General features: G+C 42.4%; 4 protein-coding genes and 1 pseudogene across 8 annotated transcripts; 2 read left to right on the plus strand and 3 right to left on the minus strand.

The window, feature by feature from the left end:
- Nucleotides 1–22,804: 22,804 nt before the first annotated feature.
- On the minus strand, nt 22,805–27,569 carry LOC124035086 (G1/S-specific cyclin-E1-like). The gene is made up of 12 exons (XM_046348503.1): nt 27,385–27,569; nt 26,832–26,879; nt 26,554–26,641; nt 26,392–26,451; nt 25,999–26,168; nt 25,453–25,588; nt 24,847–24,993; nt 24,643–24,738; nt 24,228–24,362; nt 23,892–24,003; nt 23,600–23,757; nt 22,805–23,487 (listed from the first exon to the last, which is right to left on the minus strand). Exons 2-12 carry the CDS (start codon nt 26,843–26,845, stop codon nt 23,371–23,373), a joined length of 1,233 nt encoding a protein of 410 aa, XP_046204459.1. The 5' UTR covers nt 26,846–26,879; nt 27,385–27,569; the 3' UTR covers nt 22,805–23,370.
- A 256-nt stretch (nt 27,570–27,825) lies between these two features.
- On the plus strand, nt 27,826–31,150 carry zgc:162297 (uncharacterized protein LOC555865 homolog). Of its 2 annotated transcripts, XM_046349634.1 has the most exons (7): nt 27,826–27,987; nt 28,401–28,567; nt 28,642–28,724; nt 28,864–29,044; nt 29,207–29,357; nt 29,570–29,697; nt 30,819–31,150. In XM_046349634.1, exons 1-7 carry the CDS (start codon nt 27,935–27,937, stop codon nt 31,007–31,009), a joined length of 954 nt encoding a protein of 317 aa, XP_046205590.1. In that variant the 5' UTR covers nt 27,826–27,934; the 3' UTR covers nt 31,010–31,150. The 2 variants fall into 2 exon arrangements, with proteins under 2 accessions (XP_046205590.1, XP_046205591.1); XM_046349635.1 differs by lacking the exon at nt 28,401–28,567 and having other exon boundaries at nt 27,827–27,987.
- LOC124035845 (tumor protein p53-inducible nuclear protein 1-like) lies at nt 31,121–33,787 on the minus strand. Its single transcript, XM_046349636.1, has 4 exons — nt 33,629–33,787; nt 32,467–32,633; nt 32,140–32,260; nt 31,121–32,031 (listed from the first exon to the last, which is right to left on the minus strand). The coding sequence occupies exons 2-4, from the start codon at nt 32,591–32,593 to the stop codon at nt 31,803–31,805; spliced, it is 477 nt and encodes a 158-aa protein (XP_046205592.1). The 5' UTR covers nt 32,594–32,633; nt 33,629–33,787; the 3' UTR covers nt 31,121–31,802.
- Nucleotides 31,413–39,493, plus strand: LOC124035846 (protein C19orf12 homolog). Of its 4 annotated transcripts, none has more exons than XM_046349637.1 (3): nt 31,413–32,987; nt 35,095–35,268; nt 37,111–39,493. In XM_046349637.1, exons 1-3 carry the CDS (start codon nt 32,969–32,971, stop codon nt 37,374–37,376), a joined length of 459 nt encoding a protein of 152 aa, XP_046205593.1. In that variant the 5' UTR covers nt 31,413–32,968; the 3' UTR covers nt 37,377–39,493. The 4 variants fall into 4 exon arrangements, with proteins under 4 accessions (XP_046205593.1, XP_046205595.1, XP_046205596.1 ...); XM_046349639.1 differs by lacking the exon at nt 31,413–32,987 and adding an exon at nt 33,022–34,507; XM_046349640.1 differs by lacking the exon at nt 31,413–32,987 and adding an exon at nt 33,022–34,407 and having other exon boundaries at nt 35,104–35,268.
- LOC124035844 lies at nt 38,828–41,123 on the minus strand (annotated as a pseudogene).
- Between the last annotated feature and the right edge of the window lie 30,788 nt (nt 41,124–71,911).

A 71,911-nucleotide genomic window follows, 5' to 3' on the forward strand; every position in this document is an offset into this window, starting at 1 on the left:
CTTTTACTCCTGGTACTGCTTTTACTGCTACTACTGCTTTTACTCCAGGTACTGCTTTTACTGCTACTACTGCTTTTACTTCTGGTACTGTTTTACTCCTGCTACTGATTTTAATACTGATACTGCTGGTACTGCTTTTACTGATAGTACTGCTGGTACTACTGACTGGTACTGCTTTGTACGCATCTGGTACTGCTGGTACTGGTCTGGTATTTTGGGTACTGCTGCTAGTATTGCCAGTACTACCACGGCTGCCATCTAACCCTGTCGGCTCAACCCAACAAAGGATGCTGAGATCTCATGATATCACAGCTCTCGCACAGGAGGTTCAGCACAGTCCAGGGTTTTGACTGGTGACAGACAAACTGCTCACTCATCTGACACCTGTTCAACTTAGAAAGTGAGGTACGACTATGACAGCACAAGTACAGCTCTTTGGAGACTCAAGTTCATGCTAAATATACACTTGCAGCAGCATCCAGCACAGTTTGGGGGGGGGGGGGTGTATTAATTAAACACTTCCAAACTAAAGAGGAGAGGAAGATGCTGTAATGAAAGGGGGATAGGGAATGGACAGGTAGGGGCTGGGGGATCTAGGCATTGCATATTGATTATGGGCCTAATGCCAGAGAAAGAACACGGCCATTAAAGTGTTTATAATACATCCATTATGAAGTCCTTAACTCATCATGTGTGCTGAATTTCAAATGATTTGCAAGTAGTAGGAATTTGGCAAAAACTGTATTAGCACTTTTTATGCTTACAAAGGCCTGATGAAGAATGAAATGGAGAGAGTATACAAAAGTGATAATGAGTCCTTTTCAGTGATGAGAACTCATTTGAAATCGCCCAGATTTCCTCTGAAGACGACACTAGGCTGCATGTCCACGCAGTCTCTGCAGAATGTGCTTTCCCAGTATCCTCTCCATCATTCCCAGAATTAGTCCTTTCTTCTCTGTAATTCTTACTGCTGTGTCCACCAGTTAGGCTCCAACTGAAAGCCTGTTCAATCACAGCCTAGCGGCCTTCATGGAGGATCTCACAGAATCGTCATACAGACCATCGGTTTGTTCAAATGACAGTCAGCAGTGTGGTGTTGCGATGTGACACATTTTCATACCAAAAAGAATCCCATTTGAAATCAAAATCTGTCGGTTGCTTGTCGTAAACACTGTCGTTTTGAAAAAGAGTTAAGCCCTACAAGGCTTTTCCGCCTAAAGGCTCCACTTAAAGCAAATTATCATTTACCTTTCGAGGCGTGCCAGATCATTAGGCAGGGACATTAAAACCAGCCACCACAGCACCAGAGGGGGCCCAAGTCAACCCGTGCCTGGTACATAGCTGCATATGAGTGTGTGTCTGTGTGCATGTGTTTGTGTGTGTTCAATGACATCAAAGAGCCCGGCAGCCCAGAGTTTGCCATGTGTCCAGAATCATTTGACATGAGCAGATGCATCATTAAAACACTGCCACACTTGCTGGCTGGGCGAGAGACGAGGCAGGCTTTCACACTCCTGGCTATTTGCATTTCCACCCCCCCCTATAAACAGTTACAAATTCTACAAATATGTGAAAATCCAAAAAGGTGAGAAAACCACAAGGGTATACTCTTTTCCATTTTCATTTTTCAGCTGCGACTTTTCCAGAGTCATGTGACTTTCCACACATACTTGTAAGGTTGGCTGGGTTTGGATGGGTGTGATGGAAGCGCTGAATAGGCTGGGCGTGTGAGGGACTCTCTGCCGTCTCTGGCCATTGGCACCCCAGCTCAACTCATTAAATCAAACGGAGCAGCTCGGGTCGGGCTGGACGCAGCAGGGCCAACGGAGGCTTTCTGATGTGGGGCCAGAGGGGATGTGGACAGACCTCACCTTATTCTGCTTCACAGTGTGAGGCAAGCAGATGGCAGGAGCACAACTGCCTTTCTCCTCTACTCCTCCTCTGGGTCTCTATCATGGTCACACTGAGACTTCAGACAACACCTCAAAACACACAAACACACACGTCCTGGCAGTCCGTAGTTGGACAGGGGGCCATGCAGCTAGACGTTCATGCGGTCACCATGATCTTTCTCTTCGTCGGAGGAAGAGGATGTTGTGTCTTTACAGTCATGTCTGCACTCTGAACTGCAAAAAAAACAAAAAAAATGACCTAGGCATTTCCAGGTGAAAGCACAGAGCAAACACCACATAGTCGAAAGTAAATGAACATAAAAAAGCCATTCAGCTCAACAATGTGGCTATAAAAATGTACGGTGGTAGGCTTCAACAATGCTGTAGGAAGAGCTTCTGGTAAATACTGCCTGGGAGAGAGAAACTTGGCTTCATCATCAAAGCTCTGGCACGTACACAGCATTGTCTTTAAATGCACAGTATTGTCTTTAAACACAACACATATGCCTCAACACGTCGGAGGAGATGATGAAGCTGGATATTTTGGGGCGAAAACTTTTTGTTTTTATCACTCAGGCTTCAGACACTGCTGGTGAAGCATTGACGCAGACAGCCCTGTCGATCTGCTTCATCTAGATATTGGGTAAAATGTCAAAAGTGAATTCGAGTTTCCTATTAATGTCTGCTGAAATGTAATCAGTCCTTCTAGTCTGACTGGAGGATGAATGAGTAGCCATTGAACAGAAGCCATTATGATACAGGGCCAAATAGGATGAAATGTAATGATTGCAGCAAACATCATCCTAGTAAAGTTGACTTACTCTCTGAGTATAGTAACGTTTTACTGCTGACTGGTAAACAGCTAGATTCAGGATCATCTCAAGGGGAATGGTCAAGCCCCTGCTGTAGATCAATCCATCAGCATATCCACCAGTCGTGATGCTCTACTGAGGAACAACGCCAGAGAAGCTCACGGTCTCTGCAACAAAGACTCTTCAAAAGTTAAGTGTCACCATTCTTGAGATTTGTCAATTGAAGAGATGAACTTCCAAGTTCCAAATGCAATTAATGAGCACAAAGAGATGTGCAAAGAGTCTCTCGGCAGCAAAACAAGACACATTGAGCTTTTGAAAAGGCGTGGGCTCTCGCTAACCATACAGAATGTTCACAACATACTTAACATGACACATGAGCCTCTGTTACGCATCTTTCAATTGCGCTGGTAATAAAGCACAGATTTATGGGGAATGTTCACATCGCTTCGCCTCTATCAATGTGCTGGCTTCAAATTAACTATTGATTAATCACTTTCTTTTTAAGCAAAAATGCAGACCAGCAATATCAAACTATCACAGAAAAAAAAGATTATGGCCCCAATTCATGTTTATCTGAATCATTCATTACTATTGTATTGACAAGTCCCAACTTGCTAATCACTAAGCCAAAGGAATGAAAAGGGTCAGCATTTCCCCTGATCGTACTAAAGCTGAAATATATGGGATGTCTGTTAATGGATAGATCAAACCCCAGGCCCAGTGATGGGGACATTAACTGACAAGTTATGGGGGAGGGGAGGGGTGGGTTTCTCTATGCCTAATCCTCAGTTTGTTTAAGTGTTAACTCCAGAGCCGAGCAGTCAGACAGGCGTGAGGAACACAGTGTGTATCTACAAATGAACACACAGCACCATGCTAGTAGAGCCGGCCAGTGGGAAAAGGTCAAGGCAAAGTTTAGAGCACATGTGCAGGGCCATAAGATATTCACGGCCAGCTTTTAACCACAAACCGGTGTTCAGAAAGTAATGAGATGGAACTGGTAAATATTTGCTGATGGCCTGAAAAATTCCCATGCTGCGGAACCTATTTTGAATACAAAAGATGTTGGGGAGGATGATAAGGGGGGCACCTGATATCTAATTGGTACATTTGCCCAAATAATTAGAATGAATGCTCATGACTGATATCACACAGGACACTGTGTACGGCATTCCGAATAGGACAATCTGCATTTAAGAAGCCGTTCGCTGGTTTAATCCCTCCCTCCGAGGCCACTAATGGACATATTTACCTCTGTTCCATTCCAGTTAGCCCTGATTAAGACTGACAGGCCGACGGACCAATCACAGTGCACCTATTACCCGTATACCAACACTCCCTGACGTCTACCTTAATCTGATGAATAGCTAGACAGGACTGAGGGAAGGCTATGCATTTGTTTGTAAAAGACCGATACAACAAGCTGACGATAGATACAGTACATTAAGGCTGATATATACCTGCACTGCTCTCTCATCTACCTCTGAGCACTGTAATGCAAATCCAGTCTATCCCCTCCTCTCCTGTTCAGACTTTATCCTGCTGGAGGAGAACGTCTACTAGAAGACGTTTGAGTCTCTTAGCGCTGGCTGGAACACACACATTACGCTGTGCAAATAGATATTCCGTCTCATTATCCTGTCTTTTAAAGAAAGGAATAGGCAAGGTGCTCGTGGTGCCCGCGCATAATTTCCCCTTCACTTGTAATTCAAATATGGACAGTCAGGCAAAAGAGAGAGAGAGAAGCAGGGTAGGGGATAGAGTTGATTGCTCTATCGGTTGCTATAGCAGGCAGTCAGACGGAGGTGGGGCTGGGGTTTCTTATGAAAGGGTTATTATTGAGTTACTGTAACTTACACCTGAAAGTTTTTCAAGGTCTTCTGCGAATCCGACTCTGGCTTCGAAATTCTTCACCACTTTGTACAAGTCATCAACTACGTTGGGTTTTGTTTTGTTGAGCCAAGACCAGTAGAGAGGAGGGAGCAGAAGGATACAGAGGGAGGTGGGGGTGAAGTCAACATACTGTAACTGAAATAGAGATCTGAATTCAAAGAGGAGAAGATCCAAACGTAATCCGTTTAGGGACATGCTTTAGAAGGCAAGATTACGCGGCACCTACCATATCTTTACAATTAGTTTCTGCCAGCGAACTTCACATTCACATTGAACAACTCCCTAACAGGGTCAAGGAAAAGATGATTTAAACATCTATATTTATGTGAGGGCTAAAACAACATTGTGCAATTTGTCTCTGTCTCACTATATTTTAGCAACATCTGGCGCAGGGAGATTTAGGTTAGACAAGTAATTAGTGCCACATATTTGTCCTAAAGACGGGTGTATTTTCATTTAACAATCACTTCATCACTTTTCTGGATGTAAGCCTTGTTTGTTGCACACTCTACAGATGCACGCAGGTGCATTTTGGTGGGTCTACATTCAATGTCAAACCTTACAGTAACCTTGGGTCACCCAGAAAATAATACTTTGTTACCAAATCACTTGAACTGTGTGAACTTCTTGGTGTAGAAATGTGGCCACATTACCATGTCAAAGGGAGGTAGTATTGCTCGTGTACTCAAACAAAACAACATTTTCCTCATAAAACCCTCGCATGATTGCAAAGTTTGGCCTTGAGTGCTCCAAATGTTTGTCCCCTTAAATCTGCCATCTTACATACTGCATGTTAAGAACTGCACCCAGGATTAAATATTAAACATCAATGTCCCTTCTACAAACACAGTCTCTTTCTCCAGCTCTCCCTCTTCTCTACACCTGGCCTATTTCACAACTCATCTATGTCAGCCTGAGTCTCCTCTGCTCTAGCTTTGGTTGCGCCCCCTCCCGTCCCGTCCTCAGGCTGAGTTGTTTCTGCTTCTTAACTTTTCCAGATTGAGCTGTAAAGTCCTTTAAAATGGAAATGTACTTCATCATGGTCATTTGGCACACGGTGCTAATAAATCAAGGCCTGGCCGCCACTCCAGCAACTTAACTCAAAACAAACAGAGCTGGACGGCTCTACTTTCCCTGGACCTAATGGGGGTCACATTCAGAGAGACTCATTTACCCAACACACACATGATTGAATATTCTCAGGCAGGAAAAGGGACAAAACCCTTATTTTTTTAGTTCAAAGACAGATATGGATAGGGAGAGAACATAATATGTTTTAGGACTATATTTGGAAAATTCTGATTGATGTATATGAGGATGTGACGTGTGCATGAACCAAAACTTGAGAGTGATTACATTTTCAAGTGAATCAAACAGTTATCAAATATCTACATACTGTATAAACCTATAATAGCCTGGCAATACAAAATATGTTCTTTCACATTTGATTGTGAGAGAAAAAAGAAAACAATGAGATCAATTGTGATTCAACTCATTCCTCTGAATGGAATTATCTGCACACAGAAAGAAAATTCTAAATGTCTTCGCTGTATGGGCTCAATCAAAATATTCTGATCCTTGTTCCCAAAACTGAATATGTATGAACATCTCAAATATGCTGAATTTATTTCGAATATTTAATGAGATATAAAATATAAGTCTATTTAGGCAAATAATACAATCAGTCTCGTATGAATGTGCCATAGATTGAAAATGAATGGTGAGCGGAAGAGAGACGAAGGGTGGGGGAGGGAAGAGGGGGAAAAAAACAGGGTGTCTGAGGTTCATCAACATTCTATAACAGAACGCCACAGCCATATTCTCCAGCATCACGCACAGTCAAAATACCAATGTACAAATCTAAGCATCTCCAACACCCCCTCCATCTCTATCCCCCTCTCTCGCTCTCTCTCTCTCTCCCGCTCTGTCCAATCACACACCAGTCCTTCTCAATAAAACAAATTAACTGATTAGACATTTTAATCTCAGTTGTCTTTGACCTTGTAGAATATATTACTGATGTCTACATCGTTGAGGCGATAATGTTGCTGGTTTTTCTTAAAGACAGAAGTGCCCTTTTTTAAAGGCGCAAGACATGCAAACAGGTTGAGGCAGATTGCTCACACAGACAGCAGCAGCAGCAGAGAGCCCCCTCTCCCCCCTTCAGGCATCCAGCAGGGAAAGGGTTAAACTGGAATGCATTAACAAAAGAAAATTATAGCGTAAACAGTTCATAAAATCTCACAGCCCCTGATGTCGCGCTAGATCATTAAATTTCTGCAACAATTAGACCTTTTCTCACGGCGGCAAATTGGACCCGTTGCCATGGCAAATCTGAGCCCTTAAGTCATATATCTTTGATTGCGGAAAGGTCAGACGCAGACAGCCTAATAACTCAGGGAGCTGTTTGACAGATTTCATCCAAGCATGATCACATAACAGTGCAAAACTATGTCGGCAGTTGTTAAAAGCAGGGAGGGGTCAGGGAGAAGGTTGAGGTTATGGAATGTTTTTGCTTCACTGAGCCCAGCCTGATAATGTGCCTGACTGAGTTTAAATCCGGTGGAATAGCATTTTTAAGGGCATATTTTTTACACAGATCAATGGGGGGTGGGTCTTTTGGTTGAACAAATCTGGATTAGCCTATATAATGTTTTTAAGGATGGGTAATTCAATACACACATGCTAAAGTATATACTCATTACACAATAGAAAAGACTGAAAGGAATGGCAGTGTTTCGAGACCACAATGATTCATCATGATTTATTTAGATGATGCCTTACACCCTGATCATACACATATGTTCAGGGAATTGAGATGAATGTCTCATCATGTCTTTTAGTTACAATGGCCACACAATCACATCTCGCCGTTTGACTCACTAATGACCTTGACGTCACAACATTGAATAACAATAAGCTTTCTTTACTCCGTTAATTCCAAATGTCTGATGTGTTTTTTGTGTGTGCCTTCTTTCCCCATTCTGTAGACTGTAGTGGCATTTCAACTCTCTATCCCACAGGTGCTTGGTAAACCAATTGCAACACCACCCCCTGCTGGACAAAACAGGAATCATTCTGATAGGAGGGACACTGACAGGTCCTCTCTGCCATATGAGACATTATCAGTAATGTAGCCCCGTGGGAGCATGTGAGAGTATGACAGAGAGTGTGATAGACAGGCTTTCTGTCGGTCCACATCCTGCTTCTCCCCTTCAGCAGAGAGACACTGAGGACGCAATGCCTCTTGGGAGTTACTCTATGACAATGAGGGGGTGTGCTGGAGGCTGAAGGGGAGTAGACAAGGCTCAGCTGGACAGCAGACGCCTACCTTCTAGTCTCCTATACCCTCCCCATCTCAGACTGCCTCAGTGATCTTCCCCCTAAGTCTCTGTTAATGACACAGTCGAAGTCTCTCTCACTGACCCAATCTTTGAAGGCCGGATTCTTAACTTAGTAAGTGAAGGACTTATGATGAGCTATACATCAAACAGAAATGTGGGCCCTCGGTAACAGTCTCCCTCTATGAGTGCCTCCTGCTCCTCTGACCACCTGTTTTCCTCTCCTGTCTGTGGCCCAACCCCTGGATCTAACACCATTCTACCCTCATGGAGTAAGAGGGAAAATGACATCTTAAAATCGCCAGCCTTTTGGCCCTTGTAACATTGTGGATGTGCAAAGCCATGAGCAGTGCCGTTGGGGCAGCCATAATAGAGTCAAGCGTCTGTAAGAACTAAAACTGCTGAACTGGAACATTACAGGACTAAGGAGCCATGATTCAAGAACAACAAAGTAAAATGACACGGTGTACAACAGGGAGCTAGTGGGGGTGGGGGGGGGGTTAATTAATACAAAGCATTTTAAAGCAAACCCACCGCTTCCCCACTCGGAAACAGCAGGAATCCATGATAAGCGGCTCATCACACACACAAGGAGAAGGTGTTCCAACGGCAACACTCTCAGATTAATAGTGCCTCAGGTCCTGTGGCCTCCCGTTGCTCCCCAGCACTCCAGACTTCTTAACCAAGATAATTCACTGACACAATGTCACTTCTGATAATTGGGGCGCGTCACTGAGCTCGCTCACCTGTCTCTGCACAGGTGCAGAGGTGTCATCGCTGGAGGAGCAGGATATCTAGTCTTTCACTCCTACCCTCTGAGCAAAGAACAGCTGCTGCAGGGCCAGAAAGAAGAGGAGGAAGAGGAAGACAAAGAAGTTCCTCAAACAGTATAACAGTGTTATATACCATCATCATGACACGCTAAAAGGTGTCAGAGAAGGAGCGAATCGAGGAAATAAAGAGAAGCAAATGGAGGGAAAGAAATGAAAGAGGTAAAAAGCACATCACTTGAGATTAATTGTCTCAGAGCCTAAATATTTCCACTGTGGCTCATGAACACTAAAGGCCAGGGGTCTCACTTGTTGTTGGGGCGGAGGTTATGAGCGGGTCGGTTATAATGGCGTCGCCCTGCATGGTCGCGATTCCACATTCATTACACAATTTACAATTACTGCTACCTATTTCCCCGAGAGGGGTGGGCGAACCATTACCACGACGACTCAAATGAAGTGGATAATTGTGTCTCTCTGCGGCATATTGGGAGACAAGAGAAAGTGGGAGAAAGAGACACAGACCGAAGAGAGACAGCGCGAGAGGGGGACAGTGATGTCGTCGGCCAAAAGCACACCAAGTCAGGGATCCTGAAACCTTTTACTGAGAAGAGGACTGAGTTATCTGGCCTGTTACTTCCCCATGCAGACGGGCTCAGTTTAGACCCAGTCAAAACAGAAACAAAAGTGATGGGTCTCAGATCTAAATAGGCCACAAACTGCTATCCATCTCCAAATGTAAAAGCGAGCAGTCGAGCACGGGAAAGACTGGGCTATAATTCAGAATGTAAGGACGTGTATATGTGTGCACGAAAGTCAGAAAACAAAAACAGAATACATAAACAGAACATGAACAGAAACAGAGATTCGCCATTGACATCTCTTGAATGATAAACCTAGAATGAAGGCCAATGATTTTAGAACAGGCCTACACAGACTTGCCAAACTTTGTGCCATTACTATCCTTTGTCTTAGTACAGTTGTCATGTAAGGCTTGTACCGGTATGAAATATTAATTCTGCATAATAACTTTCAAAGGGGAATAAAGTATGGAGTTAATTATTAATCATATGTATATTCAAGGCATCTCTTTTTTTCAGATGCACAAAAATATTCCCAGACAGTTGCCACTCGAGGAGGAAAAAAAATCCCCATGACACTAAATCCAAGGAAGGATGTTAACTAAGTACTGATAGTACCCTCTAGAACACGTACCTACTTACAACATCCATTTCGCAGGCTTGAGGGTCTATGTAGTTCAAACAATGTGCCTAAGTACAGCAAATGCTGGCAAACCCACATTAAACCCATAGTTTTGTCCAACAACACAACGTAGGCTAGTCCGAGAGGACAGTGCAACAAGGTCAGCTAATTGGCCGACGCCATAACCCATCAACGGTAGCGGGGAAATAAAGCAACACTGATGAGGGGAAGTGCTCATCACGGAGACGATGGATATCTCATTTACTGCATTCTGTCCCATTTCAACACAATTTGCGATGAGACAGTTAATATGCATGTTACCCGTTTGAGAGGTCATTTGAGCGGGTGCGAGACGAACCATTTCAGTGTCAATTTACAGCAATCCTCATTGTCAAATAGAGGGAAAGTGAGTACTTCCCAGTCCCATTCTTCAGAGCTCTTTAGTTTAATTCAATTTTACCTTCCGATACCTTATGACATGCAGGAAGTCTTCCCCATATCGCATTATGAGAGTGAAAAGACATCAAGCTGGTTCTGTAGGCTCTAGTATGCTTTTATGCATGTAAAAAAAAGAAGGTTCATTTTTCACCTTTTTCTTTAAGTGTGGAGTAGCGAAGATGATCCTTTCTGAGTGATTCAAACAACTCTCAACACTGTCTGAGACGTCACTCCCAGCTATAGAATACACCAGACAGATGTTACTAAGTCTTGCTCGCCAGCCGTGTGCGTCTTGGACACAATCTTATAGAAAAAAAAAAAAAAGATTTGCAAGCGACTCCAGACAGAACTGAACTTCACCTAGTAGGAGAGTTGTGTGTTCTCATTTACGGAGAAAAGCCACCGCAAATATTGAGAGACGACATTATCTACAAGTCCGTAAGTCCACAGATGCCTTTGGAATGATAGCAAAACATGTCTGTGGAGACATAGGGGATATTACGACGTTGACTTAGAGGTAAATACCATGGGCCAGACAACGTTGGCCCCCAGCCAGGCCACCACGGTCGGGGCCGCGCTGACGTGGGACGCCAGGACCTGGTGATAAAACAAATTTACCAAAGCCATTTCTTAGATTGGGGGGGGGGGGGGGGGGGGGGGTGTCTGGCTCACAAGACATGCAACACATTATGGGTAACAACAGGTTAAACAAAAGACTAATAAAGGGAGAGAAATCATTTTGGAACAGACACGGGTGACATATTTCTCCTGCCTTTGAGACAGAGCAATAAAACAAAGAGACATGGCCACCCACTGCTAGTGTTTGGTGGAGCATATGGACCTATGAATCAGAGTCATCCTGCATAGTGCTAAAATACCCATTCTCTTATTCCCTCAAATCTTATGCTTTATATGTTAGCCAGGCAAGGACCACTGTCTCTGATATCAACTGTGCTCCTTGCCGACAGACACGGGTGCTTGCTTTACCTCAACAGGCCCTTTAAAACAGAAGAAGACAAAACGAACGGAAGAAACACTCGGCTAAACGTTCCAAATGCAAGTTCCTCTACCAATGAACCAGTAGCCTTCTCTCCATTCTAAGATCACAAAAGTCTTGAGAAATCATTCACACGCTTCCCATGGTGGTATTTGGAGACTGTTGATGAGTGATCCATGAGACGCGAGACGAATCTTAACGAGGCCAAAGCAACAACTCTGTCCTTCTCCCAATTATGTTCAAACTTCTCTCCCCTCCACCCCCACCCCCCCCCTTTCCTTTTACCACATGAATAATAGGTCAGATGTGATCGAACTACACCAGACAGCTCTTCCCGGATTCACAATCAATACTGGTCACTAATGTCTGAGACGCTTGATTCCATATTTAAATAACAGGAAACGTGATGGCATTGTGGCACGTATCATGTCCCCAAAGTCATATACGATTAGACACGACTGTTTCATCCACTGCCGAGCGGGGGGGGGGGGGTTGGGGGAATACATTCAACTAATTAACAGGGGCTCTAACCATTGCACTGCATGTCTTATGAAACGTTTAAAGCACATAACACATGCAGGCACACCAGATACATATAGAACTGGAAAAGACACTGCATGGGACTTGACAGATATAGAATAATAAAATAAAACAGATTCTGAACACATTTCCTTGCTCAGTACATTATGATGGCTGCAGGCGCTACCTTTGTCTCCATCCCAGCATTGACTGAAACGGTGTATTGTAACACGACACCCCTGATTTCATGCAATATGGAGGATTATGGAATTGAATTGAACGCTCCGCTTTTTTGTTCACATTTCTAAATTAGGATTTTCTGCCTCCATAATGACATAGAGGAGTCTCTTTTTTTGTCAAATCAATGGCAGCTATTTATGTGAGCAATAATCCCTCGCCCAGCACTGAACTGCCAAAAGACTGACGGTTTAAAGTAATGCCTAAAAACAAAAAAAAAGGCAGTAAATGAATGCAAATTGGTTTCTCTCCATTTAGAAGGTCCGTCTTTGAGAACATACCCAGTGGAAACAAATCATAGCACTTGAAATAATTCAAAGGAAAAGAAGCCCACTTTGATTTGCAAAAGAAGAGAATGGACCCCCGTGTTCGGTACAGTAAGGTTACGAGAGAACGTTCAGAAACCCTCGCGTCTCAACAGAACATGAATGCCTGACAAGTATGCTATCATCCAAGAGATCATTAAGCAAAAGGGTTGAAGTGCCATCTCCAACGTGTGGGGGATGCCATGGCAACAGGGTTCGCCCTGCTTGAGAGACGAGATAAAAACAATGAGGCCGGGTGCAGGCAGGGCGCTGAACGATCGGCACTGATCGATGGATCCTCTCCTCTCTGTTATCCCCCCTTCAGAGAGGAGGGAGGGAGGGAGGGAGGGAGGGAGGGAGGGAGGGAGGGAGGGAGGGAGGGAGGGAGGGAGGGAGGGAGGGAGGGAGGGAGGGAAAGGCCAACCTGCTTTAGGCTTCATAGGTGCAGCAGGAATAGTGAGAATCTTCTTCAAAGCCCTAATTGTTTCCTCACAAGGGTCTAATTGAACATGATATACAGTGTATTTGCATACAAGCAATTTCACACCATTACTTCATACAAAAGGCTGGGGAACATCATGTCAACAAAACTGGACTGAACGACCTGTGAGGAGGCTTCCAGCTATTTTACACTCTGCAATCATCCTGCCCGCTTTGACTACAGGAAAAAAGAATATTATGCATACATTCTGTATACTTCTGTGTAGTTACTGCACTTTGAGTCTGAGTGAGGTGAGCCTTGAGTCTCTTTTCTGCATTATCCTCTGCAGATGTCAGCACAGTTAGAGTGTTGTGCTAAACCCCAGCAGGATGCCAGCTAAATGCCATCGTGTTACGGCTGTGGTTGTTTGCTTCTTTTAATTTTCAGAATGATAAGCACTCCATGTACCCCCCTCTCTCAAAGGTGCTCGTGCACACACACACACACACACACACACACACACACACACACACACACACACACACACACACACACACACACACACACACACACACACACACACACACACACACACACACACGCACACACACGCACACAGTTAGTTCACTTACTAACACCATGTGCTAATCAATCTGGTGAAAGCAATCTGTCAGGAAATCTTTAGCATTAAGAAACCCTCCTTGAATAAGGATAAGGCCCATCCACAGGGCAGGGCACTGCAGGGATTTAGGAATAGCTGTCTTTACGCATCCCTCTTGTCAATAAGGATTATGAGCACGCTTTTATCTATTCAACCACACATACCAGCCACTCACTTAAATGGATGAATAGTTTAGTTATAAAATACTCACATAAATACATTCAAATCCTAACCCAATTCAAATTCCAACACCATATGCCTATGGTGAGATCAAATCTTTCTTTTTATTCCTCGGTAATTCACTGAAGGCAATCTTTTAACATACTTATTTAAGACCTCAAAGGATAAACATAGCCCACCTATTGTTGACGGCACAGCACCTTTATGCTCATTTTAAGACCGACAATTCCTTTGAGAATATGCCATTCAGCGACCGACAGAAGCCGCATGCAAAGCAGGAGTATTGAAGAAGGATGCTGAACAAAAGAGATATTATTATGATCTACCAAAATACTGCTGAATATTAAAAAATGAACTGTGTTTACAGATATTTCAATAGAGCAGAAATAGCCTTATTTATATCTACGCCATCAAATAAATAGAACCAAGTACAAATAGTGAAGAACAAATAAAAGCAAATTTTGACATTTTGCATTCAAACGCCTTCATTTATAGGTCAGAGGGAACACCAGCCGACCTCACATTGTTTCTAAATGCCATTTTGTTAAACAGGGACACTGGAATTAATTAATGTGCGGGTAGCTGCCACTGTCAAGAGGCGCGCATTAAAATCAATGATTAATAAATTCAAAACACACAACAAACTCAGAGGGGAGATGAAAATAGTATTGTGCTCCCTAGGAAGCAGCCCCAGTGCGGGTCCTCCAACCAACGAGGCGGCCACTCAGATGCCTAATGGAAAGTAGCCGACGCCAGCTGTGTGCCTGTGAATAAAATCACTTTAATTAAAGGAATTACAATGGAAAGGAACCGGGAATATGTGGAACAGAATTGACAGGAAGCAGCCCTTGTGTTCGACACACACTCCCTCCAAAAACATAAAGACTTAAAGGAACAAGAGGGTCTTTGTGTTGCCCTTTTCAAATAAGCCTATAATTCCCTCATGCTTTATTATACACAGCACTGTACAGTCTGGTTTGAGATTTGATCATATCTGTCCTCCTCAATTTAAAACACTAGGCCAAAGACTGGTACTATGGCAACTACAGATATCATGTTAAAATAAGACAAATTAAATGTTTGTTTTTCATTATTAACAAGGATGACGCAATTGATAACCCTGCTGGTTTGTTTGTGAAATGACAGCAAATAACAATAAAAGGGTCGTAGGAGATTTTTTTTTCTTCTTCTGACATTGAATCAACACTTCGTTAGGTTACACATCATAGCAAGATTTCAAATCACAAATTACACTACTGGCAGTTGTGAGAGCTATTGTCGTCCAAACACTATGGAGGCAGAATATGGGCCTACTAAAAAAATATGGATCATATTAGACTTTCACTAAATATATAATCACAAGAAAGGAGAATATTTCACTCCAAATGTGCAGATGTAGCAAAGAATAGGGGAAATAGTCACAATTTCCATCCCAAACTGCTTTTTGTAGAAAGCCATGGCTTCACTGACCCTGTAGCTAATATGAAAGGCCACAAGGGGGTGGCAGATGCACACTTAAAAAGCATGACAAAACCTGAGCGATGTTCAATCTCTCTGCTCCAGTGTTTGTTCAACAGAGATTTCACATAAAGGAAGAGCACTAGATGAACTAGATCAGATCTCTAGTGCTCACAGCTGTTGATCACCACCATGAGAGCTTAACAGTAGCCATAAGGATATTCAGAACTACATGTACCAAATGCAAAACATCAGGATTCGTTCCTGAATAGAGTCCATATTCATCTAGCAGGGCAATTCTAAGATAGCATTATAATACTGAACCCTCCCTGACATTTTACTTTGCGTTAATCTCCTTTATCAACACAGTCGTTATTGTCATTAATAACAATTACCACTATGATAAGGTTCATTTTACCATGCCACGCTCCTTAATGTTTCCCTCAATATATCAGTGAGATAAGCCTTTACAAGATGTATAGCAACATCATAACCAAATCAAGATTTGTGTCCTGACAAAAATGATGTTGACGGGCAAAACGCTATCTTGGTCTGACTACGTTATTTGAGGGAGAAGTGAAGTAAACTGATTATAATGAACCAAATGGACAAATGAGCAACAATGAAGTGTATTGTACGGTAACTTAGTTGCAACAAGCAACCATGGCTTTGATGACAATAGCACAAATGGAACATGTAGAAAAAGCTAGTATTCAAGTATTCAAGTAATAGAAACCATGCTTGGCTAAGATCACAGTTCCACTTCCGTAACCTAAAAAAAAGCTGAACTTTTGGCTAGCTGAGGCGTTACATTTAGTTAATATCTTCACGAGCATTGCTTTATATCGTAATGATGAATATAGTTAATAAAATATTGACGCGTAAGAGATTGATACTAAATCAGTGACATCAAAGCATATATACACACTGTAGCAACTTGTTTACAAGAGCTAATGTGTCCCTGAAGGGAATAGCCTGGTTATTAGCAACCAAAAACAAGTGCTGTGAACAGCCTCTCGCTGTGGGAAGGATGAAATATCAGCAGAGAGAACGGCAGTGTTTTCTAGGACGTATCATACCCACCTCCACCCTCAACCTACTTCTGACAGTTCTGGGCAACATGTAACATGTAGCAGTAAAAAGTTGTAGACACTTGCAGTTGCCATGCAGATGGTGGAAGATGGATAAAGACCATTCAGTAAACATGCATTGAGTTATGAGGGATACTGAAACCAATTGAGATAAATAAGTGAATAAGATTATGCTTAGAACATGTTGAGGTGATATCTGTGGCACAGTTACAATAATACTGCATGTAAAATCTGTTGGTTTGCCATGATCAGTTTTACCAGTATTTCCATCCTAACTTCCTGTGGCTCCATTGTGGCTGAGGTCAGTATAAAAATCACCTCATAGTATGTAAATGTATAGTAGAATATCTTCAAATACTCATATTTTCACAGTAGAGTATATCACGAACCTCTTATCCGATGGGTAGGGCTTCATCAGGTGTCTTTGATGAGTGCTTCAAGATCACCTGTAATCACACACCAAACACAAATCTAGCTTACTGTCTTTGCATGGGCTAGAACACAACAAACACTTTAGTTGACACTATTCGTCATAGGCCTATGGGTCTACAAATAGACAATTTAAAGTATATACTTTTAATAATCCACAACATATTGTAAATGAACAAAAACCAGTCTGTAGGAATATAGGCTAATTTGAATTATAAAGCGGTTTATAAATAAATAGTTTGCACATCTATATGTAGGTAAAAAAAAATACACTTCCCTATTGGACAATGAATTTAAACCTTTTAATTTGGCAAAAAAAACAAGCATTTTTTATGTTTCAAATGTTTCAAATAAACATCTCTTCAAAGAGTATCTTAAATAAGATGTCTCAAGATTGAAATGTTGTGTTTGTCAGCAGTCTACCGGTATAATGTTTGTAGGCCTACATAGGCTCTTGGACAGTATTTATGTCACTTTCAAGTGCAACCAACAACATAAGTGTTTGACATGAAAAACATTATTTTTTTTTTGTTTGATTCGGCGGCACTACCTTGGCGAATGACTTCCTTCTTCCTATGCTGTCTCAAAAATGACTTCCCTCTCTCAACTACTACCGGTCGGTAAAATTGAACGTTTGCCGTTCAGTATAATAAAAGGTTGCAAATGCATTCACTTTATATTTAACGCGTGACACAACTCCATCTTCAATTGTAATCGACTTCTGGACACAACACATTTTCTAAATTAAATGGACAAGGACAGCGTCAGCCCAAGATTTCGTTCCGCTCTGTGCTCAGGGACGTTTTGCTCATTCAAAGTTGGGGTGTGGTTTATTTAAATACAGTTTCCCCGCCCCTCCCTTTGTGGGCGTAAGAAGAACTACGGGGCGTGTTTCGTCTTGTCGCATATGTAAACACTGGCATGCCGTCTGAAAGCCACGTGGTCCCTTATTGACAGCTTCTGTGACAGTGACAGATACTGCAGCTCTCTCTCGCTCATCTATTTGTTTTTCTTGATTATCAGGATTTTTCTTTGTGGCATTATATCCGTTCTACTATTTTCATATTTTTGTGGGAGTTGATGATTGAAAGCTATAATCCTTCATTGAAACGATAACAAAGCTTTCTACCTGCCCGTTTTCGCTAAAAAGCTACGGGATGGGGCTGGAGAAATGTAACCACTCTCAAATGTATAGACATGGCTATGGATGCAAGGGCTGACCATCCATGATATCAAATGTATGCTTTGAGGCTATACAGTGTTTGTTTCCTTGTATGTTGTTTACAAACATTGGATCTTATATTTTGGGTTCTGATGGGGTACGGAAGTTGAACTAAACTCATCAGCTATTTCTAAGTTATATTCTTCAAGAATCAATGAGTACACGTGATTAATTCATAAGTCAAATCATTTATGTAGCAACTAAGGATTCTTGCTTTAAACTGTGGTATCATAGCTTATGGAGTGAACTAGTATACTGTTACAGGCTGAAATGAAAATACTGGGCTTGAGGTCAGAACTGTAGCTCTTGTCTTTGTAGTTAATTGATTGACTAATATTACTGATTAGCCAATCAGGTCCCAGGACTCAATCAGTCCTAGGGTGGAAGGATGAAAACCAGCAGTGCTACGAACCTTGACGCCTGGATTTGAATAGATCATGCAAAATAGCATCTAAGCCCTTCTATAGCCTGTCCCAAATTAGTATAACATTGTACTGCATTACTGTAATAACAATATCATTTTTGTTTCATTTGCATGAGAGTAGGACAACATGTACTGTATAGGCCTATGTGAACAGCTAGACAGGTCACCCCCAGAGACCGCTCACTTTATCCTGTTCGCGAAAGGTGCTCTGACTGAATGAAAGTTCCTGTGGGATGTGGTTCATTAGCATCCCCTCCTAAAAAGACAGCAATGGGGCTTTGGTGAGGTTGGCCTGCTAACAACAGCCTGCTCTGAGGGCCTACCCTATAGGGTACAATGAAGTGCACCTACAGTATAAATCAACCTTCCCCTCACCCCTCTGTGCTGTTAACGTTCTAAAAACAATCTCAAAGTGAATTGAGTGCACATAGATAGAATACTTTCACATCTTTCTTTTCATGTCTCCCTCTCTCTCAACCGCACAGTGCAACTATGTAGACTTACAGGACCAGTCAAAAGTTTGGACACAGCTACTCATATATTTTATATATTTTATATTTGAGATATTTCAAAGTAGCCACCCTTTGCCGTAGATGAGAGCTTTGCACACTCTTGGCATTCTCCCAACCAGCTTCATGAGGTTGCATTTCAATTAACAGGTGTGCCTTGCTAAATGTTAATTTGTGGAATTTTGTTCTTTCTTAATGCATTTGAGCCAATCAGTTGTGTTGTGACAAAGTAGAGGTGGTATACAGAAGATAGCCCTATTTGGTAAAAGACTAAGTTCATATGATGGGAAGAACAGCTCAAATAAGCAAAGAGAAACGACAGTCCATCATTACTTTAAGACATGAAGGTCAGTCAATTCGAAAAAATTTAAGAACTTTGAATGTTTCTTCAAGTGCAGTCACAAAAACCATCAAGCGCTATGATGAAACTGGCTCTCATGAGGGCCGCCACATGAAAGAAAGACCCAGAGTTACCTCTGCTGCAGAGGATAAGTTCATTCGAGTTAACTTCACCTCAGTATTGCAATCCAAATAAATGCTTCACAGAGTTTAAGTAATAGACACATTTCAACATCAACTGTTCAGAGGAGACTGTTTGAATCAGGCCTTCATGGTCGAATTGCTGCAAAGAAACCACTACTAAAAGGACACCAATAATAAGAAGAGACTTGCTTGGGCCAAGAATCACGAGCAATGGACATTAGACCTGAGGAAATCTTTCCTTTGGTCTGATGAGTCCAAATTTGAGATTTCTGGTTTCAACCGCCGTGTCTTTGTGATCTCCGCATGTGTGGTTCCCACCGTGAATCATGAAGGAAAGGTGTGATGGTGTGGGGGTGTTTTTCTGGTGACACCGTCAGTGATTTATTTAGTATTCAAGGCACACTTAACCAGCATGGCTACCACAGCATTCCGCAGCGATACTCCATCCTGTCTCGTTTGCACTTAGTGGGACTATCATTTGTTTTCAAGAGGGAGAGTGATGGAGTGCTGCATCAGATCACCTGGCCTCCACAATCTCCCAACCTCAACCCAATTGAGATGGTTTGGGATGAGTTGGACCGCAGAGTGAAGGAAAAGCAGCCAACAAGTGCTCTGCATATGTGGGAACTCCTTCAAGACGGTTGGAAAACCATTCCAGGTGAAGCTGGTTGAGAGAATGCCAAGAGTGTGCAAAGCTGTCATTAAGGTAACGGGTGGCTACTTCGAAGAATCTAAAATATATTTTGATTTGTTTTCTTTTTTTGGTTACTACATTATTCCATATGTTTGATTTCATAGTTTTGATGTCTTCACTATTATTCTACAATGTAGACAATAGTACAAATAAAGAAAAACCCATGAATGAGTAGGTGTGTCCAGACTTATGACTGGTACTGTAGGTCACATAGTTTTGTTCATTTCCTCCATTCTCTCTAGCTCCTTGAAGAACAGAAACTCACCATCCAGTCCAAATAGGCGACATGGGTATGGCTGTTGTGTATGTCATCTCTGTGAGTCCTTTGAAGGTCTTCAGGGCTGAACTGCCCACTTCTCTGATGAACATAGCAAGGGCAACCATCCACCCAACACACACCCGTCAACTTCAGAGCTGCACAGATCAAGAGGGTGTGGTTAAGGGTCAAAACTGACTAAATAACCTAGGCAGATATAGATTATTCGTATAGGTATGTATTGCAAACCAATATGAGCTTAACTCATATTCATTGTATTGAATATGTTTATTGATATTAATCATTTCAAAATTAAAATACTGCATGTGGGACTATGGGAAACCTGAAAACGTGATGAATATCAGTGCTATTTTACTGCTACCGTCCCTCTGCTGCCCCCTGCCTTGCCTCAGGGATAAAATGTGTCACCAAGTGGCCTACTTGACATGACAAAACATGTTTCCATCGAACCTAAAGTGTCACAGTCAGACTCCCAATTGAAAAATACATCAGCACATTTTTCCCCCTTGCACCTTTGACCAAATCTGTATTATTATACATGCACCTTTTTCTTGTTCAAAGCAGAATCCTTACATCAATTTAGTAATTCCGATGCTGACCCATTCTGCCATTTTTAATAGTAATTTTGAATGACATAAAACACAAACGCTGGCCTATGACTGTTACTTTGTAGGTGAAAATGCCTTTAGCATGGTCAGTGACTGGCGTCTCCTGTACCCCCTATCTAGGTGTGAACTCTGGTGGCTGGTGGTTCAGCCAATGGGCACCTGCTGCTGCCACAAGCGTCTGAGCTGCGAGAACAAAGGGGCCATTGAGTGCATAACAGCTGTTGTGCTGTTGCCTGCCTGGCTGCCTGAGGGCCCCATGCCTCAAGAGCCTGTCTGATGGGTGAAGCCCCCCTCTCTTTAAAGAGACAGCAAGGGCCCCTGCTGCTTTAATGCAGCGTTAATTACTGAACATTGATGCAGAACAGTCGATGGGTGTGTAGAGTACCAGAGCAGAAAAGGAACAGTCCATAATTTTGAAACAATGGTTTGAAATGGTTGAGAAGGAATATAGCGCATAACTTAAGATGGCATGGTTCATTCATATTATGGAAGAACTGACGTAGACAATATCCAAATGATTTAGTAAGACGATACTATCAATCCATTTGAAATAGGCATCTGATAAATTCAGCAGGCCGATGAAAAACAAACCCTTAGTTGATCCAATCTGGTTTGTGACAAAGTGAAGGACAAGAGAATTAGACAAGTCCAAGATTTACTCCCAGCAGCATCTGTCGAGTAGTCCCCGACAAGTCTTAGGAGCAGCTTTGACAGTGGAAGCGTCATACTGACATCTAGTGGATTAGTCCTGTGTATCTTTAAGCACACACTCCTTGACTGCAAGCAGAGGGCACTGTCTGTCAGTGAACGCATGAAAGAGACAGCCATTATAGAGACCATCCCTATGCTCCATTTTGTTTTCATTCAGATGACATTCATTTGTCCCCCTTTGACTCCCCATTATGGCAACTTACAGTGAGCACAAACAAGACCTTTCACGCCACTCCTGTTTTCTGCACTTCACATTAGCCCAATGCAACACTTCAATGTCCCCTTTGACCAATACGTTACCTTTCTACAATATTGTGAGTTTAAAGAAAAGCAGCCGTTTCTAGTGATTTATATTTTATAGAAACGTGTGCTTATAGATCACTCTTAAAATATTAAGTCTTACGTTATGCACTTGAACTTTCAGCATAACTTTAGTTTAGAAAGAGGCAAGTATAAAACCGATAAGGCTTAGGGCACGACCTTCACCACCCGAGCCAGTTGGGGGAGGTGCACCGATGAGACAGGCTCAACAAGGGGGGGCATATTTTTTGTAAGGCTTTAAAAGGAGCACCTAAGGGTAGACACATTGAGATGCATGAACATTAATGAAGTCGTAGACGCACATTGCCCACAACATACAACTCCTCTCTTATACATTTTGCATGCGTTGCATACCTGCGAAAGTCACTGTGTCTCTAATCTAGCAAAGAGACTTGACAATTAACATACAACCACATATGGATAACGCATTTGAAGACAAGTTTACTTAATTTCCATTGTTTCTCTTAAAATTGACGGTAGACCTACGCTTAGGCCACTGATAACAGGACAAATAGAATATGACATAGACGACATGCTACAGCAGGACTTCCAGAGTAGATCTCCGATCTCAGGCTCCTTAAGAGTCAGATGGTTATGCTGTTGGCTTGCCAGCTGCTTTCATTGGCCTCTGGCACATGAAGCCTTACTGAAAAACCATTGGCTCCATCCAGAAGTCAAGACAAAAATGGCAAAACGTGGCCACACCCGAAACAGTCAACCAGCCGATGACCTACTGTGCACGGCCGACATGCATGTTGACCCATCCCTGTAGCTTGGTGGAACCAACCTGATCATGGAGGTCAATCCATTTCACTTGCATTAAAACAAAAGCGAGCACAATGGTCAGGCTTGTTCAACCAGGCTACAATCCCAGTCCCTGGCCAAAGCAAAGACTCACAACGTTGTAAAACATAAAAGCTGTCTGCGACAGTGACTTTATTTAAAAAATAATAAGATAAAAGTAGCAGCATCTCATTTCAAAACAAACTCATACATTTTGGTAAATATGCAAATGTGAGAAGAGAACTGGAGATAAAATCTTAAATACAATCCATATTTCTGCTGTTCCACTTGTCCAATTTGGCAGCAGAGCTACTGGTCCCACAAGCAAACATCAAAATGGCAGGCATTAGCTGCACACACACCCAACCCATCCACTGTTCCATCAAGCTAAGTCCACCTTTTTAGCAGCACTCAGAGCCAGTGACAACTCTGGAGTTTTTGGCAGGTGGTCCAGCTTGGCATCACTCCAATTAAAAACCATCACTCCCTCAAAAAAGGCTGAGACATCCAAAAACAGCCATTCACCTGTGCACCAAAACAACTCGTGGAATAAAATGTGCACGAATGTAACAAAATCATGTGAGCACATGTGTGTGTGTGTAAGGCCATGGATTTCTCCCAGTCCTGCAATATCTCGGGTCCTGTCTTGAGACTTCCTCAGCCCGTGCCCATACTAACCCAATGGAAATCAAGAGACTGTGCCCTCTGGCTTCTCGCTGCTAGGGGGCGGAGTGAGCACTCCGGATGGTATAGGTGAACTCTGGCTGCGATCTACATCCACTTGTGGGTAGGCACATGCCTTCACCTAAAGAAGAAACCAACAGAGCTCTCAATACAGGCTGCAATTGCATACAAGAAACAATGCCACACATTGGTATAGGACATTGATTGAAAGCCATAGAAACAAATGCCCTCACCATCCAGTCCAGATAGGCAGCATGGGTCTGGATGTTATGCATGTCGTCTGCCGGGATTCCTTTGAAGGTCCTCAGAGCTGAGCTGCCCACTTCCCTGATGGACATGGCAAAGGGGACCATCCACCTCACACACTCCTCAACATCAGACCACTTCAGAGCTGCACAGATCAAGACAGAGAGAGATTTGGTTAGGGATTGTTAAAATACACCCCCTGGAAGTCTACCAAACCACGATAACTCAGTTCGATTGATGTTGATTGACCTGAACAGCCGCCGAATGAAGACGCCCTACCTGAGACTTTCTCCACCAGCTCCAGCGAGGAGAAATGGAACAAGGCAGAGGCAGCTAGCACCCCGTAGGAGAACTCCAGACATTTCACATCCAACGTACAGAGGTCCAGGAGCTATAGAGAGCACAACACCACATATGTACTTCAACAGAGGCAATGAGCCAGTCTAAGGGGAGGAAATGGGAAACCATCGTCTTACAAATCCAACTTGTATAAGCAATAACAGTGTCGTCTGTGAGAATTAACATGATATTTTGCCTTGTTGATCTTAAGTGCATTTTGTTTTAAGACACTATGAATCACATGCGAGTGGCGGGAAACCTCAGTCGTAAACTTACCTCGGCAATCTGCACAAACGTAGTTTGCGGGTACTGTGGGATGAGAACCTCGTCGGATTCTTTCAGGTAGGCAACCTGCATGTAGATGTTTAGCCAGGACACAGGTGTCAGGGGACTCAAACGCCACTTCAGCTCCTGAGCAAAGGGTCACACGGTAGAAACAAGAGCCACATGATGATTTCATTCCACAGTGAAGTGTTCCCCAGAACAGATATTAAGAGACGCAAAGAAACATGTGTACTATCAAGTTAGGCAGAAACTACCATTAGGAAGAGCATCATTTGGAATACATGTAGTCATTTTTTACTAGTAACGGCTAAATGTTGCTCATGGCTCAACAAGCTTCAGACAACAGTAAGGATTTGTGACCCAGCCGTAGTGAAAACCACTGGGATGTAGTGTTTGAGAGGCATACCTTCATAATGATTAGCTCCATACATATGATATCATCCTCAGTGCAGGCACCATCAGTAACATAGGCAAATTGATGCACTTTTGGAGGGTAGATTTCCTGAAAGAGAAGCATTTGTAAACATGTTTAAAAAAAACTCCCGCTGGAACATACAAAATAGAGAATGAAGAACACTTTACGCAGGTTGTAGAAGAGGCTTCTTCCTACCTCCATCTTGGCAGCTATAAACAGAGAAGAGATGCCGATGAGTTGTAGTGTGCACTTGAAAACATTGGTCTGTGTGGCCATGAACCGATCAAAGTAATCCTGAGCCAGGTAGAAGGTTTCTCTGTGAAGCTTGTACACCTCGCACACCTGAGAGAGAAAACAAGGTTGAGAACACAAGTCCAAAGCAAAATATCACAAGAGTAGCTAAGGAAAATTTCACCATGTAAGAACATTGATCATAGTTCGATACAATAGGTTTGAAACGATCCCAACTAAGAACAATGCTGAGTCAGAGGAGTTGGGTTAAATGCTGAAGACATTTTGGTTGAATGCATTGTGCAGCAGACTATGCTGCCCCTTAGAACCTGTTAGAGCTCAGCTAATACACGTCACCTGACAGCCATTTCTCAAGTAGGTTATGCTAAGATTGTACAGACCAACTACAGTTAACTGGGGCCATATGTCTACTGTTAAAGCTAATCCACTCACCACCTTAAGATAAACATGGACGACACTGATCAAGTGACGTGAGGGATTTGATCAAAGTAGCAGATACTGTGGGAAAGGAATTTAGCCTAGGAGTTTGACACAGAGTGAGCTACAAACCTCCATTAGCCAGTCGAGAAGAATGGCCCTCATCTTGGGTTGGAGGTGTGGGTGTTTCTTCATGACGTGGATGTCTCGAGAATACGTGTCGTCTTTCTTCAACAGGTTGTTCCATACGTCGTCACTGCTTGCCCAGCTACAGAGAAACATACCCAGAGGGTTGGCGTCTAGTTCACTTGTATTTATCAAATCAACGGGATAAACAAAGAACCCTGCAACTAGAGAGTGCAAACACAGAACTTTTAAGATGAAATGGTATACATAATATGAGTGGCAAGGATATATAGCCTTTGTTATAACAGCAGATTACACTCTAGACGATAGAGGTAAGGACTACATTGTGTGCGTTACATTCAAATGAAACCGATGAACACATTGGTCATCATAATGCTTAGCCTTAGACAGCGCTAGTGCAGAGCTCAAGGTATGAGTTCAAGTAACCTCCCAATGAAAATCATACATCAAATGTGGCAGGTAACCACTCCTGTTACTTAGCAGCGTTGCGGCATCTTGCCCACGTTGTCCCAGATACCAGAAGTGACTCACCATAGCACAGGAAGAGGGGAAGACCTGGTGGGGGTGACAAATATGTTTTTGAAGGTGTACTGAGTAGAAAACCCAGTGGCATTCAAAGCAACTGGTTGATCGACTTCGTTGTCAGGCGTGGGGATCCGGCTGCACGGGATCGTGTGAACAGACTCAGGATTCCAGCACACCTGCACAGGAGAGGGATAAGAAAGTTTACCGACTGATAAAAAATAAACAGCATGAGGATTCTGAGACAGTGCCACCAATAGCAACTGATTAAACACAATTGTGTCAGTTATTGACCCGTCCTGAGTAACCTGTGTATGTCACTGCCTGGTGTGTGTAGGCTAAATCCAACAAATGCATGGTCTGCAAGGGAATGCCATGGAATTGTGAAATGCATGTAGTTACCAAAGCGCCACACTGGTTCTTTTTCGTCATCTCTGCCACTTCATCTGGGTCTTGTAAATACTGAGGATTTAATCATGAGAATGTTCATTATGACAAACCATTTAAAAGACAGCCAGGCAACCAGCTCGTTACAGTAGCAAAACGCAGATCGCATGAACTTACAACGGCAACGTCTGATTTTCTTTTCTTGGATCTCACTGCAGTTTCTTTGGGCATCTCATGATCAATTGTCCTGGATTCCACATTTTCCCTGAAATTGTACAGTAAATATTGAATTATGATATGCGTCCTACTGAAGTGGTAAGACACGTTAGTGCTAGCTAACTAGCTGCTAGTTAGCAAGCCTGCTACCTAACGTGATAACTTTTCCGTCACCTAGCTAGCGACATTGACAAGACTAGGTCAAACTACAAAACTGAAACTACAAAACCGAAACTTACCCTTTGCTTGGCATTATATCCCACGCGTATCCCTCCAATATATAAACCCTGGAAACATGAAATATGCATTTAATTTATTTAGCTAATAACCACAACCAACCCCCCACGTAAATCCTACAAAGCCAACTCGTCAAAAGATGTGGGCGCGGGCAAATGGAAGTGGGACAATGTTTAAAGGACGACAAAACAATTTAATAATGCAATAATTGTCACAAAACCACGCATACAGTGACACCGGATTCCACACTATCACCCAACCCTTAACAGTTTGACATAGTCGATGGAAACTAGTTAATTTCTACTAAATTAGAGAGACGCTGGCCAGAAAATGGCCGAGCCATCAAGTATGCCATTTTCCATTCACCCGCTCTAATAAGCTTTCCCACAAAAAAAACAAAAAAAAACTAACCAAACAATGTTGTCCAGTCTTTCAGATTCAGAATATTTACAAGCTCACTAACACGTTCATTTAGAATCACGTTGAGGGAGTTCGATTGAAAAGTTGCAAGACTGCTAGTTAGCAAGAGATGTTTCAATTTTTTTGCCAGCTCACCTAAAAATATTCCCCCGCGAAGAAGTCCACACTTGGTTGAAAGGATCAGAGAAAATATGACAAGTTACTAGCTAGTTATTCGATTCGTGGCCTCTGTTTGTTATCAAAAAAACCAATGAACTGCGAGTTGTGCTAGCTACTTGTTCTTTGCTGGCGCAGGGAGTTTTGCGCCTTGGCTTATAAACTGCTTGCAGTCTACATATATGGGGCGGTCCGAGCGGGTGATTTAAATACTTGGCGCTGTTCAGTAATCCTTCACAGTTACATTTCAACGAACATTATTATTCGTCATTAATTGTTCAGACGTGAAGAGTAAAATCATCTGAAGTATTATGTTGTGTGCGAAATATACAGTATAATACTGTGAGAAATATTGCACTTTGCCGGCAAAAAGGGAGGCGTGGCTGGTGGGGGGGGTGCTTCGAATCCGGAACCACGAAGTACCGCGTGGCTAGGGAAGACGGATGTAAACAAAGACTGTGCCCCTCTCAAAAAACCTGCAAATCCGGACGTTATGCCGATTTTGAAAGACATATAAATATATATTTAAATGTTTCTCTATCAAGCCGACATATTGGACTTTCAATGTCCACAATTCAAGAGGTATGTCATTATTTTTTTTAAATCAAATTAACGCCCGGCAATATTGGTCAACGAGAATGGTGATGGCGCGCGGCTCTGCGCTATAGTGCATTAGTTACGTTTAGTGGCTTCCTCCTCGTCTCCTTCCTCTCGTCTACACAAATTATTTGTTGGAGATAAAAACAGTGCTGGTTTAGTAAAATACATTTCAGGCACCATGTTATGCTTTCATATGTAATTCATACTTGTACGTTTTCTTATCAGAAGATAAAGGAAATGTGGAGGCTAATCTGCAACCTATGTGTCTTGTCTCAGTCATAACTGTTAAAATTGTGTTTTAATATGTTTCATGCGCCACACGAAAGAAAAAAACACACTGTATTGGGTGACCACTCAGAGATCTTGAAACCTGTATTAACGTACACTTTGACCAGGCACGTGATCAAGCTAGCAGCTGCACGGGAACGAGTCTCATTTCAAAGCCACCTTTGCATCCACATTGCAACTGGTTTGAAACAACAACAAAAAATGAAGTTTCTGAAACTCTTTGGACGTGCTAAATCTGTGGTTATTGGAATGATTCATGTTCAAGCCTTGCCAGGTAAAGATTATTGGGACGCATATGTGGTTTTTTACTCTCTTTTTATTTTTAACGTTGATGTTAATGTTTTTCAGGCACACCTTTAGGAAGCATGGTCATTCCTCAAATTATCGAGGAGGCATGCCACGAGGCAGAAATCTATCACAATGCGGGAATTGTGAGTATAAGCAAAAACACACTTTTTGATGTTACGAATACTGTAGCCTAATATACTGTTACTAATACTGTAGCCACAATATTCATCCTCAAGGGTGACTGGAAATTGATTGTTTGTTGTCTGTTGATCTGTTGAACAGGATGGGCTGATCATTGAGAACATGCATGACATTCCATACACATTCTCAGTTGGACCAGAGGTGTGTGCCTCTATGACAGCGGTGTGTGCTGCGGTGAGGGGGATCTGTCCGCTTCTGCCTCTTGGAGTTCAGATCCTGTCTGCAGCAAACATCTCAGCTGTTGCTGTTGCACTGGCTTCAGGTTGATATAGCTGGCTTTGCTTTGCTTATTACTGGTTAATACATGCATGGTTAAGAGTGCTTCAGGTTAGCCTGGGATTTTAGTTTAATAGAAAGATCTGTATTAAAGAGTTTGGGAAAAGCAAATGTTTAGCTACCTATTCCATTGTTGTCTCTTTCCAAGGTATGGATTTTATCAGGGCAGAGGGATATGTCTTCTCACATGTTGCTGATGAAGGCCTTTTGAATGGATGTGCCGGAGACCTTTTGCGATACCGCAAGCAAATGCAGGCTGAACATGTGCAGATCTTTACTGATATAAAAAAGAAGCACAGGTGAGCAATCATTCAAAACACTCCAGTCAGACAACTCCACTGGCTAGCCTAGATGTCCTGATATGGTACTTCAGAAGGTTTTCAACATGCAGGCAATGCGGCTAATATTATCCATAAACGGTACTGCAAGGAGATGAAAGTAACATTTCTGACTGTTGTAGTAAGTGTAATGGGTTGTTTTCAGATTTGTGAGTATGTGTTTGTGTTCCTAGCTCCCATGCCCTGACTTCAGATGTGAGCATAGTGGAGACGGCCAGAGCAGCTGAGTTTTTCCTTTCCGATGGTCTCATCATTACTGGAACAGCCACAGGGGTTCAGGCAGATCCAGTGGAGCTCAGAGGTGTGTCCTGTCTCTGCTCTGGCACATACACACATGTATGACACATACGCACATGTATGGTATGACACACAAACATACTGACACATACAGTAATAGAAAAAGACCCAGAACTTGTTTAAATGAATTCCTAAGAAACAAATAATGCATAGGTGTAATCACTATTTTACCATTTGGTTCAAAGGGCAGCCAACGCTCAGCACTTACATTATATATCTGAGGCATAATGCTCGGTGTATCATTTTAGGAATGCTCAGCGTGTACCTTAGTATAAATATAGTACTTTCCTCTCCCTTTTCATTTTCTCTCAAACACTCTTGTAGTCTTGGTTAATAGGGGAGTGCCCTTTTTTCTAAATTTCATACATTCTCATAAACCATAACACACACCCTAACAAAAGTATGTTCAGTCACTTCACTCAATTTCATACCACTCCCACTGCATACCAGTCTATTGCATACTTCCTACGTTTGCAAGGACAGACAGTTCCTGGCGTTAGTTTTTCATGTAGCCCAGAGGTTAAGCTTCCCTAAAGCCCGTGGAGCCTCTGAGCCTCGCTGCTGGCCTTATAAAGAGCAATCTCGTCTGGGGAGAGAATGGCAGTCTCATAGTCCCCCGAGTCTGGATCGTGCTGACCATGGGCACACAGCCCGGTCCTGCCCTTGCCTGCCACAGCCCTGCTTGGCGTATATAGACACCAACATCGTCTGCTATTTTTAAGCACAGCCTACAGATGGCTGACTTACACAGAAGGCTGTAAACACAGGCAGGCTCAGGCCAGACTGCTACACAACCCTGCTGCCTAGTTTGGAGGTGCTCCTACAGTCTCCCAGTACAATTCCATTGGGCTGGCTCTGTTGTCAGATGGGTAAATGGAGCTGCCAGGGTCTGGATTTATCTCTTTCTTCACGTGTTTTACTCTATATTATCTCTGAACCTACATTCACTATTTATACTTATCAGATATGATGCGTGACACTTGCAATGCATTCCTAAATCCAACCATTTCGGTATTCGTTTCATATTCGTAAGCTCACACACAGCTTTCCAATATCATGAACTCAGTCAATTTAATGTAGCATCTCAAAATATTTACTCAGCAATTCTTTCTTTTCTATTTGCAGATGTTGCAGGGTCTGTAAGACTCCCAGTTCTTATTGGCTCAGGAGTGACCTATGACAACGTGGAAAACTACCTTGATGCTAGTGCAATGATAATTGGCTCTCATTTCAAGAGGGGAGGAGTTTGGGCAAATGCTGTTGATCCAGAAAGCGTTAAAAAGTTTATGGGGAAGGTGCATTTGCTTCGAAAATGAAATCCACCAATTTGCTGCTAAAATAATTTAATGCAGAACAATGACATTTGGTGGTAATAATACATGTAATTACTAAAGTTATGTCTCATGCTATTTAATAAAACACAAATAATACCTAAACAGATTTATTTAACATTTTTTTACATTTAAATATACACAAAAATACCAAATAAATCTGAATATATTTACAAACCGGGCTTGTAGCAGTACAGCAAACATAAGAACACACTGGGAATAAATGTATAAAAACAAAGGGAAGTACAAAACATACATTAGTAACAGTGTTTCATCATTATTTGGTCATTCTTACATACATTGTATTTGTTATTTAAAAATATAGCGAAAGAGGTCCAATTACTCAAGAGTGATGTTTTGTGTCATCATCACATATATACAAAATAGCTTTTCATAGCTATGAAACAACTTTCCTTAAAGCAATATACTCACAACGTATCTAAATCTAAGGCACGCAAAGTAATACAAAACAAGTATTCTATATACAATAGAATGAATATTTGCAAGTGCTAAAACCTTTTGCATTTTATACAATACATAAAAGTTTTCATCAGAAAACAAGCCAGTTATAATACTTTTCACATGCACACACACATCTACTTATGGCTATTTCACTCTCAAACTGGGCTCAGTATGTTAATAACATACTCAGCAAACGTGGTTCCCTTGATCAGGGTAAAGAGATATCAAATCAAATAAGTAGGTCTAAGGTAGGTCATAGGTCTAAGGTCTGTGTGTTAAGTGGGTTCAGACAATGGCGTGGCTACTCAGTAGACACTCAGTAGTTGTACAGACGCTGGCAGGGTTGTTTGAAGTGACCAAAGCGTCTGTCAGAGGGGGAGAAGCACACCTTGGCAAGGCTCTGTCTCTGGAGAGCACTCCTGGTCAGCTTCTTGCACTCCAAGTGAGTCCTGGCTCGCTGTATGGCAAGCAGTTGGACATTGCATGGAAGCAGGCTGCCCCAGGCAGCTAGCCTCCAGGACACATGCTGTTTGACTGGCACAGGCCTGCAGGGGGGAGGACATAATAACTGTAATGTGACACTCCTTTCTCTAGGATAATGGTTGTGTTATCACACTGACTAAAGGAGATGGATCCCTTGGATGAAAACTGACCTGGGAGAAGTATCCTCTTCATCGCTGGGCTGGTGTCTGATCTGGTCTACAGACATACTGGGATGCTCAATCAGCAGGTTCTCCAAAGGGTCTTCCTCAGGGGGGGTCAGGGAGTTGTTCTCTGGAAACATCAGATGACAAAATTACTAAACCGAGACCAAAGAGGAAAAACACCAGTGAGACCTCTAATAGTGTCCATTAGATCTACTATACAAATAACTACAATACTACCATTTACAGAACAAGTAACTGCAGACAACAATGCCCATACAAGTTTAACAACTAACTTGTGATTTCAACTTTCGGTGAACAAAATTATTAGCTTACCTTGAATGTTGATAACCACCCATCCTCCCGCCTCAAACTCAATGAGCTCCTCATAGGTTGCATTGTCATCTGTGGGAAAATCGTCATCTGTGCTACCAAGGAAATGGGCAAGTATCTTTCCAATCATTGTGTATATGTTTTGTCTCCCTTGGCCCTCTTATTGCAGTCTGCAAAGAAAATGAGTTAACATAGTGTTATAGTATGTTTTCCTTATGGGGTATAAGGGGGAAAAAATGCAGACCGGATACAATTACTGCTAAACTGATCATGGTAAAACATTGCATCAAATACAAGAAAACAGCACAACCTGAAAAGGTATGTGTAGTTTAATATCCACATTGACAGAAGATAGATCTGAAATGATTTCCAGAAAGCAGAATCTGAACAACACCTTACATTATGACCTTTAGTTTTTAACATTGTGTCCTGGCTTAATGACCCTGCCAGCACAGCAGAATCAGGAACAGCATGCCCCTTGGAAGCTATTTGCAGACGGAAGGTCATGGCATCCTTTCTGACCGGTAAACTCATTTCAAGCCTCTATCTTAATCTTAAGACATGTTATGAATAAACTAATATGGTGAATATGAAGCCAATCGGCCAAACTATGGTGAAAACAAAGGGTTTGTAAAATATATATATATATATTATGTATACATTTTACATTTACATTTAAGTCATTTAGCAGACGCTCTTATCCAGAGCGACTTACAAATTGGTGCATTCACCTTATGACATTTTTAGTGTATATAATTGTATTTTGACATTTCTGGTCAAATAGGCCTATTACAAATAGAATCAGGTATAAACAGTATTGGTATGTATTTCAGGCTTAAAGTGTCATAGACTAGACAGAATACCACAACATCCCATTTTAAATAAGTTAATAATTATGCACGGCACTTATGTAATTCATTTGACAATCAAACAAATAACCCAACCTACATACAAAATGACACATGACATGGTTACAATTACATGGTAGTCTACACAACTAAAAAGTTGTCCTAATAGGACACTTTTGGGATGTAGAAATCAATAAAAACATGCAATGGATAGATATGTTAGTAGGCTAAAGAAAGTGTCTATGCTACACACGAACTAAAGCTTTGGATACAACATGTCGCACAATGCTGAAGGCTACAATGTATTTTTTCCTTACCTCACAAATGTATATTTAACAAGTGGTGGCCGACGGTTAGCTTGAAACTATAACCGGTCTGCAATTGTTTTGATACAGACTTGTTTTTGAACACCAACTCTTTTGCTTTGGTGGGTGGTGAACGTAAGCGAAAATCCCAACTCGAAGGCGTGGCTTCAGAAGGTTGCGCACAACTAACCTTTGTCCTCATAACTAGCTGTCAAGTGAATAAATGTGTCCTTACTTGAAACATACCTAAATACCTGGTTTTAACCGATGTCCAATCTTTCTAATAGTCTGGGCGTGTAGTCTATAACAACAAGACAAAATACATTAGAGTGGAAGATACATATATATATATTTTCAATGTACAACGGTTTGCATTTCACAACAGTGGTCCACTTCGTTTTGCATGGCCCGGTGGCCCGTGTGAGCGGAGTTTGTTATTATTAGATAATTATATTGATTCATAAGATAAATCTCCACCCACCCCGGGCACCGGGCCCTGCAAAACGAACCCCACCGATTTTATGAAAAGGAGGGAATTGTATCAATGGCTTTTCTTGAAACATTGTTGCAAATATTTGCGGAGTAAATGACAATTATGCCAGGTTGCCCCACTGAGATCTATGTATTAGGCTATGTTTGTTTTATTGTGCATCTAAAAACAACCGCGAATCGTTTTAACAGGATGTGGGTTTGTCCTAAAACAAATGTCTCGTCATTCACCGCGGTCATAGTTTTTACCAACACTCATGATACACAAACATGAACACATCATCGAAGTGCGAGATCTGACGGTAGGGATTCGCCACCAATGTGTACTTTAGACTATTTTCATGTAGGCCAACGTGAGAGTCCGTCCTGTGTGATGGTGACAACTATGTCGTTATTGTAAAGGTGATTGCCACACTTTAAATGGAGAGAAAATGCTGATGGCCACATGATGACACACTAACATCTGACATCTCCTATTTTTCGATGTCGTTTTACGCCATTAAAAAAGGCCTATATATCAGAAGGGAAGTATAATTATTATTAGCTGCGGTCGTTATTATTGTGGTCATAACATCAATCCGAGGGAAGCATTTCGAATCTCTTGTGAGAAGTTTTTGACTAATGACAATGGTCTGCATTAAGTCATCAGTTATTTAACCAGTCTCTGTCTGCTAAATATGATAACTGAATTGATTACAACAATATAGTTTCCTGGTTTTGTCAACATTTGGAATAAAAAAGGCCTATAACATTATTTGAACAATCGTTTATTTAACTTTTGGCAGAGGCTACTCTCAACAGTGTAATGCAGTTCATTACCAGAAAATGGCTTACTCCTAGTCTTCAGGATATCTGACAGAAGTCAAGTCATACATCTCTTCTAGTATTAAATTGGTAGTGGCTATTTGTTCTTGCAATTTATACTAGAGATCCGATGAGTTGGGTTGGTTGCAAACTGATCTTCGGTGTGTCTCTTATCATCACACCAGGGAGAGCAGCTACCATGGCTCCACGTATGGATGATGTCATGCAACTATGCTGTGACCTGTCTGCAAATCAGCAGATAAAAGCAGCAGTGAAGAATTCTGGGAAAGGATCAGCAGTGGCAGGAGGGACTGCATTTTTAGGGGGCCTTCTAGGTGGTCCCCCAGGGATTGCTGTTGGTAAGGATCCTTTCAATTTAGTAAGCAAAATTATGATCATCTGCTTTTCCCTACTTCAACCACAAGGTGGAGCCATATCCTTTCTCAAACCTATTGTAATTGAGTGCAGCTATGAGATTTTCAGTGTATATGTGGTAGGCCTATAAATTATGGCGTGAGGTTAGAATAATTCTCAGCCAATGTTGTCTTATAAGTGGGGAGGTCGATTTTTGATGAATATGGGTGTTTATTTCTATTTGTATTTATTATGGATCCCCATTAGCTGCTGCTAAGGCAGCAGCTGCTCTTCCTGCGGTCCAGCAAAATTAAGGCCATTATACATTTTAAAAACATTACAATACATTCATAACAGATTTCACAACATATTAAGTGTTTGCTATCGGGCCTCTACTATACTACCACATATCTACAACACAAAATCCATGTGTACATCTGTATAGTGCGTATGTTATCCGTGTTTGTATGCATGTGTCTATGTTTGTTTTGCTTCACAGTCCCGCGGTTCTATAAAGTGTATTTTTATCTGTTTTTTTAATCTAACTTTACTGCTGGCATGAGTTACTTAATGTAGAATAGAGTTATTATCCTCAGTCATTTTCCATCCAAGTTGTCAGATCCCAGTGGCTTGTCATTGTTGATAGATGACAATCATTTATTCAACTCTTCCGCACTCACTTTACGGAATTCAGAATTACAATGTTTGTTTTTCATAATTTGGTCAGATATACTTGGATGTGTAGTGTCAGTGTTTTTTGCTGGTATGTCATGCCTACATTTGCTAATATTTCCAATGAAAAAATTATTAAAGTAGATGGCAATATCAGTTGGTTTTGTGATGAATGAGCCATCTGATTCAATGAATGATGGAGCGGAGTTTGCCTTTTTGCTCAACATTTCATTTAAGGTGCTCCAAAGCCTTTTAATATCATTCTTTGTCATTTATTTTTGTTTCATAGTGTAGTTTCGTCTTTGTTTTATTCAATTTAGTGATCATCTCTCAATTTGCAGTACATTTGCCAATCGGTTATACAGCCAGACCTATTTACCATCTCTTTTGCCTCTTCCCTCTCAACCATACAATTTTTCAATTCCTCATCAATCCACACTTATTAGTAACTGAGATAAGCAATTTCATAAATGTGTCAAGTGCAGCGTCTGGTTGCTCGTCAATACACACCGCGTACCAACAAATATTCTTCACATCAAGAACATAGGAATCACTACAAAACTTATTGTATTACCTCTTATACACAATATTATGCCCAGCATTTGGAACTTTGGTTTTCCTAGATATGGCTACTATATTGTGATCACTACATCCAATGGATTTGGATACTGCTTTGAGGAAAATGTCTGCAGCATTAGTAAAGAAATGATCAATACACGTTGATGATTTCATTCATGTACCGTTTGTATTTCCCTGGTAGGTTGATTGATAACCTGAACCAGGTTGCAGGCACTGGTTACAGTTTTTGAGCTTTCTCTTGAGTGGGCAGCTTGATGAAAGCCAGTCAATATTTAAATCACACAGAAAGTATACCTCTCTATTGATATCACATACAGTATCAAGCATTTCACACATGTTATCCACATACTGACTGTCAGCACTTGGTGGTCTATAGCAGCTTCCCACCAGAATGGGATTCAGGTGAAGCAGATGAACCTGTAGCCATATTACTTCAACAGCTTTACAGGAATGTGGTTCTGAATATAAACAGCCACACCTCCACTTTTGGCATTTCTGTCTTCTCTGTAGATCTTATAACCACGAGTGTTTTAAATCTGTGAGCTCTTCTCCCCTCTTGATCTTCTGGCACATATCTTGTTTGTGCTGCTCTTTAGGTGGTGCATTAGGTGGCCTGTTGGGATGGTGGATGACCAGTGGACAGTTCAGACCTCTCCCTCAGATCATCATGGAGCTGCCTCCCCACCAGCAGCAGAGACTCTATGCTGATATCATGGCCGTTTTGGGCTCACTGGACTGGACAGACCTGGCCCAGCTGACCGCCCTGGTCGTGGGGAATGCTACTCTCCAGCAGCAGGTCACTGCTGCCCTACTCCGGTATATCACAAAGGAACTGAGAGCAGAGGTGAGATATGGGGACTGATCTACACAGACTCAATATCTGGAGGAACTCCTTAGAACATTTGTACTCGGATTTAACTCAAGCTTATTCCTGGAGACTGAAAGAACCTGTTATACTGTAGGTTCACTGAAAGAGGCCTTATGAGAGTTACATTGAGACTCATGTCAGACCTGTCATGTTACCTAATATCTGATCATGTCCATATAATATCCTTTGATGAAGCGTTTAAATGACATTTACGCCACTTTTTTTTAACGTCATTTACATTATGCCCAGCCCAATACCAGTGTCTGCATATGTGAAAACGGCACATTTCTACAAAACAAATATAAAGTTAAAAGTTCTACCCAATGACATCATCAAAAGTAAAACATATTTAAAAACCGTGCTTTTCAGGCACTAGGAGATTCCCAGTGATGTGAGGAGCAAGAAAACACCCTCCCTCTGGCTAGAAACTTGTTGAAAACCACTGTTTTGAAAATCACTGTTTTTTTTTACTTTTAATGCTACCATGTGATGTTACAGAGAAGCATTATTTTATTTTTTTGCACCTTATCTTTTCAACCACAGATCATAGAAACTCGCTGTTTTGTTTTCACATACTCTGTGTAGACACTGTTATGGTTTCGGAGATAATGAATATGAGGTGGAAGAGTGGCGGAATTGCACTTTAATGTACACGTTTGTTTTGTTTTAGTTGAGAAATTGTTATCTCTGAATGTCGCGGTATGATTGAAACGTATCTGATACGAACAGTCCAGCAATTAACCAGAAAGGTGTACTTTATTTATATTGTAGTGCATAATTGGTTGCCGATATTTTGCGCTGAAATGTACACATTGAATATTGTTGGTCATTTATAATTGACATGATTTAGCAACAAATGCAAGACAATGAAAAAAAAGGACCCTGATCACTCCTGTTGTAAGTGTGCCTGGGATCTCAAGTGATTCATGCAATGTGAATATTGTGAGAGATGAGTACTTCGGAGAAACGGGCCTTGATACTTCTGGCGCATAAAATGGTGATAAGTGCCACCTAGTCCAAGAATGAACTAATTGGGAAAATCTTGTAGTGCTCTTGTACTAAAGTGTTTGTATGAAAATCATGATAAATGAAATAAAGGACAACGGGGACATGTATGATCACCACGAGCTTTTAGTATGACGGTCATTAAGCCAGAAAACATGTTGTTTCAGTGAATCAGCTTGACAGTTTCGTGAGGGAAATTGTCATCACTCCTGGACAGATGCGTGCACGTAACATAGAATGGTATCTCATCTGTCGCAATTTCGCAAGATTTTTTTTCTTCTGGGTTTCCGAGATCATACGCAATGTAATATAGTTCCTCTTTGTCAATGTTTCAAATGTAGACTTTTGAATAACACTATAATCTTATTAAGATATCAAAGCACTTTTTGAAGTATGTGCAAAGGTTGTTTATGACACCACTGCGATTATTATTTCCCCCCCCCCCACATTCGCTGTTCTAGATGTTTCCTTGTTCATTCTTTGCAAGCAAGCTTGGACCTGCCGGTTCTCATAACACCATACAGCGAAAGATTGGTCATTAATCTTGAGGGGAAATTTCATTAGAAGTTATGTCATTCGTTTCTGAGAGATGCTTGTCAGTCTTGTACCTATGGCTTACTAAGAAACAGTGTTTTAGCAGCTTTTTCCAAATTCAAATGGATTGAATTGACAAGATATCATATTCCATCACCACTTTATTGGTAGTCTGGGGATGTGAGAGCAGTCTAATATCTTTACAGAAAACCCTTTTTTTAGACAGTTCTTTTCAGAAACCAGAGAGCACGATTTAAACTGTTTTTTGGTTTGAAATGCCTATAAAATGTTAATGTTTGACATGTTGCATTTGAATACGTTCTTTAAAAAAAAGTAATTGGCAGTTGGCCTGAGTATTGCCATTGACAACACTAGAGTTGGGAAAATGAAATGACGCAATAACTTTCTCGAAAGGCTTATCTTACTGCACCTGTTGCCTCAGGACTGGTTCATGTGTCTGCAGGAGGCTTGTAACACCTACGCACGAAATAGTTTGATTACAGCTGTTTTGGGGGGGTCAATAAGCAGTCTTACCAGGTGTTCAGGACAAGGATAACCAAAGGTTGCTATCAAAATATTTCATTTCAAGATAAATGGTTGATGTGAATGTGATAAATAAAGAGGTATAGTTATTGCTGCCATGTAGAGTTATAATTACAGGTACACTTAATATAGGCACGTTGTTGTAGTCAATGTGCCTTTTTTTTAAAACACGATAAGTATAGGACAAATATAAAAGTATTTAGTGCGAAATGTGTTTCGTGTAAAATAAGATGCTCCGTGTGTGCATAATGGCCAGTCAACAATGAATACTACAGGTTAACCTTTTATCAAAAGGATAACAAAAATAAGCCCCCCAAAACACTCATTATATTATTAACAGGAAAGAATGTATGTAATGCATTCATTATATGGGTAGGATTAGTGTTCATATTTGTGCAATATTTATGATTACATGTGATCATGTATCGTCTTGATTTGGCACTTTTCTCCACGTACTCATTCAGTAAATACTTTTCAGGGTCCTCTCACATTGTCCAATTGTCAACCAAGTCAAGTCAAGTGACTTGACAATCCAGTGAGATTGAGACTTTGATGGTCCGGTTTTAAATAGTTAAATGGGGACCAAGAGTTGTGACACTCAACCCAATTGCTTGGTGCGTGGTGTTCTACCCACTCATTCGCCTCATCGTCGCGAGTCGCCTCGTACTCGGGCATGACCAGGTCAGATTCATCAGAGCAGTTCCTCCCATCACTGTCCCCCCGTAGATGGACCTCATCCTGAGTCAGCACCCCATGGTCCTGGAGACTGAGGTGACACAGTCGACACACCCTCACGGGCTTAGTAGAGATGTGGCAGATCACGGCCCGGTTCTTGGAGCAGGCGTTGCAGACGACAAAGCCGCAGCGACGACAGTGGTGGCGACGTTTGTTGACCCGAAACGTTTGAGAGCAGCGCATGCAGATGGTGGACGCCCGGTCAGGGATCCAGGTGGTGGCGAATGTGCACCCGGGCTGGCAGCCGGCATGCTGCAGCTGCTTACACCTGCAGTCCTCAATGTGCTCCATCCAGGCACGCTTCTCCTCAGCGAGGCAGCTGCCACATAGAAGGACTTCTGTGGTGTGCGGATCAGCCACTGGTTCTCCATGATGACCCCGTCCTCCAGGTCCTCAAGCTGGATATCCTCCAGGGAGATAACATGCTGGTTCTTGTGCCAGCGTCCATGAAGGATGATGCTACCGTACACCAAAATGTCATTAAACAAGAAAAAGACTTTAGGCTGGGGGCGGCGTCGACACAGCTTCATCAGCCGCCCCTCGCCTATCAAGACCCGGTCAGGTCTGATCAGGGACATCCCAGAGGGGCCGAAGGAGTTCTCCACTGCCTGTATCCGCTCTCTGTTCTCTTGCGTGAAAGCCAGCTGGTCCAACATGATGAGCAAGATTACAACACTACGGGAAATTAACAAAATAAAAAACAAAAATCATTATATTTACAAATGAGACGAAATGGTAGGCCTATGTCACTAATGATCAAATAAATGGCTAGTGAAAAATAGTTAATTTGTCCTTTTACTCTCTTTTGTGATTTCTTGTATCTTGTTTCTTCTATCTTGTTTACGCTGCAACAGTCTGTGTCTCGGTAGTAAGTCGCTTAGTTCCCGTCTGACCACCATACAGTATGTTTTGTCAGTGTCAAATAGTCGTTTCTGTATTGAAGAGTGAGTTGCCACGAGAGGTCCCTTTTATATGTGCAAATCACATTTCCTGTTGAGCCGCATTGCATGGGGAGTTCCAAAACGACTTGATGGGGAAAGAGAGAGAGAGAAAGCAACTAGAAAGAGGGAAAACAGGCAATACCAGTCTCCCAAAGATGATGGGATGTGACTCGGAGCATAGAGATCCTATTAAATTACAGTGAACAACAGTATTGCTAATTCTATGACTATTAATACATCACAGAAAACAAACTGTTGGACAGCATTAAAGCTAGCATCCTTAATTGAAACAATAACAAAGCTGTCATCTCGCCTGTGTTTTGGTAAAAAGCTGAGGGACGGGCCTTGGAGAAATGTAAACACTCTCAAATTCATAGACATAGTTATGGATGCAAGGACTGACCATCTATGCTATCAAAATTATAGTTTTAACCATGTTTTGAGGCTACACAGTTTACATTTACATTGTTTGCAAACATTGGAAAACAAAACAGTTGAACTAAGCTCATGTGGAATTTCTAAGTTCTATTATTCAATAATCAGTGGGTATGAGTGTACAAAACATTAACACCTGCTCTTTCCATGACATAGACTGACCAGGTAAATCCAGGTGAAAGCTATGATCCTTTATTGATCTCACTTGTTAAATCCACTTCAATCAGTGTTGATGAAGGGCAGGAGACAGGTTAAAGAAAGTGTTTTAAGCCTTGAGACATGGATTGTGTATATGTGCCATTCAGAGGGTGAATGGGAAAGACAAAAGTTTTAAGTGCCTTTGAACGCTGCTGGGTTTTTCAGACTCAAGAGTTTTCCGTGTCTATTAAGAATGTTCCACCACCCAAAGGACATCCAGCCAACGTTACACAACTGTGGGAAGTATTGGAGTCAACATGGGCCAGCACCTTGTGGAACGCTTGACACCTTGTCGAGTCCATGCCCTGGCGAATTGAGGCCGAGTATACAAAACATTAAGAACACCATCCGAAATTGACCTGCACCCCCTTTTAATGGACCATTTTTTTATATAGATGGGAAACTATTGAGTGAAAAACCCAGCAGCATTGCAGTTCTTGACATACTTAAACCGGTGCACCTGGCACCTACTACCAGTGGTGTAAAAAGTACTCAATTGTCATACTTGAGTAAAAGTAAAGATAACTTAATAGAAAATTACTCAAGTAAAAGTGATAGTCACCCTGTAAAATTCTACTTGAGGAAAAGTCTAAAAGTATTTGTTTTTAAATATACTTATGTATCAAAAGTAAATGGAATTGCTAAAATGTACATAAGTATCAAAAGTACAAGTATAAATCATTTTAAATTCCTTATATTAAACAAACCAGATGGCAAAATTGTATTTACATTTTTATTGACGGATAGATAGCCAGGAGCACACTAACTAACACATAATTTACAAACAAGCATTTGTGTATAATGTGTCTAACAGATCAGAAGCCGTAGGGATGACCAGTGATGTTTTCTAGATAAGTGTGTGAATTGGACCATTTTCCTGTCAAAATGCAACGAGCACTTTTGGGTGTCAGGGAAAATGTATGGAGTAAAAGTATATTATTTTCTTTAGAAATGTAGTGAAGTAAGAGTAAAAGTTGGCAAAAATATAAATAGTACAATACAGATACCCCCCAAAACTATTTAAAGAGTACTTTAAAGTAGTTTTACTTAAATACACCACAGCCTACTACCATAGCCCGTTCAAAGTATATCATTAATTTATAGGTCCAAACATTTATGTAGCAGTTTAGGATTCCAGCTTTAGGCAGAAATATTAATAACAATGTAACGATAGGAAATAAACCACATGGCTATAAATTAGAGGAATATAATTGTGATGGTTAGTGATACTAGATAATGGTTGCAACTGAAAAACCAAAAAATATATTTGCTATAATTGACAAGAAGCATTGAATGGAAAAACAGAAATCATAGTTGCTGGTATGTTGATCAGATTTTCGCTCCAGGGAAAACTGCAAATATTAGAGAGTATCAGGTTTCGGGTAGTATGAGAAAGTATTCTCTTGATTGATCACTCTTATGGAATGTTGCTTAAACTAGGTTATACAATGGGTGGGTCTAATCCTGAATGCTGATTGGTTAAAACCACATTCCAGCCGGTGCCTATTTCACAATTTACCACCGCTAAATCTATGCCTGTTTATTACTCTGTTCCATCTGACTGCACAATCCACTGTCTCATCCGCCCAGCCAGTCAATTTATAAACTTGATCTCCACTCTAAAAAGCATCTTGACATTATCTCACATTTGCTTTAGAGTAACATTTAGTTGTTTTTTTGTATAAACCTTGCTGTCTGTCTCTCTGACATTCGCAACATTGTTTCAATATTCAAATTGGATATCCTGCTGTCCCATAGTAAGGAACATGTCGGGAGCCGGGACGAGACAGACAGGCAGGCAGCGTTTCTCAGCCAGTTTCTCATGAATCACCTGGCATCATTTTTATGGATATATACAAAACAATGTCAATTGAAAAATGGTCAAACTAAATGAAGTGCAGCAAGTTTGCAGTCTTTCCAGCTTCCGTTTGAAGTGATTGTGTTACTGTGGCTGTGTTGTTGGCTAGCTCCTCTGAACAACAGTATCCTGAGTACATTTTCTATGCCAGGTGAAATTGCGCCTCTGTAGCTCATTGTTATGGATGTATCCAAATAAATGTCACTAGAAAACTGCTTTAACAAATGCAAATGCAGCTACTTTGCTGTTATTCTGTCTGCAATGTGTGATGTGACTGTAAGTTAGCCGTAGTTGGCTAGCTAGCAAGCAAGGGATAAGAACATTGCCAGCCAGTATGGCAAAGGAACATTTATAACGAAGGATACAGAACAAAAAGACTGAACGACTGGGTCGCTTCTCTGGCAACTGAACCGATAGAACAAATGACCAGCCAGCTTGGGTAGCAACCCTACATTTGTGTTGGGACTATTTATTGTGGAAGAAATAAATACTATTAATAAATTCATAAAACTGTTTTTAATTAAAATATGTAAATCATTATTTGAATATGTTGGTAACCTGTTGTATGAAGGTAACAAAGCCGTCGAAGCCGGTGTCTTTGGAGGATTTGTTGGCACGGCTTGCCTCGACTTTGTCTCAGGCCTAACCACACGTGCCAATATATAAACATCTCGGGCATTACACTTAAATATTGGCCTACACGAAGACCAACTTCTGATGCGGAAGCAATAATGCCTGAAAAATGTAATGTCATCACAATTTTAAAAAATCACAAGGGATTTCCTTCAGTAGGGGTGTCTTCTCAGGCCACATTATGATGGAACAAGAAGATTAAAAAAGCCAACGCACAAATTTGCCATATAAAACACAACCATCTCCATCTCACCAAAAGAATGCGTAAACAATGTAATTGTGTTGTGTTAGCTCAAGCATGATGTGTATCATTGAACTATTACAGCTGATAAGGTTGGCTTTTTTTTCAGTAGAAAAAAACACTAGATGATTGTACAGTTTGTTTCAAGGAATACTATTACTGACCATTATACCATGACAAAGACGACAGATTTCCAACAAGCATTGCGCTTTAGAAGAATACAGATGTGGATTTTTTTTAAATTGTGAAATCTGGTTACTGTGCATCCTGTGGTTTTTATGAGGGAAAACAATGTCGCAGTATGGGTATTTTTTAGCATAGAATGCCAAGTCACTAGGGCAGGACAAAAATCGACAGCACTTTTGCATGCAAGAAACATTGGACTTGAATATTAAATATACGGGGCTTTAATTATATGTATGCTTTTTGCAGCATCAAAAATGGTCATAGACGTACATGTTGCATTGTATGGACTGATACACCAGCCCTTTTGACCAAGACCTTACACCTTGTGAAAAGAAAGAACAGAAAGCATATTTGAAGTCCCAGTGAAGAAGTGATGACGTTTAGTTTTTCACTTCCAGTCTGTCTCACCCCCCCCCCCCCCCCCCATGCCCAATCAATGAAATCTCATGCATCCACACACTACTTAGAACAGGGGTAGGCTTTTTACTGGGAAAATGTATAGGGAAATAAAATGTAACAATATTTTACAAAACAGACATTATTGTTATAGCATAAAAAGTTCTTATTCATAAAATCACTCATGGTTAATAAAAAAATGAATATGAGCTATCCAAAAGCCAACAATAAAAGAGACCTACTTGTCAATGCAACCCAACTACCAATTGAACTATTCAGATCAGCAATGTTACCAGTACCTGTGTTATTTCAATTGATAACCAACAACAGGTACCTCAGAAAATGTTGGCCAACTAGGAAATTCCCAAATGACTGGCAAATTAAGCATCTTCAGATTCCACATAGTAGTATGATTATATTGTAACTCATTGTGTTACTTCAAACTATGTTATCAAGTAAATGTAACCTGTAATTTGACACAAATGCAAGGAGATAGATATGTGTAATGAAGTTCGTCTGTTGTTTGAAGTGAGTCAGACCGAAATGCAGCGTGTAGGTTACTCATGACTTTTAATGAAGAATAATGCGGTACATGAAATAACTGAAAATACAAAAACAACAAACGAGTGAAACTAATACAGCCTATCTGGTGACTAACACTAAGACAGGTACAATCACCCACGAAATACAACGCGCACTCAGGCTACCTAAATACGGTTCCCAATCCGAGACAACTAAAATCAGCTGACTCCAATTAGGAATCGCCTCAGGCAGCCAAGCCTAACTAGCCACACCCCTAATAATACACACTCCCAATTAATACAAACCTCAATACGAAATACAACATATAAACCCATGTCACACCCTGGCCTACCCAAACATATAACAAAAACATAAGATACAATGACCAAGGCGTGACAGAACCCCCCCCACCCTAAGGTGCGGACTCCGGGACGCACCTCAAGAGCATAGGGAGGGTCCGGGTGGGCGTCTGTCCATGGTGGCGGTTCTGGCTTGCGACGTGGACCCCACTCCATAAATGTCCTAGTTCCTCCCCTTCGCGTCCTAGGATAATCCACCTTCTCCGCCGACCATGGCCTAATAGTCCTCACCCTGATCCCCACATAACTGAGGGGCAGCTCGGGACCGAGGAGCAGCTCGGGACAGAGGGGCAGCTCGGGACAGAGGGGCAGCTCGGGACAGAGGGGCAGCCCGGGACAGAGGGGCAGCCCGGGACAGAGGGGCAGCCCGGGACAGAGGGGCAGCCCGGGACAGAGGGGCAGCCCGGGACAGAGGGGCAGCCCGGGACAGAGGGGCAGCCCGGGACAGAGGGGCAGCCCGGGACAGAGGGGCAGCCCGGGACCGAAGCAGCCCAGTACTGAGGGGAAGCCCGGTACTGAGAGGGAGCCCAGTACAGAGAGGAAGCCTAGTACTGAAAGGAAGCTCAGTACTGAGAGGAAGCTCAGGCAGGTAGTAGGCTCCGGTAAATCCTGGCTGGCTGGTGGACCTGGATGATTAAGGTTGTCTGGCCGATCTAGAAGATCTTGGCAGATTGGCACTTCTGGCGGATCCTGGCAGACTGGTGACGCTGGGCCGACTTGCGGCGCTGGGCAGACAGGAGACTCCGGCAGCGCAAGAGAGGAGAAAGGCTCTGGCTGCGCTGAACAGGCGAGGCGCACTGGACGCGCTTGGGCCGACTGGTAGCACTGGTGGCGCTGGACAGACAGGAGACTCCGGCAGCGCAGGAGAGGAGAAAGGCTCTGGCTGCACTAAACAGGCGGGAGACTCCAACAGTGCAGGAGAGGAGAAAAGCTCTGGCTGCGCTGAACAGGCGAGGCGCACTGGACGCGCTGGGCCGACTGGTAGCACTGGTGGCGCTGGACAGACAGGAGACTCCGGCAGCGCAGGAGAGGAGAAAGGCTCTGGCTGTGCTAAACAGGCGGGAGACTCCGATAGCGCAGGAGGGGAGAAAAGCACTGGTTGCGCTGAACAGGCGAGGCGCACTGGAGGCCTGGTGCGTGGTGCTGGAACTGGTGGTACTGGCGTGAGGACACGCACAGGAAGCCTGGTGCGGGGAGCTGCTACCGGAGGACTGGTGTGTAGAGGTGGCTCTGGATAGACCGGACCGTGCAGGCGCACTGGAGCTCTTTCGAGCACCGAGGCTGCCCAAGCTTACCTGGCTCGATGCCCACTCTAGCCCGGCCAATAGGAAGAGCTGGTATGTGCCTCACCGGGCTATGCTCCCGCACTGAAAACACCGTGCGCTCCATAGCATAACACGGTGCCTGCCCGGTCTCTCTAGCCCAACAGTGAGCATAGGGAGTATGCGCAGGTCTCCTACCTGGCATAACTATTCTCCCTTCTAGCTCCCCCCCAATAATTTTTTTGGGCTGTTTTTCCGGTTTCCTTGCCAACCGTGTTCCCTCGTATCGTCGGCTCCTATCTCCCGCTGCCTCTGCTCTCCTTAGTGCCTCCACCTGTTCCCATGGGAGGCGATCTCTTCCGGCCAATATCTCCTCCCAAGTGTAACAACCTTTACCATCCAACACGTCTTCCCATGTCCATTCTCCAAATAATTCATCCTCCCTTTGCTGCTCCAGCTGTCGCTGCCTGTTTAAACCAGCGCCTCTCCTTTTTCCGGCGTGTCTTTTTCGTTGATTCGATTCGCCTGTAGCCCTCCTCGCATTGCTGTAGGGAATCCCAGGCGGGCTCCTGCACTCGCTCTGGGTCGGCCGCCCACCTGTCGATTTCTTCCCACGTAGTATACTCCTTGCTTCTGCCGTCCATAACGTCCTCCTTTAGATCCTGCCAGTTCACACGCTGCTCGGTCTGTGAATGGTGGTGGGTGATTCTGTAATGAAGTTGTCTGTTGTTTGAAGTGAGTCAGACCGAAATGCAGCGTGTAGGTTACTCATGACTTTTAATGAAGAATAATGCGGTACATGAAATAACTGAAAATACAAAAACAACAAACAAGTGAAACTAATACAGCCTATCTGGTGACTAACACTAAGACAGGTACAATCACCCACGAAATACAACGCGCACTCAGGCTACCTAAATACGGTTCCCAATCCGAGACAACTAAAATCAGCTGACTCCAATTAGGAATCGCCTCAGGCAGCCAAGCCTAACTAGCCACACCCCTAATAATACACACTCCCAATTAATACAAACCCCAATACGAAATACAACATATAAACCCATGTCACACCCTGGCCTACCCAAACATATAACAAAAACACAGGATACAATGACCAAGGCGTGACAATATGTTTATTGTACATACATTGAGGAAGAAAAAGGATTTAGTGCCACCTTGTGGATATAGGTGGTGTTGCTCAAAACTGAAAAGCGATCATAATGTATTTACAATTATGTAAAAGCATTGACCCATCAATGGATACGTTTACAAAAAAGGAAAATACCAACACAAATGCTCTCTAATCACAACTATGTTTTGATTGCTTTGAGTCTGTCAGGTCTCCTGTCTTTGCCACAGTACGAAATGATATAGAACAGGGCTTGCATCCAAAATAGATGCTGAGGTTCCCGTATGACTTGAAAATAAGAATTGAAGATGGTGAGAGTCCTTATTATAGATCCTGACAGGAGCTGTTTACTTCTCTGTACTTTGAGTGTCTGAGCTCAGTCTTATTTCTCCACCTGCAGTTGCAGGTCAGGTCGTCACTCATCATTGTCATTTGCACAGGTGGTACTGTACTCCATCAACACCATCACAGGTCTATAATTCCTTTGACTTTAAAAGCCGATTGTTCGCTTGAGCTGAGTTTAAACTTGCTGCCGTAGATATGGGAGACAAAGACATCAATCTTCACGGCTGTTTCGCTTGGTATAACTGCAGAATAAGGAGAGATAAGTCAGTAAATTGAATGTCAGTTTGGCAGTTGAAAAACAGTTCAATAACAGCAGACTGAACAGGTACCTAAACAAAGTTACCGAAATGTGGTGTACAAACATTTCAGTTTGTCCTCCTTTGTGATGATTTTGAAGACATGTTTAATCTCCTGCACTAGGATTCCTGTGGTGCCTACATACAAGGGACATTTTGACCTGGTCACTGTTTCACACACGCAAAAACATTAGTGATGATTACATCAACAGGATTATGTATATTGTGCCAATTAAGGTCCTGAAGATTGGCATCGATTAGTGACATTAACAGCAAAAGTGTTTTGACCAAATAAACAAGCTCTCATCCACCAGGTACAACCCTAAATCCGTAAACATGGGCACCCTCATAGATATTATCCTGACCAACTTGCCATCCAAATACACCACTGCTGTTTTCAATCAAGATCTCAGCGATCACTGCCTCATTGCCTGCATCCGCTATGGGTCTGTGGTCAAACGACCACCCCTCATCAGTGTCAAACACTCCCTAAAACACTTCTGCGTGCAGGCCTTTCTAATCGACCTGGCCCGGGTATCCTGGAAGGATATTGACCTCATCCCATCAGTCGAGGATGCCTGGTCATTCCTTAAAATTAATTTCCTCACCATCTTAAATAAGCACGCCCCTTTCAAAAAATGTAGAACTAAGAACAGATATAGCCCTTGGTTCACTCCAGACCTGACTGCCATCGACAAGCACAAAAACATCCTGTGGCGGACTGCACTAGCATCAAATAATCCCCACGATATGCAACTTTTCAGGGAAGTCAGGAACCAATACACGCAGTCAGTCAGGAAAGCAAAGGCTAGCTTTATTAAACAGAAATTTGCGTCCTGTAGCTCAAACTCAAATGTTTTGGCACACTGTAAAGTCCATGGAGAATAAGAGCACCTCCTCCCAGCTGCCAACTGCACTGAGGCTAGGTAACACTGTCACCACCAATAATTGAGAATTTCAATAAGCATTTTTCTACGGCTGACCATGCTTTCCTCCTGGCTACGCACCCCCCTGCAGCAACTTACCCAAGCCTCCCCAGCTTCTCGTTCACCCAAATCCAGATAGCAGATTGTTGCAACCCCTATTACCAGTCTGTTCAACCTCTCTTTTGTATCGTCCGAGATCCCTAAAGATTGGAAATCTGCCACGGTCATCCCCCTCTTCAAAGGGGGCGACACTCTAGACCCAAACTGTTACAGGCCTATATCCATCCTGCCCTGCCTTTCTAAAGTCTTCGAAAGCCATGTCAATAAACAGATCACTGACCATTTCAAATTATTTCGATGTGTTACGGCAGTGTTACGTTACTACATCTAATAGGAAATGCACATGCGCACTGGGGTGCCGCGAACTGTAGAGCACGAGGGGTTTTGACTAAACGAAAACTAACTGTACTCCCGTCTCCTGCCTGGTCATTTCTCCACAACACAAATATTACAATCCTCAACACAGGGGCCCCTCAGATAGATACCACTGGTTATGATTCATTATTCCTGGTAGATACTACTGGTTATGATTCATTATTCCTGGTAGATACTACTGGTTATGATTCATTATTCCTGGTAGATACTACTGGTTATGATTCATTATTCCTGGTAGATACTACTGGTTATGATTAATTATTCCTGGTAGATGCTACTGGTTATGATTGCAGCCAGAGCCCAGAGAATGGGATGGTGTACTACTGAATTAGTCATATTTTGATAAGATGCATGCATGGGGATGTCCACTTCACCCAGAGATATGCCCATGCTGTAGAGATGCACCTAGCGGACTTCACTGTTGTAGGCATTATAGAGCTAATGCTGTCTAGACTTGCGCCGGCAAACAAATCCTCAACATTTGCGACCTAAATGTGAACTCAGCTGAGGAGTAATAGAGAATGGAGACTTGGCGTTATTTTGTTTATTTTGCTCACCAAGTGAGGAGTTTTGTATGGAGGTCAATGAGAGTGTCGAATTTGGTCGACAGAAAATGTTATCGCTTATTTGCTACTTGAGGTTTGGAAGTTTTGTAATGCTTAGGTTGTTACAAGTGTAACATCCTAGCAACTTTGAGAAAAAACTCCTCATATAGGAGTTGTCTCGATGGCTATGCATATTCATGACATGAGGCTAGTAGCATACTATCTCTCTCCATTGAATACAGGCAGTTGACATCAACATCCCACATCGAATATTTAAAAAAGTTTTATCCACCAATCCATAGAGAGGAACAGGCAGGAGCTTGACAGCCCGCCGTTCCGCTCTATGGACAATATATCCCATTGTTAGGGTGGAGGCATTGGCATCTCATCATTATATCCAAATCTCTGATCCAATGGCCTGCATATAGCATTAGCTAGCCTAGCATGCTGACAAAAAACTAGGTATCAGTTATCGGTTATTAAAACTAGCAGTATTTCAATCTTCTCGATTTAAGAAAATACAACTACTGATTTCAGCACCCAAAGAATAGCCTCCAATTACATATGCCATTGTTCTGTGTAATTGCGGGCTATTCTTTGTGTGCTGAAATTAGTATTTTCTTTATAAAACGTAATTTTATGTGACATCGGAGCTCCAGTCCACCCATACTATTCGCCGCTCATCTTCATGGTAAATCGAGGAGTTGAGTCGTCAGCTACCGTACTAGAATAATGCGTGAAGAGGCTTAATATGAATGGTTATCACATTATTTAGCTGATACATGAGTGAGTCATGTACTGAATGTTTTGCTAGCTAGTTATTCTCCATAAGTCATGCACAGTCAGAGCTTGCATCCGGCTCCTAAAATAGCATAGGTATAGCATTTTCAAAACCAAAAAATGGCATCCAGACAAATGTTACAATTAGTCACCTTTTTTTTGCTGCCGAAATTCTCTTTTGTGGTCCGTCTGCACCAACAATGATAATCCCCCTCCTCAACAAGCATGCTGTTTTAGTTGGAGTGACAGATCAATATAGCGCCAGAACAGTTACATAACTTTTTTTATTTTAAAAACTTGTTTTCAGTGAATTATCGAAAGGTTGATGTTGAGCAATAAAGTACACTAAGCCTATGTTATGCCCACCTGCTTTCTGCTCCCCTGATACCTGTATTCTCCTTTGTTAAATGCACGTGTGTGTTTCTTCTAGTTTAGGAAGTCTCAATGTACTCCAGCAAATATTATTAAGGAGGCCCTCAAAAGATGTTCAGCGTCTTCACTCAACCCCTGTTTTGCTTATCTAGCTGACTGACTTGTGTTCTTGTGCCGGTTTCTTTTTTTAACCTTAAATACTGCATTATTGTACTCTGGTTTATTCCCTCGGAAGTGAGAATTAAGTCATGATTTGACTATTGATTTGACTGTTCTTAAAATTCACATTGGCCCTTTTCGCCTGCTGCCACAGTAGCTAGGCTACCCAGGGGATACCTGGGGGATTAGAGCTCTCCTTTACTGTTGTGCTCTGATGTGTTTTGTGAAGGTCACACATCAGTTTTAATTCACTTGATATGTACTGGCCCTCGGCCTCAGCAGCTCTGCTGGGCTTCACTGACCTTTGCTCTTCTTTAGACTTAGTTGTTCTGTCCTCCAGGTTTTTACACTTGCTTTGGGGCGAGTTAGCTCAGTTGGTTAGAACAGACAGCTAATAATACCACAGTTGGGGTTTGATCATTGAATGAGCAATACACAACTGTAGGGACTGCAAATCTGTAGGAATAATTGTCTACTAAATTAAAAAGGAGCGTGTGTGCATCTCAAACCTAAAAGGGTTCTTTCTACCTGGAACCAAAAAGGGTTCTCCTATTGGGACAGCCGAATAACAATTTTGGAACCCTAGCCATGGGGTTACAGACAGTATCCCAAGAACTATGGTAGATCTAAGAGCAGAATGTAATTGGATGCTAAAAAAAATCTAATCTCTGTATACTGAATAGTGCCGTAATTGACACTATTAATCACATATAAAAATGTATAAATAATTGAAAGCTTGATATCTAAGGTCCTCAATGATTTAGGAGGACTCAAAATGTCTGTCACAATGAATGACCAAAATAAATCTCCCTGACAAGCAAAATAAAAGCTTATAACCATGTGTCTGGCTATAAAAGTCAGTGGTTTTGTCTTTGAGCAATTATTCAAATGTAGCACGTAGAGGGTGTTCTGTGAACTATCTGCTCACATAAAAATTCCCATCGGTTCATTTCAGAGCCCTGCATTTCTGTGACAGCAATACCGATGAAGAAGTGATGCAACATACAGTGCCTTCAAAAAGTATTCATAGCCGGGTGGCGCAGTGGTTAAGGGCGCTGTACTACAGTGGCAGCTGTGCCACCAGAGACTCTGGGTTCGCGCCCAGGCTGTCGTAACCGGTCGCGACCGGGAGGTCCGTGTGTTGACGCACAATTGGCCTAGTGTCTTCTGGGTTAGGGAGGGCTTGGCCGGTAGGGATATCCTTGTCTCATCACGCACCAGCGGGCCGGGCGCAGTGCACGCTAACCAAGGTTGCCAGGTGCACCGTGTTTCCTCTGACACATTGGTGCTTATGGGTTGGATGCGTGCTGTGTTAAGAAGCAGTGCGGCTTGGTTGGATTGTGTATCGGAGGACGCATTACTTTCAACCTTCGCCCCCCCCCGAGCCCGTACGGGAGTTGTAGCGATGAGACAAGTCAGTAGCTACTAACAATTGGATACCACGAAAAACGGGGTAAAAAAAATATATATATATATTCATACCCCTTGACTTATTCCACATTTTGTTGTTACAGTCTGAATTCAAAATGGATTAAAAAAATGTTTTAACTCACCCACGATACCCCATAATGAAAACATGGTTTTAGAAATTTGTGCAAATTCATTGAAATTAAATTCAGAAACATCTCAATTACACAAGTCTTCTTTATAGAAGCACCTTTGGCGGTGATGACAGATTTGAGTCATCTTGGGTATGTCTGTATCAGCTTTGCATATCTGGATTCTGGGATTTTCTCACATTCTTCCTTGCAGATTTTCTCAAGCTCTGTTAAGTTATGAAGCCAAGATCAATTATATAAAGAATGATGGTAAAAAAAAAATCATTAATTTAAATGAAATTATGGGCAGAAAGACAAATTCAACTCCATCTTTCATCGAATCAGATGGCTTAATCGTCACATATTCGTCACAAAACCATTTGATGTTGCCAATGATTTTAATGATTACTTCATTGGCAAAGTGGGAAAATTTAGAAAGGAATTGCCAACGATGAACAGTGAGCCATCGTACTCATGCATAAAAAAACTAATAATGAAAGCATTGTAAGTTTGAATTTTGTAAAGTTAGTGTGGAAGAGGTGGAAGAATTATTGTTATCGATCAATAATGACATAGCTCTTGGCAATGACAGCTTAGATGGAAAGGTACTGAGGATGGTAGATGACTCTATAGCCACTCCTGTCATATCTTTAATCTGAGCCTAGAGGAATTTCTTTGTCCTCAGGCCTGGAGGGAAGCCAAAGTCATTCCGCTACCCAGGAGTGGTAAAGTGGCCTTTGATGGTTCTAACAGCAGACCTATCAGCTTGCTGCCAGCTCTTAGCACACTGTTGGATTTTTTGGGAGGGACCAAATACAATGCTATTTCTCTGTAAACAAATTACCTGAGGACTTTCAGCATGCTTATAGAAAAGGGCACTCAACATGTACTGTACTGACACAAATGACTGATGAGTGGTTGAAAGAAATTGATAAGAAGATTGTGGGAGCTGCACTGTTAGATTTCAGTGCAGCTTTTGATATTATTAACCATAATCTGTATGTGTTATGGATTTTCAACCTCAGCTCTGAATCCAGGATATGGCAATCTATCTCATAGAACTTAGAGGGTTTTCTTTAATGGAAGCTTTTCTAATGTTAAACATGTAAAGTGTGGTATACCACAGGACAGCTTTCTAGGCCCTCTACTATTTTCAATGTTTTACCAATGACGTGCCACTGGCATTCAACAAAGCATGTGTGTCCATATATGCTGATGATTCAACCATATACGCATCAGCAACCACAGGTAATGAAGTCACTGAAAGCCTTAACAAAGAGTTGCGGTCAGTTTTGGAATGGGTGGTCAGCAATAAACTGATCCTGAAAATCTCTAAAAGTAGGAGCATTGTATTTGGTACAAATCATTCCCTAAGTTCTAGACCTCAACTGAATCTGGATATGAATGTGTGGCTGTTGAACAAATTACTTGGTGTTACCTTAGATTGTACACTTTTTGATGGTCAAACCATATAGATTCAATAGTTGTAAAGATTGGGAGTGGTCTGTCCATAATAAAGAGATGCTCTGCTTTTTTGACACCATACTTCACAAAGCAAGTCCTGCAGGCTCTAGTTTTATCTTATCTTGATTATTGTCCAGTCTTATGGTAAAATGCTGCAAATGAAGACCTAATTAAGCTGCAGCTGACCCAGAACTGAGCGGTATGTCTTGCTCTTCATTGTAATCAGAGGGATAACATTAATACTATGCATGCCAGTCTCTTTTGGCTAAGAGTTGAGGAAAGACTGACTGCGTCACTTCTTGTTTTTGTAAGAACATTGTGTTGGAAATTCCAAATAGTTTGCATAGTCAACTTATATACACAACACTGACACACACACTTACCCCACCAGACATGTGACCAGGGTTATTTTCACAGTTCCCAGGTCTAGAACAAATTCAAGGAAACATACAATATTATGCATAGCCATGAGTGCATGGAACTCCTTTTTCTTATTTGGTGTAAGTGAACAGCAAACCTTGTTTCAAAAAACAAATAAAGCAACAACTCATGGCACAACACCTCTCCCCTATGTGATCTACTTGTTGTGTCTATGTACTGACATGTATGTGTAACTGATAGATGCACACACACACATGCTACATGTTAATGTTTTTAAATGTATGTAAATTGTAAAGTATGTTGTATGTAAGATATTTTTCGTTATGTGTCAGACCCAGTGAGACTAGCTGTCACCATTGGTCTTGGCTAATGGGGAGCCTAACACATTTGATCAAAATCAAATGGGGAGCGGCAGTGAACAGCAATCTTCAAGTCTTTCCACAGATTTTCAATCGGATTTCAAGTCTAGGCTTTGGCTGGGACACTAAAGGGCTTTCACATGCTTGTTCTGAAGCAACTCCAGCATTACTTTGGCTGTATGCTTGAGGTCATTGTCTTGTTGGAACATAAATATTTGCCCCAGTCTAAGGTCGTTTGTACTCTGAAGCAGGTTCTCATCAAGGATTTGCCTGTATTTGTCCCATTATCCTTACCTGTCTCCCAGTCCATGCCACTCAAAAGCATCTCCATAGCATTATTCTGCAACCACCATGACTCACGGTAAGGATGATGTTAAGGCGGCTACAAGCTCCACTCCATTGATCTATGTGTGTGCATGCACGTGGGTGGGGTCTTTTTTGGGGGGGGCAGCGGAATATTTTAATTTCCACCCAGAAAGGAAGTCGCCTTGAGTAGTGTATATCCACTATGGGGGTTGGGGATCCAGAGTAGCTTCCCAAGCAAGAGGGGCCAAAGCACTCTTTTTGACAAGCTAGAGATGACTTTTGAACTTCCGGATCCAGTGTTAAATGCTTTTTATTTTTTTTTTTTTTTACAAATGCTAGATACATGTCAGGCTAGTCTGGTGTTCTTAGCAAACATGTATCTTTTTGAGTTGCAATTGCTAGAGCTTGAACAGAAAGAGCTTGTACTGCTGTTACTACTCAGGAGGGGGGACTGAGAAAAAAAGAAAAGAAAAAAAGACTGAGAAAATGGCAAGTTCGTCCACTGAACAATACAAGAGGGGACAATGGAGAATACATCTCTTGTCCAACATATGCAAACCACTGACGAGGAAAGACATTTTCAATATTTTTGGATGTTGGTTAGCAGATTTTACAACTTCAGAGGCTACAACTACAACTTCAGCGGCTTGCCCCTCACATCTCGCACAGGGGAACTCACAGCTTGCCAGTAAGTGCTGCGGAAAGGCTGTCTGTGACCCTTCGGTTTTTGACGAGTGGCAGCGCACATCAAAGTATGGCTGCGAGTTATAACATAAGCTAGCAATCTCAACAGTTTGTACCATGCTATTTGACATGTCCTAAAAAAGGAATTCGTTGCTTATCCCTCCGTGGCACAATGGGCAGAAATCGGCAGAGATTTTGGGGGATCGTTGGAATTATCAGTTTTGTGCAGGAGCTATCGATGGGCAGTGATTACTACAACTACAAGGGCTTTTTCTCAATGATCCTGATGGCAGTCTGCGATTCAAGGTACCTACCATATCCAGGTAAGATACGCTAAATACATATGACTACATACATATGATTGGAAAATTATACCAATACAGACGTTGTAAAGATATGCCTCACATGAAAGTGATCTGGCATCCCAATAAGAGAATGGAGGCCTATGTCCAAAGCATACACAGTTGTTACAGTACATATTTGATAGCCTATATGTTCCTGTTCAATAGTAATTAAAACACTTATTTTAGTCAATGGTTTGTCTGGCCTTGAAGAAGCCAAGAAGATCTACAACTGCTTCCACTCAAGAGCCAGAAGAGTTTCAGACAACTGCTTTGGTATCGTTGCTGCAAGATGGAGGATCCTGGGTTGAGCCCTTGGGGTTGCCCCAGAGAAAGCTGAGACCATTGTGAATGCCTGCGTGGCCTTCCATAATTACCTTTGCACCACAGACACTGACAACACAGATTCATCAACGCGGTACATCCACCCCACATTTGTTGACCACTCCACACCCACTGGGGACCTGCTGTAACAGGTGTTACAAGGGGCCTCCAGGTTCCAAGAAACAGGTCGACAGAAATGGCAATCAGATTTGCTATAGACGTGCGCAACAACCTCAAGGACTACTTACTCACATCAGCAGGTTAAGTGTCTTTCCAGGATGCTGTTATCACATGTGGCACCCTACAGTAAATGTTGGAGTGTGGTTTGAAAAAACGTGCACACATACCTTCTCCGGTAACGCTTGCCATGTGGTAGCAGAGAAAACGGTCTATGACTTGGCTGACTCCAGTCTCTGACAATTTCATCCTTGTTTTCTTTTTCTTTATTTTCTGGAGGCTCGACCCTCAACATTTACAGAACATTGTGTTATGTGTAGGTGGTGGCCTTTCAATTAGAATTTTCCTGCTATGGTAAATGGGTGAGAATGGATCTTCCAGCTGTACGCAATAAGGCTAGACCCTCGAGACATTAAACTCATCTACTTAACACAAGGTTGTACATGGTAATGTGTAGTGGTCTTTCAATGGAAACCTTCCTGCTTTGGTACATGGGCGAGTGTCCAGCTGTAGACAATAAGGACAGACCCCCCCCCCCCCCAAGACATTAACTTCATCTACATAGCTCACGCGCACAGCAGTACAACTTTACTGAGTGACTGATTCAAAACAGTAATATTTTCTGCCACAAGTACAAATAACCAAACAAATAGACTTGCAGACCTTTTAGATATTTATTTACTATCACAGGTGAAAAGTGTGATTAAAGTGGAAATAAGAGAAAAATCTAAGTAAAACATCAGTAACGTGAATGAGGAAATAAATATAAAAAACATGCAAAAACATATTACTAAATTACCCACCACCCTAATGTGTGAATAAGAAAACAAAGCACACAACAACAGTTTTTGGTGTGAGACAAACAGGAGACTGATCAGCAGGAATAGACACCATCCATGGTACAAGGGCTGTCATAGACAGCCTTTGCTTGACACTGCTTCTGTTCCTGTGCCTCCCATTTCTTTAAGTCATCCATACTGTCAGTGTCCAAAGGATCCTCAGCTGTCTTCCTCTTCCGGCCATTGGAGCTGGGTTGAGAAGATTGGGTGGAGGTTGACGGAGTTGTAGGGCAATGAGCATGGGTGCGCCTGGACGCTGGTTTTGGTGTTGGGGAGGCTGGGGAGATTATGAATCAAGGGGCGATGAACCACCTGTAGATGGGCCCTCTCTGGCCTGTCCAATACACCACCCCCTCCAACACCTGCAACTGTGGGACCTTATATGTGACTCACAACCTGGACTTGGTCTTATGTAGCAAAAATTTGAATTTCAGTTTTCTAAATTTTGTTCTAATTTTCTGTTTTCTAGAAGTAGAGACTCAGAGCTACAAAATGATATATCATACATTGCATTTGAGGAAACAACGTGAAAGTAATTATGCTTTGAAAGTTGATCAACTTGTAAACTCACTTTTGAGGAAACCGCCTTTCAATGTTTTGGTATTACTATTGGAGAGCCCTCTTTGTCTACACCCATTCAACATTGTTCACACCCACTTAAGCCTTAGCCCACCCATCTTTATTTAGCATGTATTCAAACTTCTCTAGCGACATATTTTCAAAAAATTGACTAGTGACTAATCTAGTGACTTTTTCTAGTGTTATTGGAGACTTTCGGAGACTGGTGTGAAAGCACTCCTTCTTACTCTTCTCAACGAGGAGCGGGTGCTGCCGTGGGCCTCACCCCAGTCCTAAAGCACTCACAGGCGGCCCAGTCCTCGCGCTGCAGTCAGAGCATGAGATGTTCACCCCTCCATGTCCAGACTGCAAATGAATCACACCTGCGGGAAGCCGCCGCTGGCTGAACCCGCCCTGGCTTACATTAAAATAAAACTGAATTAGTGCCAAGACAACTTACCATAATTTTCTCACATTGCCATTGACAGTTTTTTCTATGATCTCTTTTTGGTCCGTTTAGATTGTATACAAAACAAAAAATGTTATGGTTAAAAATGTTCATGTTTTACTGTGACTTGTTGTAGGCTCCTAAGTGGACCATAAGGTTAAAAACCAAACCAAATTAAGAAAACTAAGCTAAAAAACTAAATAATAAAATTAAAAACTAAGTAACTCCGCCAGAGTGTCTCTTTTGGATCACTTTTGCCGGTCCCAAGCCCGGATAAACGAGGAGGGCTGGGGGAAAAAAACAATTGACAGAAGAAAGTTCATTTATAGTTCTAAACATATTTAGGGTGTTTTTTACTCACTTTTTTGTCTCTCCCACGATGTTATTCCTCTCTCCTACTGCTTCCACCACAATTACATGCACATTGCCAATTAGGCAATGATGCCATTTAGCGACTTTTAGGATAGCCAATGGCTACTTTCCTACTGAGGAGTTGGCAACACTGCACCCCACTCTGACCATTTTACTCACCCGGGCAGAGCTGGTTTTCATGTTGTCCAGAGCATTGGTGACTGTAACTGTGCTGGTGGCAACAATTGAATTACACTTTGTTGCTGACATTTACTGACACCAGACATATTCAACGGGTGTTGAGCGTTCAAAAAGGAATCAGTTATTCTGCGCTCTGGCACACTAAGACAAGAGTCTTTTATAAAAAAATTTAGCCTGATAGCTATCTAGGTAAACAATGAATCCCGACACATGACATAACGTTAGTTAGCGAGCCATCCAGCTAATGTTAGCTAACGAGCGAACAGTACACTAACTTAAAATGAAAATACTTTGTCAAAATTAGAAACGCATAATATCTGAAAATGTAGCTAGCTAGATTATCTTACATGTGGTCTGAAATCGGAGTAGATAGCCAGAGCAACTTTACCAGCTAGTACATCTATCAACAGTTGCAGTGACATTCTATTGAAATGGATACTTGCATAGTGTTATATAAATAATCCAATATCAAGCATTACTAGCAGACCAACGCTCTGGTTAAACCGGATGCCCTCAAATAACTCTGGGTGCAGTGTCCTCAGTCAAGTTTAGAGCCTATGTGCAATAACATGATTATCCGAAGGACACACAGCTGCCATCACGCAAATATACTCCTCTGTAAACTACAAAGAGCATCCTGCAACACTAACGAGCTTAGAGTGCCAAACTATCTCACTGACATTGAACCCTACATGCACTCCTGCATAAACAGGAAACATCTGCGCCTAAAGCAGACACTACTAGTTCCCCTATCCACGTTTCCTTGACACACAAACATTTCATGAGCACTGTACACTCACACTCTTCCCCCCTCTACTGGTCGGGTGCCAACAGCAGAGGACTCTGCTGTGCACTAATGGGGCTCCTGCTCTGGCTAGAGCAGGCCCGCCTCCAACTCTTCAGGACCAGTCAGAAGACCAACACGATGAGACTCCACCTACATTATTCTGTGTATACATTCTGTTGTAAACTCTGGCGAGGCAGCCTAATTATTCTGACTCCTCACAGAGTCACATTGCTTAGGTCCGTGCACGATAAACAGCAGGACAAGATATCTTTGACTCAATAAACTGCCTTTTTGATACACCTGATTCCACTCTGTCCAGCGTCGTTGTTTTGCATTCCCTCTCCAGTATGTAAACACCAACAAAATGGTAGCAGAGGATGGTTATTCCTGAATTCGATCTATGATAAATTGGTGTGAGAGGACGAAACTGATTACGGCTCAAAATCAGACGGAAGTGTGACCTGTCCAGGAGACAATCAGCCATTCATCTTGCCTCAGGAAATCTGATCAGAGCGCTCTACTTAAAAGGTAAGCAATAGCCTGTTAAGTCGAAATCTGCATATTGTATTTTAGCCTAAACCAAATTTTGATCAGATAGTACTGAGCGCGAGTATGAATCGTTGCCAAATTATTTTACATAAGAACCTAAGGCATTGATCAAGGAGATCTTGTTTTGCTTGTTTTTATTTTTATATTTTTATTAATTGGCCTATACTGAGTTATGTTAAATGGAATGTGTGAACTGTTTTTGACCAATACACTAGATTCCCCCCTGGGATCCGGTTTGTTCTGAAATCTGCATAGAAATTAGGTTAAACCGAGGCTGTGTTCTAGTGTATAATGGATAAGTGAATTGTGTTTGACCAATACGCTAGATTCCCCCCTGGGATCTGGTTCGTTCATGAAAATCTGCATAGAAAACTGTCCTACTGAACAGGTTGTGCACGAAGTGAAGTGTTGAACCGAGGCTGTGTTCCAGTGTATAATGGATAAGTGAATTGTGTTTGACCAATACGCTAGATTCCCCCCTGGGATCCGGTTCGTTAATGAAAATCTGCATAGAAAACTGTCCTACTGAATATGTTGTGTACGAAGTGAAGTGTTGAACCGAGGCTGTGTTCTAGTGTATAATGGATACTGAAATAATGTAAACTGACCAATGTAACTGAGTGAATTGTTTTTGACATATGACGAAAGTTTGATGTGGCGTTCCACGATTTTGAGACCGGGGAAATTAAATTGAGAGAAACGTTTGTTGCGAAGTAACCGCCATGCTAAGCTACGTAACTGGGCTATAATGTACTCGTACTGATAGTCTAGCCACCAGATAGTCGAATCACCGTGCCGTTTTGATTGACAGTCGGTGGGCTAAGCACTGATTGTAGTTTTTCATTCCTGTTGATATTGCCTAAAGTGTTAAAATGATTGACAATTGTTATATAATCACCTGAATTTGCTAACATTTTGTTCCAGAAGATGATTGCTGAATTATCTTCAGAAACTATTTAAATAAATCACTGAACGAATCCGAATAAAAAATACCAGTTCCCAAAGTGATAAAATTATTCTGAAAATTGTTATAGAATCGCTTAAATTCACTCATATATTGTCCTAAAGGGAAATTACTGAATTATTTCTAGAAAGTACTTCAATGAGCTGCCGAGCTGCGCACTGATTTTGATTGACAGCTGCTGAGCACACACCGATTTTAGTTTTTCATTTCTGTTGGTATTGCCGAAAGTGTTAAAATTGTTCTGACAATTGTTATAGAATCGCTTGAATTTACTGATATAAGTTCCAAATGGAAGTTACTGAATTATTTGCAGAAAGTATTTAAATAATTCACTGAACAATGTTTTTATTTTTTATTTATCCATATTTCCTAAAGAGATAATTGGCTGAACAATTTTGATTTTCCAATTTCAGTTGGTATTGCCTAAAGTGCTAAAATTATTCTGACAATTGTTATAGAATCGCCTAAATTCGCTAATATGCTGTTCCAAAAGGAAATCTCCAAATCATTTCTAGAAAATACCTAAATAAATCACTGAACAAGTTCAAATAAACTACCGGAGAAACACACACGTAGCTGTCACCACACACTGATAAATCTTTTGTGTACAAGGGTGGGGGCGCATGAGAGAAGTCTGAGAAAGAGGAGGTGCTGAGAGCCAGGTCCAGTCTCTGCAGGTGCAGCTGTTAAACAGAGGGGGAAACTACCAGTGTTATAACTGCAGAATGCCCGGTCACTTTGCCAGTGATTGCAGGAAACCACTCTCCCCGCAGCAACAGCAATGGAGAGAAAGAGGAGCACCAGGAAGAGGAAGAGGAGGACCCTCTCCTAATCACATGCAGCAGCAACAGCAAGATTACAACCAACCACAGTTCCTAAGTATGGCAGCGAACACCATGCCCTGGCCATAAAGATGCCCACCACCCACGACAGGAGAAGGGAGACAACACTTTCAACAAGCACACTGAACCAACAATGATGTGTGAAGTTGAGGGTGTCCCCCATCAGTTCCTGGTAGACACAGGATGCACCTATTCTGCTATCAAGTTCCCCCAAATGCTGTCATCTGATTCACACGTCACCCTTGAATCGGCCATCATCCCTCAACCAGCACCTGCCCAATTAGCTGAAGTCATCGGATTGACGCAGGCCCTCATCAGAGGAAAAGGAAAGACTGTGAATATCCATACAGACTCAGCCTATGCCCATGGAGCAGTCCACACTGATGGACCACAGTGGGTAAGAAGGAACTTCACTAAAACAGGAAACCTCCCAATCAAACACAAGACACAGATGGAGAAACTAATAGCAGCGGTATCACTACCGGCAAAGGTAGCCATCATGAAGTGCAAAGGACACCAGCAATTGAAAACCAGGAGTGCGGGAAATGATGCAGCCGATCAAGCAGCCAAGAAGGCTGGAGGTTACGCTCCCAAACAGATGGTACTGCAACCACAGCTATAGCAAACAGATCTTACCCAGCAAGACATAGTGGTGCTACAACACTCAGCAGGACCCTATGAACACTTAGTCTGGGCACAGAAAGGGGCGACCAAAGGACCAGATGGACTATGGAGATGCCACGATGGCAGACTGGTAACCCCAGCAAACTTTTGTCCAGAACTTTTTCGAGAAGCACATGGCCCCACACACGAAGGCAAGCTAAAGACCCTCCAAAAGGTCTCACACATCTGGTGGCACCCTCACATGAAAAATATGACTGATTTATTTTGGGGCGAATGCAACATTTGTGGCAGCCACAACCCAAAGAAACCATATCAAACACCAATGGGTGCATACCCAGAACCTAATGCATGTTTTCAGGACATCAGCATAGATTACACCGATATGGGCGCCGATAATGTAACCAAAGGGAAACGCTATCTCTTAGTCATGGTAGATAGGTTCTCCAAATGGGTAGAGGCAATACCAACAGCAAGGGAGGATGCCAAGTCAGTCATTAAGTGGCTACAAACAGAACTTATACCCAGGTATGGCATCCCACGACAAATCAGATCCGACAATGGGTCGCACTTCAATAACAAACACCTGAGACAGGTGGAAGAAAGATTTGGCATAACCCACAGATTTGGATCTGTGTACAGGCCCCATTCTCAAGGTCTGGTAGAATGCGGGAATCAGACTCTGAAATCTAAGATAGCAAAAGTGTGTGCGGGTTCGAAGTTGACATGGGTTGAAGCCCTGCCTCTGGTGTTGATGGCCATGAGAGCCTCACCAGGAGCTGGCACCCGTCTATCTCCTCATGAGATAATGACTGGTAGAGTCATGCCTGGTCCACCAAGGGAGGGAGGTCATATGCCCGCTCTTGATGTACAACAAATTGAAATGTCGGACTATGTGGAAAAATTGACGGAACTCTCTGCAGCACTATCTTCTCAGGTTAGCAAGGTCCAGGAGGGGGAGCTGCCGGGGGACACGCCACTACTGAAGGTAAAGGTTGGTGACTGGGTGAGGTCACAAGAGAAAGTGGCTGGAACCCAGGTGGACTGGACCGTACGAAGTGAAGGAGGTTACTTCACACTCAGTCCAGGTCAAAGGTAAATCAGGCGCACCTTGGCACCACCTTACACATTGCACTCCAGCCCCAATTCCTTCTAGAACACTGACTGAAGTCAGAGCTGATTTGAACAGCCTAATTTCGATACCAAATGAAGACACTCCTGAATCAGGTGATGGAGCATCAAACTCTATCCCCTCTGACAAAGGAACCTCGCCCAGTTAGAGGGACATCTCTCTCTCCCTGGGCAAGGCTAGGAATATCTGGGACTTTGTTTGTGATATTACTACTGATAGTTGGAGTATCCCTGGGTACCCTGACATGGTTAATAGAACAACAATCATATAACAAAGTGTCAGGATTACTCACCCAGTCCCCTATCCCTGACACCATCCCTAACATCACTCACTCCAATCCCTCCCGTCCCAAACGCAGAACTACACCTACAGACCAACAATGCACTCCATACAAGGATAGAAGCACCACCTTATGTGTACCCTCAAATGCAACCACCACCATTACACTACCCTGGGGGGGTACTGGGAAATGCTAGGAATGGAGTGAGAGGGCATGCTCTCACCTACAGCAAATATAAGTGGTATATGATAAAAGGGGGGGGGGGTTAAGGAATGTTCTTGGAAAAATCTGGTAGCTGAGACTGGTCCAGACTGGCCCAGCTAGTCATCAGGACAAACAGTTCTTAGTTGGCGGAAAAGACTGTCCCTTACAAGGACCGACACCAACCTCAACCTAACTATTCGTCCCAGTTCCGGAATGGGTTGTCAGGATTTTAGACTGGCACCATATGCCGATCCTCATCGGGGGAGATGGAGCATCTCAGCTCTATTGGAATTTAACAATATGTAGCATAGGACAGACCCAGCCTACTGCTATTACTGTGGACAATGTCAGAACCAAACACATCTCAAAACCCAAGGAAGAGGGGGAATGGGGACCAGTAACTAAAGTCACCACTCCTACCACCTCTGATGACACCATACTCACTGCCACCGGAATCTCCGGGTTTTCAAACTATTGGCTTTTATTGAGCGAACAAGCAGCCAACGCAACCCTGCAAAGCTGCATAGTTTGCATGGGAGCCAGACCTCTGCTCCGCATAGTACCAGCCGTTATTACTACTGATTGTCTAATGCCCCTTATGGATAAAGATAACCCACCTGCCAATTGTTCACAGTGGGACGCAGTCTACCCAGTAGTCTCCGCTATTGCGACAAAACCAATATTCTCCTCTGTAGTAGCTAGAGCTAATTTCACATGTATCAACATGACAGGTGGAGGCCCTGTGTTGGGACAGCTCCCTGCTAGTTGGTGCTCATACACTCACATGCTTACGGGTACTTTTAAACCAGTATCCAGAGCTGATGTGTGGTGGTGGTGTGGGGGAACTAATTTGTTTGACAGACTTCCCCGCGATGCCACTGGTACCTGTGCCCTCATAAACCTCCTGTTGCCTATCTCTGTCTACCCCATAGGTGTCCAAGACCTGATAACTCGCATAAATTATCAGGGCCCTATCTATTGGCCTAGCAGGACCAAGCGTGCGGTTACCCCAAGAGCTGGGGATCCAACATATATTGACGCCATTGGAGTACCCAGGGGGGTACCAGATGAGTATAAATTAGTCGATCAAGTTGCTGCAGGTTTTGAATCTTCAATCTGCTGGTGGTGTACAGTTAACAAAAATGTTGATAGAATAAACTACATTCATTTTAATGTCCAGAAACTAGGCAACTGGACTCAACAAGGTTTCGAGGCTGTTCATGGCCAATTAGCTGCCACATCCCTCATGGCCTTCCAAAACAGAATCGCAGTCGATATGCTGTTGGCTGAACGTGGTGGTGTATGTGCCATGTTCGGTGAGCAATGTTGTACTTTTATTCCCAATAACACAGCCATGGATGGTAGTCTAACTCTTGCCCTAGAGGGACTTCGGACCCTTAATGGTAAAATGAAATACCACTCTGGAGTTGACACCTCTATGTGGGACTCCTGGATGGATGCTTTTGGTAAATATAAAACACTAATCTCCTCTATCCTAGTGTCCGTGGCTGTTTTTGTGGCTATCCTAACCCTGTGTGGTTGTTGCTGTATTCCTTGCGCTCGCACATTAGCCACTAGAGTGATTACCACTGCCATTACCCCTATTGCCAAGGATCAGGCCCATATGTACCCGCTTTTGGGGGTTGAGGACCCTGAGGCATTTGCACCTTTTCAGGAACCCCTTCCTCTTGACTTCTCCTCTTGCCCATTCCAAGTGTAGCACCTAGTGTTGCCCTTTTGTCCTTGCTTATTTGCCTAGCTTCGCTGCATACTAGAGGGGGACTCAAAAATTTGGTTCCTACCAAATTGTTTGGTTGCTTCATATTTTATTTCTATAGTTTTCACGTCTTAAAAGACAGGGCATTTGTTATATAAATAATCCAATGTCAAGCATTACTAGCAGACCAACGCTCTGGTTAAACCGGATGCCCTCAGATAACTCTGGGCGCAGTGTCCTCAGTCAAGTTTAGAGCCTACGTGCAATAACATGATTATCCGAAGGACACACAGCTGCCATCACGCAAATATACTCCCCTGTAAACTACAAAGAGCATCCTGCAACACTAACAAGCTTAGAGTGCCAAACTATCTCACTGACATTGAACCCTACATGCACTCCTGCATAAACAGGAAACATCTGCGCCTAAAGCAGACACTGCTAGTTCCCCCTATCCACGTTTCCTTGACACACAAACATTTCATGAGCACTGTACACTCACACTCTACCCCCTCTACTGGTTGGGTGCCAACAGCAGAGGACTCTGCTGTGCACTAATGGGGCTCCTGCTCTGGCTAGAGCAGGCCCGCCTCCAACTCTTCAGGACCAGTCAGAAGACCAACACGACGAGACTCCACCTACATTATTCTGTGTATACATTCTGTTGTAAACTCTGGCGAGGCAGCCTACATTTACATTTACATTTAAGTCATTTAGCAGACGCTCTTATCCAGAGCGACTTACAAATTGGTGCATTCACCTTATGACATCCAGTGGAACAGTCACTTTACAATAGTGCATCTAAATCTTAAAGGGGGGGGGGGTGAGAGGGATTACTTATCCTATCCTAGGTATTCCTTAAAGAGGTGGGGTTTCAGGTGTCTCCGGAAGGTGGTGATTGACTCCGCTGTCCTGGCGTCGTGAGGGAATTATTATTCGGACTCCTCACAGAGTCACATTGTTTAGGTCCGTGCACGATAAACGGCAGGACAAGATATCTTTGACTCAATAAACTGCCTTTTTGATACACCTGATTCCACTCTGTCCAGCGTCGTTGTTTTGCATTCCCTCTCCAGTATGTAAACACCAACAATAGCCAGAGCAAATTTACCAGCTAGTACGTCTATCAACAGTTGCAGTGACATTCTATTGAAATGGATACTTGCATAGTTGAGTCTTTTGTTAAGACATGTAGCAAGCTAGCTAAACAATGGACCATAATCACAACTCATGACATTACTACCCTGCATGAATCTGCAGATAGCTAACCAACCAGGTTCTATGGCTATAACTAGTCAAGTAAATGTGTCTGGGATATGAAGAATAAGATCATACACTTAACGTTAGCTAGCAACCCAGCCACCTAACATTAGCTAGCTAACAGTACACTTGAAATGAAACCGCTTTCTGTCAAAATGAGAAACGTGTAATATCTGAAAATGTGGGATGGCGCGCAAGATGGCGGTTAGTGCTGATAATTTTTTTAGGTGATGAAAATGGTGATGCAATAGGTGATGAAAATGTGGTTAGCACGGACAACAATGCTCACAACTTGCGCCCATCCAGTTCCCAGCTCAGGCCATTACCTTACGACCCTGGCACTCCAGTCAAACCCCAGGGGGCTGAGTCACTGGCTTACTAGGGCTCATTCATACCATCCCTAGGAGGGGTGCGTGGGTTGAGTCACTGATGTGATCTTCCTGTCTGGGTTGGTTCCCCCCTTGGGTTGTGCCGTGGAGGAGATCTTTGTGGGCTATACTCGGCCTTGTCTCAGGATGGTAAGTTGGTGGTTGAAGATATCTCTCTAGTGGTGTGGGGGCTGTGCTTTGGCAAAGTGGGTGCGGGATGTCCGGGGGATGTCATCGGATGGGGCCACAGTGTCTCCTGACCCCTCCTGTCTCAGCCTCCAGTATTTATGCTGCAGTAGTTTGTGTTGGGGGGCTAAGGTCAGTTTGTTATATCTGGAGTACTTCTCCTGTCCTATCCGGTGTCCTGTGTGAATTTAAGTATGCTCTCTCTAATTCTCTCTCACGGACGACCTGAGCCCTAGGACCATGCCTCAGGATTACCTGACATGATGACTCCTTGCTGTCCCCAGTCCACCTGGCCGTGCTGCTGCTCCAGTTTCAACTGTTCTTCCTGTGTTAATTATTATTTGACCATGCTGGTCATTTATGAACATTTGAACATCTTGGCCATGTTCTGTTATAATCTCCACTCGGCACAGCCGGGAGGACTGGCGACCCCACATAGCCTGGTTCCTCTCTAGGTTTCTTCCTGGGTTTAGAGCTTTCTATGGAGTTTTTCCTAGCCACCGTGCTTCTACACCTGCACTGCTTGCTGTTTGGGGTTTTAGGCTGGGTTTCTGTACAACACTTTGAGATATTAGCTGATGTACGAAGGGCTATATAAATAAATTTGATTTGATGAGAGGCCAAGAGGGTATGTCACTTATTGAGATGCAAAACAATATTGTAATGCTTTTGACAGCAAAGATAGATCAAATGGCTTGGAGGACATGGTTAGGGAGAATACGATGAAAATTGAGGCCATGAAAAAAAAATCTGTTGACTTCATCGTTAGAGAATTGAAAACCCTCAAAAGTGACATGAAGAAAGTGGAAGTTATCTGCCAGGAAAATGAAAAGAAGGTGGCTGAACTCGAGCAAAAGGTGAATGAGGTGGAGAGATACCAGCGCAGGTGGAACCTGAGGCTCCATGGAATTCCAGAGCAGGCGGGTGAGGACATCAAATGCAGAGTTGTTGACATCTGTGGAGCTGTCATTCCCGAATCAAAAGCCAAACTTCAGGAAAATGTACATTGTTCGGGAAGACACAAGGATCAAGACAAGAGACCAAGGACAGCCATCATCCGGTTCACCAACATATCTACACAGGATCTTCTCTGGAGGCGAGCGAAGAATTGTGTATTCCTCATCAAGCAGAAATTGAGGTTCACAGAGGATCTGACCTCGGCAGACAAAGTGACGAGAAAAACTGTGGCAGATGGCTGCAGCTCGAAAGGCAGGGAAAACTGCCTTTAAAAAAATTGGTGCAAGTGATCATCATCTACAAGTCCATGCTAGGTAAAGCTCCGCCTTATCTCAGTTCACTGGTCATGATGGCAACACCCACCCGTAGCACGCGCTCCAGCAGGTGTATCTCACTGATCATCCCTAAAGCCAACTCCTCATTTGGCCGCCTTTCCTTCCAATTATCTGCTGCCTGTGACTGGAACGAATTACAAAAATCGTTGAAGTTGGAGACTTTTATCTCCCTCACCAACTTTAAACATCTGCTATCTGAGCAGCTAACCGATCGCTGCAGCTGTACATAGTCCATCAGTAAATAGCCCACCCAATTGACCTACCTCATCCCCATACTGTTTTTATTTATTTACTTTTCTGCTCTTTTGACTTGTTTATTGTTTACTCCATGTGTAACTCTGTGTTGCTGTCTGTTCACACTGCTATGCTTTATCTTGGCCAGGTCACAGTTGTAAATGAGAACTTGTTCTCAACTAGCCTACCTTATCATTGTAATGTAATAAAGGTGAAATAAAAAATAAAAAAATAATTAAAAATCCAAACTCATCTCTTGGCATGTCATTATCTCAGCCAATCATGGCTAGTGGGATTGTTGCTCACTTTTTCTGTGGCTAAACCAACTAGGCTCATAATTTAACAATTTTATTCATATTTACAGATGGCATACAAGTTTGTTATTAAGGAACATGAAAGTTCACATGTTCGAGAAGGTATTTCTGCCAGAAAAACGCATTTTGGTTAAAAAAAAAATATGTTCAAACAGCTCTACTGTGAAGTCGTGACTTGCGACATCTGCCTAGTTTCCTGAATCGGGTCAAATATAGACAGATGGGTGCCTTTCCAAATAATGCCCTATCAATTGAATTTACCACAGGTGGACAGCAATCAGGTTGTAGAAACATCTCAAGGATGATCAATGGAAACAGGATTCACTTGAGCTCAATTCCAGTCTCATAAAAAATGCTCCGAATATGTAAATGAGGTTTTTTTAAATTATATATTTTTTTTAAATTAACAATTTCTAAAAACCTGTTTTCCCTTTGTCATTATGGGGTATTGTGTGTAGATTGATGAGGGAAAAAATTATTTAATCATTTTTAGAAAAAGGCTGTAACGTAACAAAATGTGGAAAAAGCCAAGGGGTCTGAATACTTTCCGAATGCACTGTATGTGACCGACCGCCTCGGCTAGAAAATGGTATATCATACACTGCAGATTAGGAACAATGGGAAAGTAATTCCACTTTGAAAGTTGATAAACTTGTAACCCCATATTTGAGAAAATGGTCCTTGAATGTTTTGGTAAAACTACTGGAGAGCTCTTCTTTGTGTTCACCGATTCAGTATCGTTCACACCCTCTTAAGCCTTAGCCCCACCCATATCTTTAAGGATGCACGTGAGGCCATGTGGTAAACACACGTTATATATCAAATAAAATCTGTCACAAGCACGGGACACAGAAGGTGTAAACGGTACAGTGAAGTGGTCACTTTAATAGTAGCAATATCAAAAACAGAAACTGTCCAGAAAAAATATTTTATACATATGTTATCACTATTAGATGACGAGTACCCCGACACA

Source organism: Oncorhynchus gorbuscha, linkage group LG05, assembly GCF_021184085.1.
Source record: "Oncorhynchus gorbuscha isolate QuinsamMale2020 ecotype Even-year linkage group LG05, OgorEven_v1.0, whole genome shotgun sequence".
Classification (NCBI taxonomy): domain Eukaryota; kingdom Metazoa; phylum Chordata; class Actinopteri; order Salmoniformes; family Salmonidae; genus Oncorhynchus; species Oncorhynchus gorbuscha.

Excerpts from the sequence above, each read along its gene's own strand:
- zgc:162297 (XM_046349634.1), top strand. The coding sequence starts at position 27,935 with ATGTTTCTCTATCAAGCCGACATATTGGACTTTCAATGTCCACAATTC. Across the intron at positions 29,045-29,206 it reads TGCTGTTGCACTGGCTTCAG|GTATGGATTTTATCAGGGCA; the intron begins GTTGATATAGCT and ends TCTCTTTCCAAG. Across the intron at positions 29,698-30,818 it reads AGATCCAGTGGAGCTCAGAG|ATGTTGCAGGGTCTGTAAGA; the intron begins GTGTGTCCTGTC and ends TTCTATTTGCAG.
- LOC124035845 (XM_046349636.1), bottom strand. The coding sequence starts at position 32,593 with ATGATTGGAAAGATACTTGCCCATTTCCTTGGTAGCACAGATGACGAT. Across the intron at positions 32,261-32,466 it reads GGTGGTTATCAACATTCAAG|AGAACAACTCCCTGACCCCC; the intron begins GTAAGCTAATAA and ends TGATGTTTCCAG. Across the intron at positions 32,032-32,139 it reads GAAGAGGATACTTCTCCCAG|GCCTGTGCCAGTCAAACAGC; the intron begins GTCAGTTTTCAT and ends TCCCCCCTGCAG.
- LOC124035846 (XM_046349637.1), top strand. Across the intron at positions 35,269-37,110 it reads TCCCCCAGGGATTGCTGTTG|GTGGTGCATTAGGTGGCCTG; the intron begins GTAAGGATCCTT and ends GCTGCTCTTTAG.
- LOC124035086 (XM_046348503.1), bottom strand. Across the intron at positions 26,452-26,553 it reads GAAAATCAGACGTTGCCGTT|TATTTACAAGACCCAGATGA; the intron begins GTAAGTTCATGC and ends TTAAATCCTCAG. Across the intron at positions 23,758-23,891 it reads GCTGGTGGAGAAAGTCTCAG|CTCTGAAGTGGTCTGATGTT; the intron begins GTAGGGCGTCTT and ends TGATCTGTGCAG.